The sequence below is a fragment of the Triturus cristatus genome, chromosome 1_2 (assembly GCF_964204655.1).
Source record: "Triturus cristatus chromosome 1_2, aTriCri1.1, whole genome shotgun sequence".
NCBI classification, from domain to species: Eukaryota; Metazoa; Chordata; class Amphibia; order Caudata; family Salamandridae; genus Triturus; species Triturus cristatus.
The window spans coordinates 243,631,352-243,701,764 of record NC_140580.1 but is presented as its reverse complement, the minus strand read 5'-3'; positions in this window follow the sequence as shown (position 1 = coordinate 243,701,764).

Sequence of the window (70,413 nt, the reverse complement as noted above, 5' to 3'; positions counted from 1 at the left end):
AGTTAAGACCTTAACTATTTGGCCAGAGTACGAGTCTAAGACCTTATCTATTAGGCCAGAGTAAGAGTTAAGACCTTAGCTATTAGGCCATAGTAAGAGTTAAGACCTTAACCTGTAGGCCAGAGTACGAGTCTAAGACCTTAGCTATTAGGCCAGAGTAAGGGTTAAGACCTTAACCAGTAGGCCAGTGTAAGAGTTAAGACCATAAACATTAGGCCAGAGTGCGAGTCTAAAACCTTAGCTATTAGGCCAGAGTAAGAAATAAGACCTTAGCTGTTAGGCCAGAGTAAGCGTTAAGACCTTAACCAGTGGGCCAGAGTACGAGTCTAAGACCTTAGCTATTAGGCCAGAGTAAGAGTTAAGACCTTAACCAGTAGGCCAGAGTAAGAGTTAAGACCTCAACCTGTAGGCCAGAGTACGAGTCTAAGAACTTAGCTATTAGGCCAGGGTACGAGTCTAAGACCTCAGCTATTAGGCCAGAGTTAGAGTTAAGACCTTAACCAGTAGGCCAGAGTATGAGTCTAAGACCTTAGCTAGTAGGCCAGAGCACGAGTCTAAGACCTTAGCTATTAGGCCAGAGTAAGAGTTAAGACCTTAACCAGTAGACCAGAGTAAGAGTTAAGACCTTAACCATTATGCCAGAGTACGAGTCTAAGACCTTAGCTATTAGGCCAGAGTAAGAGTTACGACCTTAACCAGTAGGCCAGAGTAAGAGTTAAGACCTTAACCATTAGGCCAGAGAATGAGTCTAAGACCTTAGCTATTAGGCCAGAGTAAGAGTTAAGACCTTAGCTATTAGGCCAGAGTACGAGTCTAAGACCTTAGCTATTAGGCCAGAGTAAGAGTTACGACCTTAACCAGTAGGCCAGAGTAAGAGTTAAGACCTTAACCATTAGGCCAGAGAATGAGTCTAAGACCTTAGCTATTAGGCCAGAGTAAGAGTTAAGACCTTAGCTATTAGGCCAGAGTACGAGTCTAAGACCTTAGCTATTAGGCCAGAGTAAGAGTTAAGACCTTAACCAGTAGACCAGAGTAAGAGTTAAGACCTTAACCATTAGGCCAGAGTACGAGTCTAAGACCTTAGCTATTAGGCCAGAGTAAGAGTTAAGACCTTAACCAGTAGGCCAGAGTAAGAGTTAAGACCTCAACATGTAGGCCAGAGTACGAGTCTAAGACCTTAGCTATTAGGCCATGGTACGAGTCTAAGACCTCAGCTATTAGGCCAGAGTAAGAGTTAGGACCTTAACCAGTAGACCAGAGTTAGAGTTAAGACCTTAACCATTAGGCCAGAGTACGAGTCTAAGACCTTAGCTATTAGGCCAGAGTACGAGTCTAAGACCTTAGCTATTAGGCCAGAGTTAGAGATAAGACCTTAACCAGTAGGCCAGAGTATGAGTCTAAGACCTTAGCTATTAGGCCTGAGTACGAGTCTAAGACCTTAGCTATTAGGCCAGAGTAAGAGTTAAGACCTGAACCAGTAGACCAGAGTAAGAGTTAAGACCTTAACCATTAGGCCAGAGTACGAGTCTAAGACCTTAGCTATTAGGCCAGAGTACGAGTCTAAGACCTTAGCTATTAGGCCAGAGTAAGAGTTACGACCTTAACCAGTAGGCCAGAGTAAGAGGTAAGACCTTAACCATTAGGCCAGAGTATGAGTCTAAGACCTTAGCTATTAGGCCAGAGTAAGAGTTAAGACCTTAGCTATTAGGCCAGAGTACGAGTCTAAGACCTTAGCTATTAGTCCAGAGTACAAGTCTAAGACCTTAGCTATTAGGCCAGAGTAAGAGTTAAGACCTTAACCATTAGGCCAGAGTACGAGTCTAAGACCTTAGCTGTTAGGCCAGAGTAAGAGTTAAGACCTTAGCTATTAGGCCAGAGTAAGAGTTAAGACCTTAACCATTAGGCCAGAGTATGAGTCTAAGACCTTAGCTATTAGGCCAGAGTAAGAGTTATGACCTTAGCTATTAGGCCAGAGTAAGAGTTAAGACCTTAACCAGTAGGCCAGAGTAAGAGTTAAGACCTTAACCAGTAGGCCAGAGAAAGAGTTAAGACCTTAACCATTAGGCCAGAGTACGAGTCTAAGACCTTAGCTATTAGGCCAGAGTAAGAGTTAAGACCTTAGCTATTAGGCCAGAGTAAGAGTTAAGACCTTAACCAGTAGGCCACAGTACGAGTCTAAGACCTTAGCTATTAGGCCAGAGTAAGAGTTAAGACCTTAAACATTAGGCCAGAGTAAGAGTTAAGACCTTAACCTGTAGGCCATAGTACGAGTCTAAGACCTTAGCTATTAGGCCAGAGTAAGAGTTAAGACCTTAGCTATTAGGCCAGAGTAAGAGTTAAGACCTTAACCATTAGGCCAGATTACGAGTCTAAGAACTTTGCTATTAGGCCAGAGTAAGAGTTAAGACCTTAGCTATTAGGCCAGAGTAAGAGTTAAGACCTTAACCAGTAGGCCAGAGTAAGAGTTAAGACCTTAACCATTAGGCCAGAGAACGAGTCTAAGACCTAAGCTATTAGGCCAGAGTAAGAGTTAAGACCTTAACCAGTAGGCCAGAGTAAGAGTTAAGACCTTAACCATTAGGCCAGAGTACGAGTCTAAGACCTTAGCTATTAGGCCACAGTAAGAGTTAAGACCTTAGCTATTAGGCCAGAGCACGAGTCTAAGACCTTAGCTATTAGGCCAGAGTAAGAGTTAAGACCTTAACCAGTAGGCCAGAGTAAGAGTTAAGACCTTAGCTATTAGGCCAGAGTAGGAGTTAAGACCTTAACCAGTAGGCCGGAGTATGAATCTAAGACCTTAGCTATTAGGCCAGAGTACGAGTCTAAGACCTTAGCTATTAGGCCAGGTTAAGAGTTAAGACCTTAACCAGTAGGCCAGAGTAAGAGTTAAGACCTTAACCATTAGGCCAGAGTACGAGTCTAAGACCTTAGCTATTAGGCCAGAGTAAGAGTTAAGACCTTAGCTATTAGGCCAGAGCACGAGTCTAAGACCTTAGCTATTAGGCCAGAGTAAGAGTTAAGACCTTAACCAGTAGGCCAGAGTAAGAGTTAAGACCTTAGCTATTAGGCCAGAGTAAGAGTTAAGACCTTAACCAGTAGGCCAGAGTATGAATCTAAGACCTTAGCTATTAGGCCAGAGTACGAGTCTAAGACCTTAGCTATTAGGCCAGAGTAAGAGTTAAGACCTTAGCCAGTAGGCCAGAGTTAGAGTTAAGACCTTAACCAGTAGGCCAGAGTAAGAGTTAAGACCTTAACTATTAGGCCAGAGTACGAGTCTAAGACCTTAGCTATTAGGCCAGAGTAAGAGTTAAGACCTTAGCTATTAGGCCAGAGTAAGAGTTAAGACCTTAACCAGTAGGCCAGAGTATGAGTCTAAGACCTTAGCTATTAGGCCAGAGTAAGAGTTAAGACCGTAACCAGTAGGCCAGAGTAAGAGTTAAGACCTTAACCTGTAGGCCAGAGTACGAGTCTAAGACCTTAGCTATTAGGCCAGAGTAAGGTTTAAGACCTTAACCAGTAGGCCAGTGTAAGAATTAAGACCATAAACATTAGGCCAGAGTACGAGTCTAAGACCTTAGCTATTAGGCCAGAGTAAGAAATAAGACCTTAGCTGTTAGGCCAGAGTAAGAGTTAAGACCTTAACCAGTAGGCCAGAGTATGAGTCTAAGACCTTAGCTATTAGGCCAGAGTAAGAGTTAAGACATTAACCAGTAGGCCAGAGTAAGAGTTAAGACCTTAACCAGTAGGCCAGAGTAAGAGTTAAGACCTTAAACAGTAGGCCAGAGTACGAGTCTAAGACCTGAGCTATTAGGCCAGAGTAAGAGTTAAGACCTTAGCTATTAGGCCAGAGTGCGAGTCTAAGACCTTAGCTATTAGGCCAGAGTAAAAGTTAAGACCTTAACCATTAGGTCAGAGTACGAGTCTAAGACCTTAGCTATTAGGCCAGAGTAAGAGTTAAGACCTTAACCAGTAGGCCAGAGTAAGAGTTAAGACCTTAACCATTAGGCCATAGTACGAGTCTAAGACCTTAGCTATAAGGCCAGAGTAAGAGTTAAGACCTTAACCATTAGGCCAGAGTACGAGTCTAACACCTTAGCTATTAGGCCAGAGTAAGAGTTAAGACCTTAGCTATTAGGCCAGAGTACGAGTTAAGACCTTGCCCATTAGGACAGAGTACGAGTCTAAGACCTTAGCTATTAGGCCATGGTACGAGTCTAAGACCTCAGCTATTAGGCCAGAGTAAGAGTTAGGACCTTAACCAGTAGACCAGAGTTAGAGTTAAGACCTTAACCATTAGGCCAGAGTACGAGTCTAAGACCTTAGCTATTAGGCCAGAGTACGAGTCTAAGACCTTAGCTATTAGGCCAGAGTTAGAGTTAAGACCTTAACCAGTAGGCCAGAGTATGAGTCTAAGACCTTAGCTATTAGGCCTGAGTACGAGTCTAAGACCTTAGCTATTAGGCCAGAGTAAGAGTTAAGACCTGAACCAGTAGACCAGAGTAAGAGTTAAGACCTTAACCATTAGGCCAGAGTACGAGTCTAAGACCTTAGCTATTAGGCCAGAGTACGAGTCTAAGACCTTAGCTATTAGGCCAGAGTAAGAGTTACGACCTTAACCAGTAGGCCAGAGTAAGAGGTAAGACCTTAACCATTAGGCCAGAGTATGAGTCTAAGACCTTAGCTATTAGGCCAGAGTAAGAGTTAAGACCTTAGCTATTAGGCCAGAGTACGAGTCTAAGACCTTAGCTATTAGTCCAGAGTACAAGTCTAAGACCTTAGCTATTAGGCCAGAGTAAGAGTTAAGACCTTAACCATTAGGCCAGAGTACGAGTCTAAGACCTTAGCTGTTAGGCCAGAGTAAGAGTTAAGACCTTAGCTATTAGGCCAGAGTAAGAGTTAAGACCTTAACCATTAGGCCAGAGTATGAGTCTAAGACCTTAGCTATTAGGCCAGAGTAAGAGTTAAGACCTTAGCTATTAGGCCAGAGTAAGAGTTAAGACCTTAACCAGTAGGCCAGAGTAAGAGTTAAGACCTTAACCAGTAGGCCAGAGAAAGAGTTAAGACCTTAACCATTAGGCCAGAGTACGAGTCTAAGACCTTAGCTATTAGGCCAGAGTAAGAGTTAAGACCTTAGCTATTAGGCCAGAGTAAGAGTTAAGACCTTAACCAGTAGGCCAGAGTACGAGTCTAAGACCTTAGCTATTAGGCCAGAGTAAGAGTTAAGACCTTAAACATTAGGCCAGAGTAAGAGTTAAGACCTTAACCTGTAGGCCATAGTACGAGTCTAAGACCTTAGCTATTAGGCCAGAGTAAGAGTTAAGACCTTAGCTATTAGGCCAGAGTAAGAGTTAAGACCTTAACCATTAGGCCAGATTACGAGTCTAAGAACTTTGCTATTAGGCCAGAGTAAGAGTTAAGACCTTAGCTATTAGGCCAGAGTAAGAGTTAAGACCTTAACCAGTAGGCCAGAGTAAGAGTTAAGACCTTAACCATTAGGCCAGAGAACGAGTCTAAGACCTAAGCTATTCGGCCAGAGTAAGAGTTAAGATCTTAACCAGTAGGCCAGAGTAAGAGTTAAGACCTTAACCATTAGGCCAGAGTACGAGTCTAAGACCTTAGCTATTAGGCCACAGTAAGAGTTAAGACCTTAGCTATTAGGCCAGAGCACGAGTCTAAGACCTTAGCTATTAGGCCAGAGTAAGAGTTAAGACCTTAACCAGTAGGCCAGAGTAAGAGTTAAGACCTTAGCTATTAGGCCAGAGTAGGAGTTAAGACCTTAACCAGTAGGCCGGAGTATGAATCTAAGACCTTAGCTATTAGGCCAGAGTACGAGTCTAAGACCTTAGCTATTAGGCCAGGTTAAGAGATAAGACCTTAACCAGTAGGCCAGAGTAAGAGTTAAGACCTTAACCATTAGGCCAGAGTACGAGTCTAAGACCTTAGCTATTAGGCCAGAGTAAGAGTTAAGACCTTAGCTATTAGGCCAGAGCACGAGTCTAAGACCTTAGCTATTAGGCCAGAGTAAGAGTTAAGACCTTAACCAGTAGGCCAGAGTAAGAGTTAAGACCTTAGCTATTAGGCCAGAGTAAGAGTTAAGACCTTAACCAGTAGGCCAGAGTATGAATCTAAGACCTTAGCTATTAGGCCAGAGTACGAGTCTAAGACCTTAGCTATTAGGCCAGAGTAAGAGTTAAGACCTTAGCCAGTAGGCCAGAGTAAGAGTTAAGACCTTAACCAGTAGGCCAAAGTAAGAGTTAAGACCTTAACTATTAGGCCAGAGTACGAGTCTAAGACCTTAGCTATTAGGCCAGAGTAAGAGTTAAGACCTTAGCTATTAGGCCAGAGTAAGAGTTAAGACCTTAACCAGTAGGCCAGAGTATGAGTCTAAGACCTTAGCTATTGGGCCAGAGTAAGAGTTAAGACCGTAACCAGTAGGCCAGAGTAAGAGTTAAGACCTTAACCTGTAGGCCAGAGTACGAGTCTAAGACCTTAGCTATTAGGCCAGAGTAAGGTTTAAGACCTTAACCAGTAGGCCAGTGTAAGAATTAAGACCATAAACATTAGGCCAGAGTACGAGTCTAAGACCTTAGCTATTAGGCCAGAGTAAGAAATAAGACCTTAGCTGTTAGGCCAGAGTAAGAGTTAAGACCTTAACCAGTAGGCCAGAGTATGAGTCTAAGACCTTAGCTATTAGGCCAGAGTAAGAGTTAAGACATTAACCAGTAGGCCAGAGTAAGAGTTAAGACCTTAACCAGTAGGCCAGAGTAAGAGTTAAGACCTTAACCAGTAGGCCAGAGTACGAGTCTAAGACCTTAGCTATTAGGCCAGAGTAAGAGTTAAGACCTTAGCTATTAGGCCAGAGTGCGAGTCTAAGACCTTAGCTATTAGGCCAGAGTAAAAGTTAAGACCTTAACCATTAGGTCAGAGTACGAGTCTAAGACCTTAGCTATTAGGCCAGAGTAAGAGTTAAGACCTTAACCAGTAGGCCAGAGTAAGAGTTAAGACCTTAACCATTAGGCCATAGTACGAGTCTAAGACCTTAGCTATAAGGCCAGAGTAAGAAATAAGACCTTAACCATTAGGCCAGAGTACGAGTCTAACACCTTAGCTATTAGGCCAGAGTAAGAGTTAAGACCTTAGCTATTAGGCCAGAGTACGAGTCTAAGACCTTAGCTATTAGGCCAGAGTAAGAGTTAAGACCTTAGCTATTAGGCCAGAGTGCGAGTCTAAGACCTTAGCTATTAGGCCAGAGTAAAAGTTAAGACCTTAACCATTAGGTCAGAGTACGAGTCTAAGACCTTAGCTATTAGGCCAGAGTAAGAGTTAAGACCTTAACCAGTAGGCCAGAGTAAGAGTTAAGACCTTAACCATTAGGCCATAGTACGAGTCTAAGACCTTAGCTATAAGGCCAGAGTAAGAGTTAAGACCTTAACCATTAGGCCAGAGTACGAGTCTAACACCTTAGCTATTAGGCCAGAGTAAGAGTTAAGACCTTAGCTATTAGGCCAGAGTACGAGTTAAGACCTTGCCCATTAGGACAGAGTACGAGTCTAAGACCTTAGCTATTAGGCCATGGTACGAGTCTAAGACCTCAGCTATTAGGCCAGAGTAAGAGTTAGGACCTTAACCAGTAGACCAGAGTTAGAGTTAAGACCTTAACCATTAGGCCAGAGTACGAGTCTAAGACCTTAGCTATTAGGCTAGAGTACGAGTCTAAGACCTTAGCTATTAGGCCAGAGTTAGAGTTAAGACCTTAACCAGTAGGCCAGAGTATGAGTCTAAGACCTTAGCTATTAGGCCTGAGTACGAGTCTAAGACCTTAGCTATTAGGCCAGAGTAAGAGTTAAGACCTGAACCAGTAGACCAGAGTAAGAGTTAAGACCTTAACCATTAGGCCAGAGTACGAGTCTAAGACCTTAGCTATTAGGCCAGAGTACGAGTCTAAGACCTTAGCTATTAGGCCAGAGTAAGAGTTACGACCTTAACCAGTAGGCCAGAGTAAGAGGTAAGACCTTAACCATTAGGCCAGAGTATGAGTCTAAGACCTTAGCTATTAGGCCAGAGTAAGAGTTAAGACCTCAACCAGTAGGCCAGAGTAAGAGTTAAGACCTTAACTATTTGGCCAGAGTACGAGTCTAAGACCTTATCTATTAGGCCAGAGTAAGAGTTAAGACCTTAGCTATTAGGCCATAGTAAGAGTTAAGACCTAACCTGTAGGCCAGAGTACGAGTCTAAGACCTTAGCTATTAGGCCAGAGTAAGGGTTAAGACCTTAACCAGTAGGCCAGTGTAAGAGTTAAGACCATAAACATTAGTCCAGAGTACAAGTCTAAGACCTTAGCTATTAGGCCAGAGTAAGAGTTAAGACCTTAACCATTAGGCCAGAGTACGAGTCTAAGACCTTAGCTGTTAGGCCAGAGTAAGAGTTAAGACCTTAGCTATTAGGCCAGAGTAAGAGTTAAGACCTTAACCATTAGGCCAGAGTATGAGTCTAAGACCTTAGCTATTAGGCCAGAGTAAGAGTTAAGACCTTAGCTATTAGGCCAGAGTAAGAGTTAAGACCTTAACCAGTAGGCCAGAGTAAGAGTTAAGACCTTAACCAGTAGGCCAGAGAAAGAGTTAAGACCTTAACCATTAGGCCAGAGTACGAGTCTAAGACCTTAGCTTTTAGGCCAGAGTAAGAGTTAAGACCTTAGCTATTAGGCCAGAGTAAGAGTTAAGACCTTAACCAGTAGGCCAGAGTGCGAGTCTAAGACCTTAGCTATTAGGCCAGAGTAAGAGTTAAGACCTTAAACATTAGGCCAGAGTAAGAGTTAAGACCTTAACCTGTAGGCCATAGTACGAGTCTAAGACCTTAGCTATTAGGCCAGAGTAAGAGTTAAGACCTTAGCTATTAGGCCAGAGTAAGAGTTAAGACCTTAACCATTAGGCCAGATTACGAGTCTAAGAACTTTGCTATTAGGCCAGAGTAAGAGTTAAGACCTTAGCTATTAGGCCAGAGTAAGAGTTAAGACCTTAACCAGTAGGCCAGAGTAAGAGTTAAGACCTTAACCATTAGGCCAGAGTACGAGTCTAAGACCTTAGCTATTAGGCCAGAGTAAGAGTTAAGACCTTAACCAGTAGGCCAGAGTAAGAGTTAAGACCTTAACCATTAGGCCAGAGTATGAGTCTAAGACCTTAGCTATTAGGCCAGAGTACGTGTCAAGACCTTAGCTATTAGGCCAGAGCACGAGTCTAAGACCTTAGCTATTAGGCCAGAGTAAGAGTTAAGACCTTAACCAGTAGGCCAAAGTAAGAGTTAAGACCTTAGCTGTTAGGCCAGAGTAAGAGTTAAGACCTTAACCAGTAGGCCAGAGTACGAATCTAAGACCTTAGCTATTAGGCCAGAGTACGAGTCTAAGACCTTAGCTATTAGGCCAGAGTAAGAGTTAAGACCTTAACCAGTAGGCCAGAGTAAGAGTTAAGACCTTAACTATTTGGCCAGAGTACGAGTCTAAGACCTTATCTATTAGGCCAGAGTAAGAGTTAAGACCTTAGCTATTAGGCCATAGTAAGAGTTAAGACCTTAACCTGTAGGCCAGAGTACGAGTCTAAGACCTTAGCTATTAGGCCAGAGTAAGGGTTAAGACCTTAACCAGTAGGCCAGTGTAAGAGTTAAGACCATAAACATTAGGCCAGAGTGCGAGTCTAAAACCTTAGCTATTAGGCCAGAGTAAGAAATAAGACCTTAGCTGTTAGGCCAGAGTAAGCGTTAAGACCTTAACCAGTGGGCCAGAGTACGAGTCTAAGACCTTAGCTATTAGGCCAGAGTAAGAGTTAAGACCTTAACCAGTAGGCCAGAGTAAGAGTTAAGACCTCAACCTGTAGGCCAGAGTACGAGTCTAAGAACTTAGCTATTAGGCCAGGGTACGAGTCTAAGACCTCAGCTATTAGGCCAGAGTTAGAGTTAAGACCTTAACCAGTAGGCCAGAGTATGAGTCTAAGACCTTAGCTAGTAGGCCAGAGCACGAGTCTAAGACCTTAGCTATTAGGCCAGAGTAAGAGTTAAGACCTTAACCAGTAGACCAGAGTAAGAGTTAAGACCTTAACCATTATGCCAGAGTACGAGTCTAAGACCTTAGCTATTAGGCCAGAGTAAGAGTTACGACCTTAACCAGTAGGCCAGAGTAAGAGTTAAGACCTTAACCATTAGGCCAGAGAATGAGTCTAAGACCTTAGCTATTAGGCCAGAGTAAGAGTTAAGACCTTAGCTATTAGGCCAGAGTACGAGTCTAAGACCTTAGCTATTAGGCCAGAGTAAGAGTTAAGACCTTAACCAGTAGACCAGAGTAAGAGTTAAGACCTTAACCATTAGGCCAGAGTACGAGTCTAAGACCTTAGCTATTAGGCCAGAGTAAGAGTTAAGACCTTAACCAGTAGGCCAGAGTAAGAGTTAAGACCTCAACATGTAGGCCAGAGTACGAGTCTAAGACCTTAGCTATTAGGCCATGGTACGAGTCTAAGACCTCAGCTATTAGGCCAGAGTAAGAGTTAGGACCTTAACCAGTAGACCAGAGTTAGAGTTAAGACCTTAACCATTAGGCCAGAGTACGAGTCTAAGACCTTAGCTATTAGGCCAGAGTACGAGTCTAAGACCTTAGCTATTAGGCCAGAGTTAGAGATAAGACCTTAACCAGTAGGCCAGAGTATGAGTCTAAGACCTTAGCTATTAGGCCTGAGTACGAGTCTAAGACCTTAGCTATTAGGCCAGAGTAAGAGTTAAGACCTGAACCAGTAGACCAGAGTAAGAGTTAAGACCTTAACCATTAGGCCAGAGTACGAGTCTAAGACCTTAGCTATTAGGCCAGAGTACGAGTCTAAGACCTTAGCTATTAGGCCAGAGTAAGAGTTACGACCTTAACCAGTAGGCCAGAGTAAGAGGTAAGACCTTAACCATTAGGCCAGAGTATGAGTCTAAGACCTTAGCTATTAGGCCAGAGTAAGAGTTAAGACCTTAGCTATTAGGCCAGAGTACGAGTCTAAGACCTTAGCTATTAGTCCAGAGTACAAGTCTAAGACCTTAGCTATTAGGCCAGAGTAAGAGTTAAGACCTTAACCATTAGGCCAGAGTACGAGTCTAAGACCTTAGCTGTTAGGCCAGAGTAAGAGTTAAGACCTTAGCTATTAGGCCAGAGTAAGAGTTAAGACCTTAACCATTAGGCCAGAGTATGAGTCTAAGACCTTAGCTATTAGGCCAGAGTAAGAGTTATGACCTTAGCTATTAGGCCAGAGTAAGAGTTAAGACCTTAACCAGTAGGCCAGAGTAAGAGTTAAGACCTTAACCAGTAGGCCAGAGAAAGAGTTAAGACCTTAACCATTAGGCCAGAGTACGAGTCTAAGACCTTAGCTATTAGGCCAGAGTAAGAGTTAAGACCTTAGCTATTAGGCCAGAGTAAGAGTTAAGACCTTAACCAGTAGGCCACAGTACGAGTCTAAGACCTTAGCTATTAGGCCAGAGTAAGAGTTAAGACCTTAAACATTAGGCCAGAGTAAGAGTTAAGACCTTAACCTGTAGGCCATAGTACGAGTCTAAGACCTTAGCTATTAGGCCAGAGTAAGAGTTAAGACCTTAGCTATTAGGCCAGAGTAAGAGTTAAGACCTTAACCATTAGGCCAGATTACGAGTCTAAGAACTTTGCTATTAGGCCAGAGTAAGAGTTAAGACCTTAGCTATTAGGCCAGAGTAAGAGTTAAGACCTTAACCAGTAGGCCAGAGTAAGAGTTAAGACCTTAACCATTAGGCCAGAGAACGAGTCTAAGACCTAAGCTATTAGGCCAGAGTAAGAGTTAAGACCTTAACCAGTAGGCCAGAGTAAGAGTTAAGACCTTAACCATTAGGCCAGAGTACGAGTCTAAGACCTTAGCTATTAGGCCACAGTAAGAGTTAAGACCTTAGCTATTAGGCCAGAGCACGAGTCTAAGACCTTAGCTATTAGGCCAGAGTAAGAGTTAAGACCTTAACCAGTAGGCCAGAGTAAGAGTTAAGACCTTAGCTATTAGGCCAGAGTAAGAGTTAAGACCTTAACCAGTAGGCCAGAGTATGAATCTAAGACCTTAGCTATTAGGCCAGAGTACGAGTCTAAGACCTTAGCTATTAGGCCAGAGTAAGAGTTAAGACCTTAGCCAGTAGGCCAGAGTTAGAGTTAAGACCTTAACCAGTAGGCCAGAGTAAGAGTTAAGACCTTAACTATTAGGCCAGAGTACGAGTCTAAGACCTTAGCTATTAGGCCAGAGTAAGAGTTAAGACCTTAGCTATTAGGCCAGAGTAAGAGTTAAGACCTTAACCAGTAGGCCAGAGTATGAGTCTAAGACCTTAGCTATTAGGCCAGAGTAAGAGTTAAGACCGTAACCAGTAGGCCAGAGTAAGAGTTAAGACCTTAACCTGTAGGCCAGAGTACGAGTCTAAGACCTTAGCTATTAGGCCAGAGTAAGGTTTAAGACCTTAACCAGTAGGCCAGTGTAAGAATTAAGACCATAAACATTAGGCCAGAGTACGAGTCTAAGACCTTAGCTATTAGGCCAGAGTAAGAAATAAGACCTTAGCTGTTAGGCCAGAGTAAGAGTTAAGACCTTAACCAGTAGGCCAGAGTATGAGTCTAAGACCTTAGCTATTAGGCCAGAGTAAGAGTTAAGACATTAACCAGTAGGCCAGAGTAAGAGTTAAGACCTTAACCAGTAGGCCAGAGTAAGAGTTAAGACCTTAAACAGTAGGCCAGAGTACGAGTCTAAGACCTGAGCTATTAGGCCAGAGTAAGAGTTAAGACCTTAGCTATTAGGCCAGAGTGCGAGTCTAAGACCTTAGCTATTAGGCCAGAGTAAAAGTTAAGACCTTAACCATTAGGTCAGAGTACGAGTCTAAGACCTTAGCTATTAGGCCAGAGTAAGAGTTAAGACCTTAACCAGTAGGCCAGAGTAAGAGTTAAGACCTTAACCATTAGGCCATAGTACGAGTCTAAGACCTTAGCTATAAGGCCAGAGTAAGAGTTAAGACCTTAACCATTAGGCCAGAGTACGAGTCTAACACCTTAGCTATTAGGCCAGAGTAAGAGTTAAGACCTTAGCTATTAGGCCAGAGTACGAGTTAAGACCTTGCCCATTAGGACAGAGTACGAGTCTAAGACCTTAGCTATTAGGCCATGGTACGAGTCTAAGACCTCAGCTATTAGGCCAGAGTAAGAGTTAGGACCTTAACCAGTAGACCAGAGTTAGAGTTAAGACCTTAACCATTAGGCCAGAGTACGAGTCTAAGACCTTAGCTATTAGGCCAGAGTACGAGTCTAAGACCTTAGCTATTAGGCCAGAGTTAGAGTTAAGACCTTAACCAGTAGGCCAGAGTATGAGTCTAAGACCTTAGCTATTAGGCCTGAGTACGAGTCTAAGACCTTAGCTATTAGGCCAGAGTAAGAGTTAAGACCTGAACCAGTAGACCAGAGTAAGAGTTAAGACCTTAACCATTAGGCCAGAGTACGAGTCTAAGACCTTAGCTATTAGGCCAGAGTACGAGTCTAAGACCTTAGCTATTAGGCCAGAGTAAGAGTTACGACCTTAACCAGTAGGCCAGAGTAAGAGGTAAGACCTTAACCATTAGGCCAGAGTATGAGTCTAAGACCTTAGCTATTAGGCCAGAGTAAGAGTTAAGACCTTAGCTATTAGGCCAGAGTACGAGTCTAAGACCTTAGCTATTAGTCCAGAGTACAAGTCTAAGACCTTAGCTATTAGGCCAGAGTAAGAGTTAAGACCTTAACCATTAGGCCAGAGTACGAGTCTAAGACCTTAGCTGTTAGGCCAGAGTAAGAGTTAAGACCTTAGCTATTAGGCCAGAGTAAGAGTTAAGACCTTAACCATTAGGCCAGAGTATGAGTCTAAGACCTTAGCTATTAGGCCAGAGTAAGAGTTAAGACCTTAGCTATTAGGCCAGAGTAAGAGTTAAGACCTTAACCAGTAGGCCAGAGTAAGAGTTAAGACCTTAACCAGTAGGCCAGAGAAAGAGTTAAGACCTTAACCATTAGGCCAGAGTACGAGTCTAAGACCTTAGCTATTAGGCCAGAGTAAGAGTTAAGACCTTAGCTATTAGGCCAGAGTAAGAGTTAAGACCTTAACCAGTAGGCCAGAGTACGAGTCTAAGACCTTAGCTATTAGGCCAGAGTAAGAGTTAAGACCTTAAACATTAGGCCAGAGTAAGAGTTAAGACCTTAACCTGTAGGCCATAGTACGAGTCTAAGACCTTAGCTATTAGGCCAGAGTAAGAGTTAAGACCTTAGCTATTAGGCCAGAGTAAGAGTTAAGACCTTAACCATTAGGCCAGATTACGAGTCTAAGAACTTTGCTATTAGGCCAGAGTAAGAGTTAAGACCTTAGCTATTAGGCCAGAGTAAGAGTTAAGACCTTAACCAGTAGGCCAGAGTAAGAGTTAAGACCTTAACCATTAGGCCAGAGAACGAGTCTAAGACCTAAGCTATTCGGCCAGAGTAAGAGTTAAGATCTTAACCAGTAGGCCAGAGTAAGAGTTAAGACCTTAACCATTAGGCCAGAGTACGAGTCTAAGACCTTAGCTATTAGGCCACAGTAAGAGTTAAGACCTTAGCTATTAGGCCAGAGCACGAGTCTAAGACCTTAGCTATTAGGCCAGAGTAAGAGTTAAGACCTTAACCAGTAGGCCAGAGTAAGAGTTAAGACCTTAGCTATTAGGCCAGAGTAGGAGTTAAGACCTTAACCAGTAGGCCGGAGTATGAATCTAAGACCTTAGCTATTAGGCCAGAGTACGAGTCTAAGACCTTAGCTATTAGGCCAGGTTAAGAGATAAGACCTTAACCAGTAGGCCAGAGTAAGAGTTAAGACCTTAACCATTAGGCCAGAGTACGAGTCTAAGACCTTAGCTATTAGGCCAGAGTAAGAGTTAAGACCTTAGCTATTAGGCCAGAGCACGAATCTAAGACCTTAGCTATTAGGCCAGAGTAAGAGTTAAGACCTTAACCAGTAGGCCAGAGTAAGAGTTAAGACCTTAGCTATTAGGCCAGAGTAAGAGTTAAGACCTTAACCAGTAGGCCAGAGTATGAATCTAAGACCTTAGCTATTAGGCCAGAGTAAGAGTTAAGACCTTAGCTATTAGGCCAGAGTAAGAGTTAAGACCTTAACCATTAGGCCAGAGTACGAGTCTAAGACCTTAGCTATTAGGCCAGAGTACGAGTCTAAGACCTTAGCTATTAGGCCAGAGTAAGAGTTACGACCTTAACCAGTAGGCCAGAGTAAGAGGTAAGACCTTAACCATTAGGCCAGAGTATGAGTCTAAGACCTTAGCTATTAGGCCAGAGTAAGAGTTAAGACCTCAACCAGTAGGCCAGAGTAAGAGTTAAGACCTTAACTATTTGGCCAGAGTACGAGTCTAAGACCTTATCTATTAGGCCAGAGTAAGAGTTAAGACCTTAGCTATTAGGCCATAGTAAGAGTTAAGACCTAACCTGTAGGCCAGAGTACGAGTCTAAGACCTTAGCTATTAGGCCAGAGTAAGGGTTAAGACCTTAACCAGTAGGCCAGTGTAAGAGTTAAGACCATAAACATTAGTCCAGAGTACAAGTCTAAGACCTTAGCTATTAGGCCAGAGTAAGAGTTAAGACCTTAACCATTAGGCCAGAGTACGAGTCTAAGACCTTAGCTGTTAGGCCAGAGTAAGAGTTAAGACCTTAGCTATTAGGCCAGAGTAAGAGTTAAGACCTTAACCATTAGGCCAGAGTATGAGTCTAAGACCTTAGCTATTAGGCCAGAGTAAGAGTTAAGACCTTAGCTATTAGGCCAGAGTAAGAGTTAAGACCTTAACCAGTAGGCCAGAGTAAGAGTTAAGACCTTAACCAGTAGGCCAGAGAAAGAGTTAAGACCTTAACCATTAGGCCAGAGTACGAGTCTAAGACCTTAGCTTTTAGGCCAGAGTAAGAGTTAAGACCTTAGCTATTAGGCCAGAGTAAGAGTTAAGACCTTAACCAGTAGGCCAGAGTGCGAGTCTAAGACCTTAGCTATTAGGCCAGAGTAAGAGTTAAGACCTTAAACATTAGGCCAGAGTAAGAGTTAAGACCTTAACCTGTAGGCCATAGTACGAGTCTAAGACCTTAGCTATTAGGCCAGAGTAAGAGTTAAGACCTTAGCTATTAGGCCAGAGTAAGAGTTAAGACCTTAACCATTAGGCCAGATTACGAGTCTAAGAACTTTGCTATTAGGCCAGAGTAAGAGTTAAGACCTTAGCTATTAGGCCAGAGTAAGAGTTAAGACCTTAACCAGTAGGCCAGAGTAAGAGTTAAGACCTTAACCATTAGGCCAGAGTACGAGTCTAAGACCTTAGCTATTAGGCCAGAGTAAGAGTTAAGACCTTAACCATTAGGCCAGAGTATGAGTCTAAGACCTTAGCTATTAGGCCAGAGTACGTGTCAAGACCTTAGCTATTAGGCCAGAGCACGAGTCTAAGACCTTAGCTATTAGGCCAGAGTAAGAGTTAAGACCTTAACCAGTAGGCCAAAGTAAGAGTTAAGACCTTAGCTGTTAGGCCAGAGTAAGAGTTAAGACCTTAACCAGTAGGCCAGAGTACGAATCTAAGACCTTAGCTATTAGGCCAGAGTACGAGTCTAAGACCTTAGCTATTAGGCCAGAGTAAGAGTTAAGACCTTAACCAGTAGGCCAGAGTAAGAGTTAAGACCTTAACTATTTGGCCAGAGTACGAGTCTAAGACCTTATCTATTAGGCCAGAGTAAGAGTTAAGACCTTAGCTATTAGGCCATAGTAAGAGTTAAGACCTTAACCTGTAGGCCAGAGTACGAGTCTAAGACCTTAGCTATTAGGCCAGAGTAAGGGTTAAGACCTTAACCAGTAGGCCAGTGTAAGAGTTAAGACCATAAACATTAGGCCAGAGTGCGAGTCTAAAACCTTAGCTATTAGGCCAGAGTAAGAAATAAGACCTTAGCTGTTAGGCCAGAGTAAGCGTTAAGACCTTAACCAGTGGGCCAGAGTACGAGTCTAAGACCTTAGCTATTAGGCCAGAGTAAGAGTTAAGACCTTAACCAGTAGGCCAGAGTAAGAGTTAAGACCTCAACCTGTAGGCCAGAGTACGAGTCTAAGAACTTAGCTATTAGGCCAGGGTACGAGTCTAAGACCTCAGCTATTAGGCCAGAGTTAGAGTTAAGACCTTAACCAGTAGGCCAGAGTATGAGTCTAAGACCTTAGCTAGTAGGCCAGAGCACGAGTCTAAGACCTTAGCTATTAGGCCAGAGTAAGAGTTAAGACCTTAACCAGTAGACCAGAGTAAGAGTTAAGACCTTAACCATTATGCCAGAGTACGAGTCTAAGACCTTAGCTATTAGGCCAGAGTAAGAGTTACGACCTTAACCAGTAGGCCAGAGTAAGAGTTAAGACCTTAACCATTAGGCCAGAGAATGAGTCTAAGACCTTAGCTATTAGGCCAGAGTAAGAGTTAAGACCTTAGCTATTAGGCCAGAGTACGAGTCTAAGACCTTAGCTATTAGGCCAGAGTAAGAGTTAAGACCTTAACCAGTAGACCAGAGTAAGAGTTAAGACCTTAACCATTAGGCCAGAGTACGAGTCTAAGACCTTAGCTATTAGGCCAGAGTAAGAGTTAAGACCTTAACCAGTAGGCCAGAGTAAGAGTTAAGACCTCAACATGTAGGCCAGAGTACGAGTCTAAGACCTTAGCTATTAGGCCATGGTACGAGTCTAAGACCTCAGCTATTAGGCCAGAGTAAGAGTTAGGACCTTAACCAGTAGACCAGAGTTAGAGTTAAGACCTTAACCATTAGGCCAGAGTACGAGTCTAAGACCTTAGCTATTAGGCCAGAGTACGAGTCTAAGACCTTAGCTATTAGGCCAGAGTTAGAGATAAGACCTTAACCAGTAGGCCAGAGTATGAGTCTAAGACCTTAGCTATTAGGCCTGAGTACGAGTCTAAGACCTTAGCTATTAGGCCAGAGTAAGAGTTAAGACCTGAACCAGTAGACCAGAGTAAGAGTTAAGACCTTAACCATTAGGCCAGAGTACGAGTCTAAGACCTTAGCTATTAGGCCAGAGTACGAGTCTAAGACCTTAGCTATTAGGCCAGAGTAAGAGTTACGACCTTAACCAGTAGGCCAGAGTAAGAGGTAAGACCTTAACCATTAGGCCAGAGTATGAGTCTAAGACCTTAGCTATTAGGCCAGAGTAAGAGTTAAGACCTTAGCTATTAGGCCAGAGTACGAGTCTAAGACCTTAGCTATTAGTCCAGAGTACAAGTCTAAGACCTTAGCTATTAGGCCAGAGTAAGAGTTAAGACCTTAACCATTAGGCCAGAGTACGAGTCTAAGACCTTAGCTGTTAGGCCAGAGTAAGAGTTAAGACCTTAGCTATTAGGCCAGAGTAAGAGTTAAGACCTTAACCATTAGGCCAGAGTATGAGTCTAAGACCTTAGCTATTAGGCCAGAGTAAGAGTTATGACCTTAGCTATTAGGCCAGAGTAAGAGTTAAGACCTTAACCAGTAGGCCAGAGTAAGAGTTAAGACCTTAACCAGTAGGCCAGAGAAAGAGTTAAGACCTTAACCATTAGGCCAGAGTACGAGTCTAAGACCTTAGCTATTAGGCCAGAGTAAGAGTTAAGACCTTAGCTATTAGGCCAGAGTAAGAGTTAAGACCTTAACCAGTAGGCCACAGTACGAGTCTAAGACCTTAGCTATTAGGCCAGAGTAAGAGTTAAGACCTTAAACATTAGGCCAGAGTAAGAGTTAAGACCTTAACCTGTAGGCCATAGTACGAGTCTAAGACCTTAGCTATTAGGCCAGAGTAAGAGTTAAGACCTTAGCTATTAGGCCAGAGTAAGAGTTAAGACCTTAACCATTAGGCCAGATTACGAGTCTAAGAACTTTGCTATTAGGCCAGAGTAAGAGTTAAGACCTTAGCTATTAGGCCAGAGTAAGAGTTAAGACCTTAACCAGTAGGCCAGAGTAAGAGTTAAGACCTTAACCATTAGGCCAGAGAACGAGTCTAAGACCTAAGCTATTAGGCCAGAGTAAGAGTTAAGACCTTAACCAGTAGGCCAGAGTAAGAGTTAAGACCTTAACCATTAGGCCAGAGTACGAGTCTAAGACCTTAGCTATTAGGCCACAGTAAGAGTTAAGACCTTAGCTATTAGGCCAGAGCACGAGTCTAAGACCTTAGCTATTAGGCCAGAGTAAGAGTTAAGACCTTAACCAGTAGGCCAGAGTAAGAGTTAAGACCTTAGCTATTAGGCCAGAGTAAGAGTTAAGACCTTAACCAGTAGGCCAGAGTATGAATCTAAGACCTTAGCTATTAGGCCAGAGTACGAGTCTAAGACCTTAGCTATTAGGCCAGAGTAAGAGTTAAGACCTTAGCCAGTAGGCCAGAGTTAGAGTTAAGACCTTAACCAGTAGGCCAGAGTAAGAGTTAAGACCTTAACTATTAGGCCAGAGTACGAGTCTAAGACCTTAGCTATTAGGCCAGAGTAAGAGTTAAGACCTTAGCTATTAGGCCAGAGTAAGAGTTAAGACCTTAACCAGTAGGCCAGAGTATGAGTCTAAGACCTTAGCTATTAGGCCCGAGTAAGAGTTAAGACCGTAACCAGTAGGCCAGAGTAAGAGTTAAGACCTTAACCTGTAGGCCAGAGTACGAGTCTAAGACCTTAGCTATTAGGCCAGAGTAAGGTTTAAGACCTTAACCAGTAGGCCAGTGTAAGAATTAAGACCATAAACATTAGGCCAGAGTACGAGTCTAAGACCTTAGCTATTAGGCCAGAGTAAGAAATAAGACCTTAGCTGTTAGGCCAGAGTAAGAGTTAAGACCTTAACCAGTAGGCCAGAGTATGAGTCTAAGACCTTAGCTATTAGGCCAGAGTAAGAGTTAAGACATTAACCAGTAGGCCAGAGTAAGAGTTAAGACCTTAACCAGTAGGCCAGAGTAAGAGTTAAGACCTTAAACAGTAGGCCAGAGTACGAGTCTAAGACCTGAGCTATTAGGCCAGAGTAAGAGTTAAGACCTTAGCTATTAGGCCAGAGTGCGAGTCTAAGACCTTAGCTATTAGGCCAGAGTAAAAGTTAAGACCTTAACCATTAGGTCAGAGTACGAGTCTAAGACCTTAGCTATTAGGCCAGAGTAAGAGTTAAGACCTTAACCAGTAGGCCAGAGTAAGAGTTAAGACCTTAACCATTAGGCCATAGTACGAGTCTAAGACCTTAGCTATAAGGCCAGAGTAAGAGTTAAGACCTTAACCATTAGGCCAGAGTACGAGTCTAACACCTTAGCTATTAGGCCAGAGTAAGAGTTAAGACCTTAGCTATTAGGCCAGAGTACGAGTTAAGACCTTGCCCATTAGGACAGAGTACGAGTCTAAGACCTTAGCTATTAGGCCATGGTACGAGTCTAAGACCTCAGCTATTAGGCCAGAGTAAGAGTTAGGACCTTAACCAGTAGACCAGAGTTAGAGTTAAGACCTTAACCATTAGGCCAGAGTACGAGTCTAAGACCTTAGCTATTAGGCCAGAGTACGAGTCTAAGACCTTAGCTATTAGGCCAGAGTTAGAGTTAAGACCTTAACCAGTAGGCCAGAGTATGAGTCTAAGACCTTAGCTATTAGGCCTGAGTACGAGTCTAAGACCTTAGCTATTAGGCCAGAGTAAGAGTTAAGACCTGAACCAGTAGACCAGAGTAAGAGTTAAGACCTTAACCATTAGGCCAGAGTACGAGTCTAAGACCTTAGCTATTAGGCCAGAGTACGAGTCTAAGACCTTAGCTATTAGGCCAGAGTAAGAGTTACGACCTTAACCAGTAGGCCAGAGTAAGAGGTAAGACCTTAACCATTAGGCCAGAGTATGAGTCTAAGACCTTAGCTATTAGGCCAGAGTAAGAGTTAAGACCTTAGCTATTAGGCCAGAGTACGAGTCTAAGACCTTAGCTATTAGTCCAGAGTACAAGTCTAAGACCTTAGCTATTAGGCCAGAGTAAGAGTTAAGACCTTAACCATTAGGCCAGAGTACGAGTCTAAGACCTTAGCTGTTAGGCCAGAGTAAGAGTTAAGACCTTAGCTATTAGGCCAGAGTAAGAGTTAAGACCTTAACCATTAGGCCAGAGTATGAGTCTAAGACCTTAGCTATTAGGCCAGAGTAAGAGTTAAGACCTTAGCTATTAGGCCAGAGTAAGAGTTAAGACCTTAACCAGTAGGCCAGAGTAAGAGTTAAGACCTTAACCAGTAGGCCAGAGAAAGAGTTAAGATCTTAACCATTAGGCCAGAGTACGAGTCTAAGACCTTAGCTATTAGGCCAGAGTAAGAGTTAAGACCTTAGCTATTAGGCCAGAGTAAGAGTTAAGACCTTAACCAGTAGGCCAGAGTACGAGTCTAAGACCTTAGCTATTAGGCCAGAGTAAGAGTTAAGACCTTAAACATTAGGCCAGAGTAAGAGTTAAGACCTTAACCTGTAGGCCATAGTACGAGTCTAAGACCTTAGCTATTAGGCCAGAGTAAGAGTTAAGACCTTAGCTATTAGGCCAGAGTAAGAGTTAAGACCTTAACCATTAGGCCAGATTACGAGTCTAAGAACTTTGCTATTAGGCCAGAGTAAGAGTTAAGACCTTAGCTATTAGGCCAGAGTAAGAGTTAAGACCTTAACCAGTAGGCCAGAGTAAGAGTTAAGACCTTAACCATTAGGCCAGAGAACGAGTCTAAGACCTAAGCTATTCGGCCAGAGTAAGAGTTAAGATCTTAACCAGTAGGCCAGAGTAAGAGTTAAGACCTTAACCATTAGGCCAGAGTACGAGTCTAAGACCTTAGCTATTAGGCCACAGTAAGAGTTAAGACCTTAGCTATTAGGCCAGAGCACGAGTCTAAGACCTTAGCTATTAGGCCAGAGTAAGAGTTAAGACCTTAACCAGTAGGCCAGAGTAAGAGTTAAGACCTTAGCTATTAGGCCAGAGTAGGAGTTAAGACCTTAACCAGTAGGCCGGAGTATGAATCTAAGACCTTAGCTATTAGGCCAGAGTACGAGTCTAAGACCTTAGCTATTAGGCCAGGTTAAGAGATAAGACCTTAACCAGTAGGCCAGAGTAAGAGTTAAGACCTTAACCATTAGGCCAGAGTACGAGTCTAAGACCTTAGCTATTAGGCCAGAGTAAGAGTTAAGACCTTAGCTATTAGGCCAGAGCACGAATCTAAGACCTTAGCTATTAGGCCAGAGTAAGAGTTAAGACCTTAACCAGTAGGCCAGAGTAAGAGTTAAGACCTTAGCTATTAGGCCAGAGTAAGAGTTAAGACCTTAACCAGTAGGCCAGAGTATGAATCTAAGACCTTAGCTATTAGGCCAGAGTACGAGTCTAAGACCTTAGCTATTAGGCCAGAGTAAGAGTTAAGACCTTAGCCAGTAGGCCAGAGTAAGAGTTAAGACCTTAACCAGTAGGCCAGAGTAAGAGTTAAGACCTTAACTATTAGGCCAGAGTACGAGTCTAAGACCTTAGCTATTAGGCCAGAGTAAGAGTTAAGACCTTAGCTATTAGGCCAGAGTAAGAGTTAAGACCTTAACCAGTAGGCCAGAGTATGAGTCTAAGACCTTAGCTATTAGGCCAGAGTAAGAGTTAAGACCGTAACCAGTAGGCCAGAGTAAGAGTTAAGACCTTAACCTGTAGGCCAGAGTACGAGTCTAAGACCTTAGCTATTAGGCCAGAGTAAGGTTTAAGACCTTAACCAGTAGGCCAGTGTAAGAATTAAGACCATAAACATTAGGCCAGAGTACGAGTCTAAGACCTTAGCTATTAGGCCAGAGTAAGAAATAAGACCTTAGCTGTTAGGCCAGAGTAAGAGTTAAGACCTTAACCAGTAGGCCAGAGTATGAGTCTAAGACCTTAGCTATTAGGCCAGAGTAAGAGTTAAGACATTAACCAGTAGGCCAGAGTAAGAGTTAAGACCTTAACCAGTAGGCCAGAGTAAGAGTTAAGACCTTAACCAGTAGGCCAGAGTACGAGTCTAAGACCTTAGCTATTAGGCCAGAGTAAGAGTTAAGACCTTAGCTATTAGGCCAGAGTGCGAGTCTAAGACCTTAGCTATTAGGCCAGAGTAAAAGTTAAGACCTTAACCATTAGGTCAGAGTACGAGTCTAAGACCTTAGCTATTAGGCCAGAGTAAGAGTTAAGACCTTAACCAGTAGGCCAGAGTAAGAGTTAAGACCTTAACCATTAGGCCATAGTACGAGTCTAAGACCTTAGCTATAAGGCCAGAGTAAGAAATAAGACCTTAACCATTAGGCCAGAGTACGAGTCTAACACCTTAGCTATTAGGCCAGAGTAAGAGTTAAGACCTTAGCTATTAGGCCAGAGTACGAGTCTAAGACCTTAGCTATTAGGCCAGAGTAAGAGTTAAGACCTTAGCTATTAGGCCAGAGTGCGAGTCTAAGACCTTAGCTATTAGGCCAGAGTAAAAGTTAAGACCTTAACCATTAGGTCAGAGTACGAGTCTAAGACCTTAGCTATTAGGCCAGAGTAAGAGTTAAGACCTTAACCAGTAGGCCAGAGTAAGAGTTAAGACCTTAACCATTAGGCCATAGTACGAGTCTAAGACCTTAGCTATAAGGCCAGAGTAAGAGTTAAGACCTTAACCATTAGGCCAGAGTACGAGTCTAACACCTTAGCTATTAGGCCAGAGTAAGAGTTAAGACCTTAGCTATTAGGCCAGAGTACGAGTTAAGACCTTGCCCATTAGGACAGAGTACGAGTCTAAGACCTTAGCTATTAGGCCATGGTACGAGTCTAAGACCTCAGCTATTAGGCCAGAGTAAGAGTTAGGACCTTAACCAGTAGACCAGAGTTAGAGTTAAGACCTTAACCATTAGGCCAGAGTACGAGTCTAAGACCTTAGCTATTAGGCTAGAGTACGAGTCTAAGACCTTAGCTATTAGGCCAGAGTTAGAGTTAAGACCTTAACCAGTAGGCCAGAGTATGAGTCTAAGACCTTAGCTATTAGGCCTGAGTACGAGTCTAAGACCTTAGCTATTAGGCCAGAGTAAGAGTTAAGACCTGAACCAGTAGACCAGAGTAAGAGTTAAGACCTTAACCATTAGGCCAGAGTACGAGTCTAAGACCTTAGCTATTAGGCCAGAGTACGAGTCTAAGACCTTAGCTATTAGGCCAGAGTAAGAGTTACGACCTTAACCAGTAGGCCAGAGTAAGAGGTAAGACCTTAACCATTAGGCCAGAGTATGAGTCTAAGACCTTAGCTATTAGGCCAGAGTAAGAGTTAAGACCTTAGCTATTAGGCCAGAGTACGAGTCTAAGACCTTAGCTATTAGTCCAGAGTACAAGTCTAAGACCTTAGCTATTAGGCCAGAGTAAGAGTTAAGACCTTAACCATTAGGCCAGAGTACGAGTCTAAGACCTTAGCTGTTAGGCCAGAGTAAGAGTTAAGACCTTAGCTATTAGGCCAGAGTAAGAGTTAAGACCTTAACCATGAGGCCAGAGTATGAGTCTAAGACCTTAGCTATTAGGCCAGAGTAAGAGTTAAGACCTTAGCTATTAGGCCAGAGTAAGAGTTAAGACCTTAACCAGTAGGCCAGAGTAAGAGTTAAGACCTTAACCAGTAGGCCAGAGAAAGAGTTAAGACCTTAACCATTAGGCCAGAGTACGAGTCTAAGACCTTAGCTATTAGGCCAGAGTAAGAGTTAAGACCTTAGCTATTAGGCCAGAGTAAGAGTTAAGACCTTAACCAGTAGGCCAGAGTACGAGTCTAAGACCTTAGCTATTAGGCCAGAGTAAGAGTTAAGACCTTAAACATTAGGCCAGAGTAAGAGTTAAGACCTTAACCTGTAGGCCATAGTACGAGTCTAAGACCTTAGCTATTAGGCCAGAGTAAGAGTTAAGACCTTAGCTATTAGGCCAGAGTAAGAGTTAAGACCTTAACCATTAGGCCAGATTACGAGTCTAAGAACTTTGCTATTAGGCCAGAGTAAGAGTTAAGACCTTAGCTATTAGGCCAGAGTAAGAGTTAAGACCTTAACCAGTAGGCCAGAGTAAGAGTTAAGACCTTAACCATTAGGCCAGAGAACGAGTCTAAGACCTAAGCTATTAGGCCAGAGTAAGAGTTAAGATCTTAACCAGTAGGCCAGAGTAAGAGTTAATACCTTAACCATTAGGCCAGAGTACGAGTCTAAGACCTTAGCTATTAGGCCACAGTAAGAGTTAAGACCTTAGCTATTAGGCCAGAGCACGAGTCTAAGACCTTAGCTATTAGGCCAGAGTAAGAGTTAAGACCTTAACCAGTAGGCCAGAGTAAGAGTTAAGACCTTAGCTATTAGGCCAGAGTAGGAGTTAAGACCTTAACCAGTAGGCCGGAGTATGAATCTAAGACCTTAGCTATTAGGCCAGAGTACGAGTCTAAGACCTTAGCTATTAGGCCAGGTTAAGAGTTAAGACCTTAACCAGTAGGCCAGAGTAAGAGTTAAGACCTTAACCATTAGGCCAGAGTACGAGTCTAAGACCTTAGCTATTAGGCCAGAGTAAGAGTTAAGACCTTAGCTATTAGGCCAGAGCACGAGTCTAAGACCTTAGCTATTAGGCCAGAGTAAGAGTTAAGACCTTAACCAGTAGGCCAGAGTAAGAGTTAAGACCTTAGCTATTAGGCCAGAGTAAGAGTTAAGACCTTAACCAGTAGGCCAGAGTATGAATCTAAGACCTTAGCTATTAGGCCAGAGTACGAGTCTAAGACCTTAGCTATTAGGCCAGAGTAAGAGTTAAGACCTTAGCCAGTAGGCCAGAGTAAGAGTTAAGACCTTAACCAGTAGGCCAGAGTAAGAGTTAAGACCTTAACTATTAGGCCAGAGTACGAGTCTAAGACCTTAGCTATTAGGCCAGAGTAAGAGTTAAGACCTTAGCTATTAGGCCAGAGTAAGAGTTAAGACCTTAACCAGTAGGCCAGAGTATGAGTCTAAGACCTTAGCTATTAGGCCAGAGTAAGAGTTAAGACCGTAACCAGTAGGCCAGAGTAAGAGTTAAGACCTTAACCTGTAGGCCAGAGTACGAGTCTAAGACCTTAGCTATTAGGCCAGAGTAAGGTTTAAGACCTTAACCAGTAGGCCAGTGTAAGAATTAAGACCATAAACATTAGGCCAGAGTACGAGTCTAAGACCTTAGCTATTAGGCCAGAGTAAGAAATAAGACCTTAGCTGTTAGGCCAGAGTAAGAGTTAAGACCTTAACCAGTAGGCCAGAGTATGAGTCTAAGACCTTAGCTATTAGGCCAGAGTAAGAGTTAAGACATTAACCAGTAGGCCAGAGTAAGAGTTAAGACCTTAACCAGTAGGCCAGAGTAAGAGTTAAGACCTTAACCAGTAGGCCAGAGTACGAGTCTAAGACCTTAGCTATTAGGCCAGAGTAAGAGTTAAGACCTTAGCTATTAGGCCAGAGTGCGAGTCTAAGACCTTAGCTATTAGGCCAGAGTAAAAGTTAAGACCTTAACCATTAGGTCAGAATACGAGTCTAAGACCTTAGCTATTAGGCCAGAGTAAGAGTTAAGACTTTAACCATTAGGCCATAGTACGAGTCTAAGACCTTAGCTATAAGGCCAGAGTAAGAGTTAAGACCTTAACCATTAGGCCAGAGTACGAGTCTAACACCTTAGCTATTAGGCCAGAGTAAGAGTTAAGACCTTAGCTATTAGGCCAGAGTACGAGTCTAAGACCTTAGCTATTAGGCCAGAGTAAGAGTTAAGACCTTAACCAGTAGGCCACAGTAAGAGTTAAGACCTTAGCTATTAGGCCAGAGTAAGAGTTAAGACCTTAACCAGTAGGCCAGAGTATGAGTCTAAGACCTTAGCTATTAGGCCAGAGTACGAGTCTTAGACCTTAGCTATTAGGCAAGAGTAAGAGTTAAGACCTTAACCAGTAGGCCAGAGTAAGAATTAAGACCTTAACTATTAGGCCAGAGTACGAGTCTAAGACCTTAGCTATTAGGCCATAGTAAGAGTTAAGACCTTAGCTATAAGGCCAGAGTAAGAGTTAAGACCTTAACCAGTAGGCCAGAGTATGAGTCTAAGATCTTAGCTATTAGGCCAGAGTAAGAGTTAGGACCGTAACCAGTAGGCCAGAGTAAGAGTTAAGGCCTTAACCTGTAGGCCAGAGTATGAGTCTAAGACCTTAGCTATTGGGCCAGAGTAAGGTTTAAGACCTTAACCAGTAGGCCAGTGTAAGAATTAAGACCATAAACATTAGGCCAGAGTATGAGTCTAAGACCTTAGCTATTAGGCCAGAGTAAGAGTTAAGACCTTAGCTGTTATTCCAGAGAAAGAGTTAAGACCTTAACCAGTAGGCCAGAGTAAGAGTTAAGACCTTAACCATTAGGCCATAGTACGAGTCTAAGACCTTAGCTATTAGGCCAGAGTAAGAGTTAAGACCTTAACCATTAGGCCAGAGTACGAGTCTAATACCTTAGCTATTAGGCCTGAGTAAGAGTTAAGACCTTAGCTATTAGGCCAGAGTAAGAGTTAAGACCTTAACCATTAGGCCAGAGTGCAAGTCTAAGACCTTAGCTATTAGGCCAGAGTACGAGTCTAAGACCTTAGCTATTAGTCCAGAGTACAAGTCTAAGACCTTAGCTATTAGGCCAGAGTAAGAGTTAAGACCTTAACCATTAGGCCAGAGTACGAGTCTAAGACCTTAGCTGTTAGGCCAGAGTAAGAGTTAAGACCTTAGCTATTAGGCCAGAGTAAGAGTTAAGACCTTAACCATTAGGCCAGAGTATGAGTCTAAGACCTTAGCTATTAGGCCAGGGTAAGAGTTAAGACCTTAGCTATTAGGCCAGATTAAGAGTTAAGACCTTAACCAGTAGGCCAGAGTAAGAGTTAAGACCTTAACCAGTAGGCCAGAGAAAGAGTTAAGACCTTAACCATTAGGCCAGAGTACGAGTCTAAGACCTTAGCTATTAGGCCAGAGTAAGAATTAAGACCTTAACCAGTAGGCCAGAGTAAGAGTTAAGACCTTAACCATTAGGCCATAGTAAGAGTCTAAGACCTTAGCTATTAGGCCAGAGTAAGAGTTAAGACCTTAACCATTAGGCCAGAGTACGAGTCTAAGACCTTAGCTATTAGGCCAGAGTAAGAGTTAAGACCTTAGCTATTAGGCCAGAGTAAGAGTTAAGACCTTAACCATTAGGCCAGAGTACAAGTCTAAGACCTTAGCTATTAGGCTAGAGTACGAGTCTAAGAACTTAGCTATTAGGCCAGAGTACGAGTCTAAGACCTTAGCTATTAGGCCAGAGTAAGAGTTAAGACCTTAACCATTAGGCCAGAGTAAGAGTTAAGACCTTAACCAGTAGGCCAGAGAAAGAGTTAAGACCTTAACCATTAGGCCAGAGTACGAGTCTAAGACCTTAGATATTAGGCCAGAGTAAGAGTTAAGACCTTAGCTATTAGGCCAGAGTAAGAGTTAAGACCTTAACCAGTAGGCCAGAGTACGAGTCTAAGACCTTAGCTATTAGGCCAGAGTAAGAGTTAAGACCTTAAACATTAGGCCAGAGTAAGAGTTAAGACCTTAACCTGTAGGCAATAGTACGAGTCTAAGACCTTAGCTATTATGCCAGAGTAAGAGTTAAGACCTTAGCTATTAGGCCAGAGTAAGAGTTAAGACCTTAACCATTAGGCCAGATTACGAGTCTAAGACCTTTGCTATTAGGCCAGAGTAAGAGTTAACACCTTAGCTATTAGGCCAGAGTAAGAGTTAAGACCTTAACCATTAGGCCAGAGTACGAGTCTAATACCTTAGCTATTAGGCCTGAGTAAGAGTTAAGACCTTAGCTATTAGGCCAGAGTAAGAGTTAAGACCTTAACCAGTAGGCCAGAGTATGAATCTAAGACCTTAGCTATTAGGCCAGAGTACGAGTCTAAGACCTTAGCTATTAGGCCAGAGTAAGAGTTAAGACCTTAGCCAGTAGGCCAGAGTAAGAGTTAAGACCTTAACCAGTAGGCCAGAGTAAGAGTTAAGACCTTAACTATTAGGCCAGAGTACGAGTCTAAGACCTTAGCTATTAGGCCAGAGTAAGAGTTAAGACCTTAGCTATTAGGCCAGAGTAAGAGTTAAGACCTTAACCAGTAGGCCAGAGTATGAGTCTAAGACCTTAGCTATTAGGCCAGAGTAAGAGTTAAGACCGTAACCAGTAGGCCAGAGTAAGAGTTAAGACCTTAACCTGTAGGCCAGAGTACGAGTCTAAGACCTTAGCTATTAGGCCAGAGTAAGGTTTAAGACCTTAACCAGTAGGCCAGTGTAAGAATTAAGACCATAAACATTAGGCCAGAGTACGAGTCTAAGACCTTAGCTATTAGGCCAGAGTAAGAAATAAGACCTTAGCTGTTAGGCCAGAGTAAGAGTTAAGACCTTAACCAGTAGGCCAGAGTATGAGTCTAAGACCTTAGCTATTAGGCCAGAGTAAGAGTTAAGACATTAACCAGTAGGCCAGAGTAAGAGTTAAGACCTTAACCAGTAGGCCAGAGTAAGAGTTAAGACCTTAACCAGTAGGCCAGAGTACGAGTCTAAGACCTTAGCTATTAGGCCAGAGTAAGAGTTAAGACCTTAGCTATTAGGCCAGAGTGCGAGTCTAAGACCTTAGCTATTAGGCCAGAGTAAAAGTTAAGACCTTAACCATTAGGTCAGAGTACGAGTCTAAGACCTTAGCTATTAGGCCAGAGTAAGAGTTAAGACCTTAACCAGTAGGCCAGAGTAAGAGTTAAGACCTTAACCATTAGGCCATAGTACGAGTCTAAGACCTTAGCTATAAGGCCAGAGTAAGAAATAAGACCTTAACCATTAGGCCAGAGTACGAGTCTAACACCTTAGCTATTAGGCCAGAGTAAGAGTTAAGACCTTAGCTATTAGGCCAGAGTACGAGTCTAAGACCTTAGCTATTAGGCCAGAGTAAGAGTTAAGACCTTAGCTATTAGGCCAGAGTGCGAGTCTAAGACCTTAGCTATTAGGCCAGAGTAAAAGTTAAGACCTTAACCATTAGGTCAGAGTACGAGTCTAAGACCTTAGCTATTAGGCCAGAGTAAGAGTTAAGACCTTAACCAGTAGGCCAGAGTAAGAGTTAAGACCTTAACCATTAGGCCATAGTACGAGTCTAAGACCTTAGCTATAAGGCCAGAGTAAGAGTTAAGACCTTAACCATTAGGCCAGAGTACGAGTCTAACACCTTAGCTATTAGGCCAGAGTAAGAGTTAAGACCTTAGCTATTAGGCCAGAGTACGAGTTAAGACCTTGCCCATTAGGACAGAGTACGAGTCTAAGACCTTAGCTATTAGGCCATGGTACGAGTCTAAGACCTCAGCTATTAGGCCAGAGTAAGAGTTAGGACCTTAACCAGTAGACCAGAGTTAGAGTTAAGACCTTAACCATTAGGCCAGAGTACGAGTCTAAGACCTTAGCTATTAGGCTAGAGTACGAGTCTAAGACCTTAGCTATTAGGCCAGAGTTAGAGTTAAGACCTTAACCAGTAGGCCAGAGTATGAGTCTAAGACCTTAGCTATTAGGCCTGAGTACGAGTCTAAGACCTTAGCTATTAGGCCAGAGTAAGAGTTAAGACCTGAACCAGTAGACCAGAGTAAGAGTTAAGACCTTAACCATTAGGCCAGAGTACGAGTCTAAGACCTTAGCTATTAGGCCAGAGTACGAGTCTAAGACCTTAGCTATTAGGCCAGAGTAAGAGTTACGACCTTAACCAGTAGGCCAGAGTAAGAGGTAAGACCTTAACCATTAGGCCAGAGTATGAGTCTAAGACCTTAGCTATTAGGCCAGAGTAAGAGTTAAGACCTTAGCTATTAGGCCAGAGTACGAGTCTAAGACCTTAGCTATTAGTCCAGAGTACAAGTCTAAGACCTTAGCTATTAGGCCAGAGTAAGAGTTAAGACCTTAACCATTAGGCCAGAGTACGAGTCTAAGACCTTAGCTGTTAGGCCAGAGTAAGAGTTAAGACCTTAGCTATTAGGCCAGAGTAAGAGTTAAGACCTTAACCATGAGGCCAGAGTATGAGTCTAAGACCTTAGCTATTAGGCCAGAGTAAGAGTTAAGACCTTAGCTATTAGGCCAGAGTAAGAGTTAAGACCTTAACCAGTAGGCCAGAGTAAGAGTTAAGACCTTAACCAGTAGGCCAGAGAAAGAGTTAAGACCTTAACCATTAGGCAAGAGTACGAGTCTAAGACCTTAGCTATTAGGCCAGAGTAAGAGTTAAGACCTTAGCTATTAGGCCAGAGTAAGAGTTAAGACCTTAACCAGTAGGCCAGAGTACGAGTCTAAGACCTTAGCTATTAGGCCAGAGTAAGAGTTAAGACCTTAAACATTAGGCCAGAGTAAGAGTTAAGACCTTAACCTGTAGGCCATAGTACGAGTCTAAGACCTTAGCTATTAGGCCAGAGTAAGAGTTAAGACCTTAGCTATTAGGCCAGAGTAAGAGTTAAGACCTTAACCATTAGGCCAGATTACGAGTCTAAGAACTTTGCTATTAGGCCAGAGTAAGAGTTAAGACCTTAGCTATTAGGCCAGAGTAAGAGTTAAGACCTTAACCAGTAGGCCAGAGTAAGAGTTAAGACCTTAACCATTAGGCCAGAGAACGAGTCTAAGACCTAAGCTATTAGGCCAGAGTAAGAGTTAAGATCTTAACCAGTAGGCCAGAGTAAGAGTTAATACCTTAACCATTAGGCCAGAGTACGAGTCTAAGACCTTAGCTATTAGGCCACAGTAAGAGTTAAGACCTTAGCTATTAGGCCAGAGCACGAGTCTAAGACCTTAGCTATTAGGCCAGAGTAAGAGTTAAGACCTTAACCAGTAGGCCAGAGTAAGAGTTAAGACCTTAGCTATTAGGCCAGAGTAGGAGTTAAGACCTTAACCAGTAGGCCGGAGTATGAATCTAAGACCTTAGCTATTAGGCCAGAGTACGAGTCTAAGACCTTAGCTATTAGGCCAGGTTAAGAGTTAAGACCTTAACCAGTAGGCCAGAGTAAGAGTTAAGACCTTAACCATTAGGCCAGAGTACGAGTCTAAGACCTTAGCTATTAGGCCAGAGTAAGAGTTAAGACCTTAGCTATTAGGCCAGAGCACGAGTCTAAGACCTTAGCTATTAGGCCAGAGTAAGAGTTAAGACCTTAACCAGTAGGCCAGAGTAAGAGTTAAGACCTTAGCTATTAGGCCAGAGTAAGAGTTAAGACCTTAACCAGTAGGCCAGAGTATGAATCTAAGACCTTAGCTATTAGGCCAGAGTACGAGTCTAAGACCTTAGCTATTAGGCCAGAGTAAGAGTTAAGACCTTAGCCAGTAGGCCAGAGTAAGAGTTAAGACCTTAACCAGTAGGCCAGAGTAAGAGTTAAGACCTTAACTATTAGGCCAGAGTACGAGTCTAAGACCTTAGCTATTAGGCCAGAGTAAGAGTTAAGACCTTAGCTATTAGGCCAGAGTAAGAGTTAAGACCTTAACCAGTAGGCCAGAGTATGAGTCTAAGACCTTAGCTATTAGGCCAGAGTAAGAGTTAAGACCGTAACCAGTAGGCCAGAGTAAGAGTTAAGACCTTAACCTGTAGGCCAGAGTACGAGTCTAAGACCTTAGCTATTAGGCCAGAGTAAGGTTTAAGACCTTAACCAGTAGGCCAGTGTAAGAATTAAGACCATAAACATTAGGCCAGAGTACGAGTCTAAGACCTTAGCTATTAGGCCAGAGTAAGAAATTAGACCTTAGCTGTTAGGCCAGAGTAAGAGTTAAGACCTTAACCAGTAGGCCAGAGTATGAGTCTAAGACCTTAGCTATTAGGCCAGAGTAAGAGTTAAGACATTAACCAGTAGGCCAGAGTAAGAGTTAAGACCTTAACCAGTAGGCCAGAGTAAGAGTTAAGACCTTAACCAGTAGGCCAGAGTACGAGTCTAAGACCTTAGCTATTAGGCCAGAGTAAGAGTTAAGACCTTAGCTATTAGGCCAGAGTGCGAGTCTAAGACCTTAGCTATTAGGCCAGAGTAAAAGTTAAGACCTTAACCATTAGGTCAGAATACGAGTCTAAGACCTTAGCTATTAGGCCAGAGTAAGAGTTAAGACCTTAACCATTAGGCCATAGTACGAGTCTAAGACCTTAGCTATAAGGCCAGAGTAAGAGTTAAGACCTTAACCATTAGGCCAGAGTACGAGTCTAACACCTTAGCTATTAGGCCAGAGTAAGAGTTAAGACCTTAGCTATTAGGCCAGAGTACGAGTCTAAGACCTTAGCTATTAGGCCAGAGTAAGAGTTAAGACCTTAACCAGTAGGCCACAGTAAGAGTTAAGACCTTAGCTATTAGGCCAGAGTAAGAGTTAAGACCTTAACCAGTAGGCCAGAGTATGAGTCTAAGACCTTAGCTATTAGGCCAAAGTACGAGTCTTAGACCTTAGCTATTAGGCAAGAGTAAGAGTTAAGACCTTAACCAGTAGGCCAGTGTAAGAATTAAGACCTTAACTATTAGGCCAGAGTACGAGTCTAAGACCTTAGCTATTAGGCCATAGTAAGAGTTAAGACCTTAGCTATAAGGCCAGAGTAAGAGTTAAGACCTTAACCAGTAGGCCAGAGTATGAGTCTAAGATCTTAGCTATTAGGCCAGAGTAAGAGTTAGGACCGTAACCAGTAGGCCAGAGTAAGAGTTAAGGCCTTAACCTGTAGGCCAGAGTATGAGTCTAAGACCTTAGCTATTAGGCCAGAGTAAGGTTTAAGACCTTAACCAGTAGGCCAGTGTAAGAATTAAGACCATAAACATTAGGCCAGAGTATGAGTCTAAGACCTTAGCTATTAGGCCAGAGTAAGAGTTAAGACCTTAGCTGTTATTCCAGAGTAAGAGTTAAGACCTTAACCAGTAGGCCAGAGTAAGAGTTAAGACCTTAACCATTAGGCCATAGTACGAGTCTAAGACCTTAGCTATTAGGCCAGAGTAAGAGTTAAGACCTTAACCATTAGGCCAGAGTACGAGTCTAATACCTTAGCTATTAGGCCTGAGTAAGAGTTAAGACCTTAGCTATTAGGCCAGAGTAAGAGTTAAGACCTTAACCATTAGGCCAGAGTGCAAGTCTAAGACCTTAGCTATTAGGCCAGAGTACGAGTCTAAGACCTTAGCTATTAGTCCAGAGTACAAGTCTAAGACCTTAGCTATTAGGCCAGAGTAAGAGTTAAGACCTTAACCATTAGGCCAGAGTACGAGTCTAAGACCTTAGCTGTTAGGCCAGAGTAAGAGTTAAGACCTTAGCTATTAGGCCAGAGTAAGAGTTAAGACCTTAACCATTAGGCCAGAGTATGAGTCTAAGACCTTAGCTATTAGGCCAGGGTAAGAGTTAAGACCTTAGCTATTAGGCCAGATTAAGAGTTAAGACCTTAACCAGTAGGCCAGAGTAAGAGTTAAGACCTTAACCAGTAGGCCAGAGAAAGAGTTAAGACCTTAACCATTAGGCCAGAGTACGAGTCTAAGACCTTAGCTATTAGGCCAGAGTAAGAATTAAGACCTTAACCAGTAGGCCAGAGTAAGAGTTAAGACCTTAACCATTAGGCCATAGTAAGAGTCTAAGACCTTAGCTATTAGGCCAGAGTAAGAGTTAAGACCTTAACCATTAGGCCAGAGTACGAGTCTAAGACCTTAGCTATTAGGCCAGAGTAAGAGTTAAGACCTTAGCTATTAGGCCAGAGTAAGAGTTAAGACCTTAACCATTAGGCCAGAGTACAAGTCTAAGACCTTAGCTATTAGGCTAGAGTACGAGTCTAAGAACTTAGCTATTAGGCCAGAGTACGAGTCTAAGACCTTAGCTATTAGGCCAGAGTAAGAGTTAAGACCTTAACCATTAGGCCAGAGTAAGAGTTAAGACCTTAACCAGTAGGCCAGAGAAAGAGTTAAGACCTTAACCATTAGGCCAGAGTACGAGTCTAAGACCTTAGATATTAGGCCAGAGTAAGAGTTAAGACCTTAGCTATTAGGCCAGAGTAAGAGTTAAGACCTTAACCAGTAGGCCAGAGTACGAGTCTAAGACCTTAGCTATTAGGCCAGAGTAAGAGTTAAGACCTTAAACATTAGGCCAGAGTAAGAGTTAAGACCTTAACCTGTAGGCAATAGTACGAGTCTAAGACCTTAGCTATTATGCCAGAGTAAGAGTTAAGACCTTAGCTATTAGGCCAGAGTAAGAGTTAAGACCTTAACCATTAGGCCAGATTACGAGTCTAAGACCTTTGCTATTAGGCCAGAGTAAGAGTTAACACCTTAGCTATTAGGCCAGAGTAAGAGTTAAGACCTTAACCATTAGGCCAGAGTACGAGTCTAATACCTTAGCTATTAGGCCTGAGTAAGAGTTAAGACCTTAGCTATTAGGCCAGAGTAAGAGTTAAGACCTTAACCATTAGACCAGAGTACAAGTCTAAGACCTTAGCTATTAGGCCAGAGTACGAGTCTAAGACCTTAGCTATTAGTCCAGAGTACAAGTCTAAGACCTTAGCTATTAGGCCAGAGTAAGAGTTAAGACCTTAACCATTAGGCCAGAGTAAGAGTTAAGACCTTAGCTATTAGGCCAGAGTAAGAGTTAAGACCTTAACCAGTAGGCCAGAGTATGAATCTAAGACCTTAGCTATTAGGCCAGAGTACGAGTCTAAGACCTTAGCTATTAGGCCAGAGTAAGAGTTAAGACCTTAGCCAGTAGGCCAGAGTAAGAGTTAAGACCTTAACCAGTAGGCCAGAGTAAGAGTTAAGACCTTAACTATTAGGCCAGAGTACGAGTCTAAGACCTTAGCTATTAGGCCAGAGTAAGAGTTAAGACCTTAGCTATTAGGCCAGAGTAAGAGTTAAGACCTTAACCAGTAGGCCAGAGTATGAGTCTCAGACCTTAGCTATTAGGCCAGAGTAAGAGTTAAGACCGTAACCAGTAGGCCAGAGTAAGAGTTAAGACCTTAACCTGTAGGCCAGAGTACGAGTCTAAGACCTTAGCTATTAGGCCAGAGTAAGGTTTAAGACCTTAACCAGTAGGCCAGTGTAAGAATTAAGACCATAAACATTAGGCCAGAGTACGAGTCTAAGACCTTAGCTATTAGGCCAGAGTAAGAAATAAGACCTTAGCTGTTAGGCCAGAGTAAGAGTTAAGACCTTAACCAGTAGGCCAGAGTATGAGTCTAAGACCTTAGCTATTAGGCCAGAGTAAGAGTTAAGACATTAACCAGTAGGCCAGAGTAAGAGTTAAGACCTTAACCAGTAGGCCAGAGTAAGAGTTAAGACCTTAACCAGTAGGCCAGAGTACGAGTCTAAGACCTTAGCTATTAGGCCAGAGTACGAGTCTAAGACCTTAGCTATTAGGCCAGAGTAAGAGTTAAGACCTTAGCCAGTAGGCCAGAGTAAGAGTTAAGACCTTAACCAGTAGGCCAGAGTAAGAGTTAAGACCTTAACTATTAGGCCAGAGTACGAGTCTAAGACCTTAGCTATTAGGCCAGAGTAAGAGTTAAGACCTTAGCTATTAGGCCAGAGTAAGAGTTAAGACCTTAACCAGTAGGCCAGAGTATGAGTCTAAGACCTTAGCTATTAGGCCAGAGTAAGAGTTAAGACCGTAACCAGTAGGCCAGAGTAAGAGTTAAGACCTTAACCTGTAGGCCAGAGTACGAGTCTAAGACCTTAGCTATTAGGCCAGAGTAAGGTTTAAGACCTTAACCAGTAGGCCAGTGTAAGAATTAAGACCATAAACATTAGGCCAGAGTACGAGTCTAAGACCTTAGCTATTAGGCCAGAGTAAGAAATAAGACCTTAGCTGTTAGGCCAGAGTAAGAGTTAAGACCTTAACCAGTAGGCCAGAGTATGAGTCTAAGACCTTAGCTATTAGGCCAGAGTAAGAGTTAAGACATTAACCAGTAGGCCAGAGTAAGAGTTAAGACCTTAACCAGTAGGCCAGAGTAAGAGTTAAGACCTTAACCAGTAGGCCAGAGTACGAGTCTAAGACCTTAGCTATTAGGCCAGAGTAAGAGTTAAGACCTTAGCTATTAGGCCAGAGTGCGAGTCTAAGACCTTAGCTATTAGGCCAGAGTAAAAGTTAAGACCTTAACCATTAGGTCAGAGTACGAGTCTAAGCCCTTAGCTATTAGGCCAGAGTAAGAGTTAAGACCTTAACCAGTAGGCCAGAGTAAGAGTTAAGACCTTAACCATTAGGCCATAGTACGAGTCTAAGACCTTAGCTATAAGGCCAGAGTAAGAGTTAAGACCTTAACCATTAGGCCAGAGTACGAGTCTAACACCTTAGCTATTAGGCCAGAGTAAGAGTTAAGACCTTAGCTATTAGGCCAGAGTACGAGTCTAAGACCTTAGCTATTAGGCCAGAGTAAGAGTTAAGACCTTAACCAGTAGGCCACAGTAAGAGTTAAGACCTTAGCTATTAGGCCAGAGTAAGAGTTAAGACCTTAACCAGTAGGCCAGAGTATGAGTCTAAGACCTTAGCTATTAGGCCAGAGTACGAGTCTTAGACCTTAGCTATTAGGCAAGAGTAAGAGTTAAGACCTTAACCAGTAGGCCAGAGTAAGAATTAAGACCTTAACTATTAGGCCAGAGTACGAGTCTAAGACCTTAGCTATTAGGCCATAGTAAGAGTTAAGACCTTAGCTATAAGGCCAGAGTAAGAGTTAAGACCTTAACCAGTAGGCCAGAGTATGAGTCTAAGATCTTAGCTATTAGGCCAGAGTAAGAGTTAGGACCGTAACCAGTAGGCCAGAGTAAGAGTTAAGGCCTTAACCTGTAGGCCAGAGTATGAGTCTAAGACCTTAGCTATTAGGCCAGAGTAAGGTTTAAGACCTTAACCAGTAGGCCAGTGTAAGAATTAAGACCATAAACATTAGGCCAGAGTATGAGTCTAAGACCTTAGCTATTAGGCCAGAGTAAGAGTTAAGACCTTAGCTGTTATTCCAGAGTAAGAGTTAAGACCTTAACCAGTAGGCCAGAGTAAGAGTTAAGACCTTAACCATTAGGCCATAGTACGAGTCTAAGACCTTAGCTATTAGGCCAGAGTAATTGTTAAGACCTTAACCATTAGGCCAGAGTACGAGTCTAATACCTTAGCTATTAGGCCTGAGTAAGAGTTAAGACCTTAGCTATTAGGCCAGAGTAAGAGTTAAGACCTTAACCATTAGGCCAGAGTGCAAGTCTAAGACCTTAGCTATTAGGCCAGAGTACGAGTCTAAGACCTTAGCTATTAGTCCAGAGTACAAGTCTAAGACCTTAGCTATTAGGCCAGAGTAAGAGTTAAGACCTTAACCATTAAGCCAGAGTACGAGTCTAAGACCTTAGCTGTTAGGCCAGAGTAAGAGTTAAGACCTTAACCATTAGGCCAGAGTATGAGTCTAAGACCTTAGCTATTAGGCCAGAGTAAGAGTTAAGACCTTAGCTATTAGGCCAGATTAAGAGTTAAGACCTTAACCAGTAGGCCAGAGTAAGAGTTAAGACCTTAACCAGTAGGCCAGAGAAAGAGTTAAGACCTTAACCATTAGGCCAGAGTACGAGTCTAAGACCTTAGCTATTAGGCCAGAGTAAGAATTAAGACCTTAACCAGTAGGCCAGAGTAAGAGTTAAGACCTTAACCATTAGGCCATAGTAAGAGTCTAAGACCTTAGCTATTAGGCCAGAGTAAGAGTTAAGACCTTAACCATTAGGCCAGAGTACGAGTCTAAGACCTTAGCTATTAGGCCAGAGTAAGAGTTAAGACCTTAGCTATTAGGCCAGAGTAAGAGTTAAGACCTTAACCATTAGGCCAGAGTACAAGTCTAAGACCTTAGCTATTAGGCTAGAGTACGAGTCTAAGAACTTAGCTATTAGGCCAGAGTACGAGTCTAAGACCTTAGCTATTAGGCCAGAGTAAGAGTTAAGACCTTAACCATTAGGCCAGAGTAAGAGTTAAGACCTTAACCAGTAGGCCAGAGAAAGAGTTAAGACCTTAACCATTAGGCCAGAGTACGAATCTAAGACCTTAGATATTAGGCCAGAGTAAGAGTTAAGACCTTAGCTATTAGGCCAGAGTAAGAGTTAAGACCTTAACCAGTAGGCCAGAGTACGAGTCTAAGACCTTAGCTATTAGGCCAGAGTAAGAGTTAAGACCTTAAACATTAGGCCAGAGTAAGAGTTAAGACCTTAACCTGTAGGCAATAGTACGAGTCTAAGACCTTAGCTATTATGCCAGAGTAAGAGTTAAGACCTTAGCTATTAGGCCAGAGTAAGAGTTAAGACCTTAACCATTAGGCCAGATTACGAGTCTAAGACCTTTGCTATTAGGCCAGAGTAAGAGTTAACACCTTAGCTATTAGGCCAGAGTAAGAGTTAAGACCTTAACCATTAGGCCAGAGTACGAGTCTAATACCTTAGCTATTAGGCCTGAGTAAGAGTTAAGACCTTAGCTATTAGGCCAGAGTAAGAGTTAAGACCTTAACCATTAGGCCAGAGTACAAGTCTAAGACCTTAGCTATTAGGCCAGAGTACGAGTCTAAGACCTTAGCTATTAGTCCAGAGTACAAGTCTAAGACCTTAGCTATTAGGCCAGAGTAAGAGTTAAGACCTTAACCATTAGGCCAGAGTACGAGTCTAAGACCTTAGCTGTTAGGCCAGAGTAAGAGTTAAGACCTTAGCTATTAGGCCAGAGTAAGAGTTAAGACCTTAACCATTAGGCCAGAGTATGAGTCTACGACCTTAGCTATTAGGCCAGAGTAAGAGGTAAGACCTTAGCTATTAGGCCAGATTAAGAGTTAAGACCTTAACCAGTAGGCCAGAGTAAGAGTTAAGACCTTAACCAGTAGGCCAGAGAAAGAGTTAAGACCTTAACCATTAGGCCAGAGTACGAGTCTAAGACCTTAGCTATTAGGCCAGAGTAAGAATTAAGACCTTAACCAGTAGGCCAGAGTAAGAGTTAAGACCTTAACCATTAGGCCATAGTAAGAGTCTAAGACCTTAGCTATTAGGCCAGAGTAAGAGTTAAGACCTTAACCATTAGGCCAGAGTACGAGTCTAAGACTTTAGCTATTAGGCCAGAGTAAGAGTTAAGACCTTAGCTATTAGGCCAGAGTAAGAGTTAAGACCTTAACCATTAGGCCAGAGTACAAGTCTAAGACCTTAGCTATTAGGCTAGAGTACGAGTCTAAGAACTTAGCTATTAGGCCAGAGTACGAGTCTAAGACCTTAGCTATTAGGCCAGAGTAAGAGTTAAGACCTTAACCATTTGGCCAGAGTAAGAGTTAAGACCTTAACCAGTAGGCCAGAGAAAGAGTTAAGACCTTAACCATTAGGCCAGAGTACGAGTCTAAGACCTTAGCTATTAGGCCAGAGTAAGAGTTAAGACCTTAACCAGTAGGCCAGAGTACGAGTCTAAGACCTTAGCTATTAGGCCAGAGTAAGAGTTAGGACCTTAAACATTAGGCCAGAGTAAGAGTTAAGACCTTAACCTGTAGGCAATAGTACGAGTCTAAGACCTTAGCTATTATGCCAGAGTAAGAGTTAAGACCTTAGCTATTAGGCCAGAGTAAGAGTTAAGACCTTAACCATTAGGCCAGATTACGAGTCTAAGACCTTTGCTATTAGGCCAGAGTAAGAGTTAACACCTTAGCTATTAGGCCAGAGTAAGAGTTAAGACCTTAACCAGTAGGCCAGAGTACGAGTCTAAGACCTTAGCTATTAGGCCAGAGTAAGAGTTAAGACCTTAACCAGTAGGCCAGAGTAAGAGTTAAGACCTTAACCATTAGGCCAAAGTATGAGTCTAAGACCTTAGCTATTAGGACAGAGTAAGTGTTAAGACCTTAGCTATTAGGCCAGAGCACGAGTCTAAGACCTTAGCTATTAGGCCAGAGTAAGAGTTAAGACCTTAACCAGTAGGCCAAAGTAAGAGTTAAGACCTTAGCTATTAGGCCAGAGTAAGAGTTAAGACCTTAACCAGTAGGCCAGAGTACGAATCTAAGACCTTAGCTATTAGGCCAGAGTACGAGTCTAAGACCTTAGCTATTAGGCCAGAGTAAGAGTTAAGACCTTAACCAGTAGGCCAGAGTAAGAGTTAAGACCTTAACTATTTGGCCAGAGTACGAGTCTAAGACCTTATCTATTAGGCCAGAGTAAGAGTTAAGACCTTAACCATTAGGCCAGAGTACGAGTCTAAGACCTTAGCTGTTAGGCCAGAGTAAGAGTTAAGACCTTAACCATTAGGCCAGAGTATGAGTCTAAGACCTTAGCTATTAGGCCAGAGTAAGAGTTAAGACCTTAGCTATTAGGCCAGATTAAGAGTTAAGACCTTAACCAGTAGGCCAGAGTAAGAGTTAAGACCTTAACCAGTAGGCCAGAGAAAGAGTTAAGACCTTAACCATTAGGCCAGAGTACGAGTCTAAGACCTTAACTATTAAGCCAGAGTAAGAATTAAGACCTTAACCAGTAGGCCAGAGTAAGAGTTAAGACCTTAACCATTAGGCCATAGTAAGAGTCTAAGACCTTAGCTATTAGGCCAGAGTAAGAGTTAAGACCTTAACCATTAGGCCAGAGTACGAGTCTAAGACCTTAGCTATTAGGCCAGAGTAAGAGTTAAGACCTTAGCTATTAGGCCAGAGTAAGAGTTAAGACCTTAACCATTAGGCCAGAGTACAAGTCTAAGACCTTAGCTATTAGGCTAGAGTACGAGTCTAAGAACTTATCTATTAGGCCAGAGTACGAGTCTAAGACCTTAGCTATTAGGCCAGAGTAAGAGTTAAGACCTTAACCATTAGGCCAGAGTAAGAGTTAAGACCTTAACCAGTAGGCCAGAGAAAGAGTTAAGACCTTAACCATTAGGCCAGAGTACGAATCTAAGACCTTAGATATTAGGCCAGAGTAAGAGTTAAGACCTTAGCTATTAGGCCAGAGTAAGAGTTAAGACCTTAACCAGTAGGCCAGAGTACGAGTCTAAGACCTTAGCTATTAGGCCAGAGTAAGAGTTAAGACCTTAAACATTAGGCCAGAGTAAGAGTTAAGACCTTAACCTGTAGGCAATAGTACGAGTCTAAGACCTTAGCTATTATGCCAGAGTAAGAGTTAAGACCTTAGCTATTAGGCCAGAGTAAGAGTTAAGACCTTAACCATTAGGCCAGATTACGAGTCTAAGACCTTTGCTATTAGGCCAGAGTAAGAGTTAACACCTTAGCTATTAGGCCAGAGTAAGAGTTAAGACCTTAACCATTAGGCCAGAGTACGAGTCTAATACCTTAGCTATTAGGCCTGAGTAAGAGTTAAGACCTTAGCTATTAGGCCAGAGTAAGAGTTAAGACCTTAACCATTAGGCCAGAGTACAAGTCTAAGACCTTAGCTATTAGGCCAGAGTACGAGTCTAAGACCTTAGCTATTAGTCCAGAGTACAAGTCTAAGACCTTAGCTATTAGGCCAGAGTAAGAGTTAAGACCTTAACCATTAGGCCAGAGTACGAGTCTAAGACCTTAGCTGTTAGGCCAGAGTAAGAGTTAAGACCTTAGCTATTAGGCCAGAGTAAGAGTTAAGACCTTAACCATTAGGCCAGAGTATGAGTCTAAGACCTTAGCTATTAGGCCAGAGTAAGAGGTAAGACCTTAGCTATTAGGCCAGATTAAGAGTTAAGACCTTAACCAGTAGGCCAGAGTAAGAGTTAAGACCTTAACCAGTAGGCCAGAGAAAGAGTTAAGACCTTAACCATTAGGCCAGAGTACGAGTCTAAGACCTTAGCTATTAGGCCAGAGTAAGAATTAAGACCTTAACCAGTAGGCCAGAGTAAGAGTTAAGACCTTAACCATTAGGCCATAGTAAGAGTCTAAGACCTTAGCTATTAGGCCAGAGTAAGAGTTAAGACCTTAACCATTAGGCCAGAGTACGAGTCTAAGACTTTAGCTATTAGGCCAGAGTAAGAGTTAAGACCTTAGCTATTAGGCCAGAGTAAGAGTTAAGACCTTAACCATTAGGCCAGAGTACAAGTCTAAGACCTTAGCTATTAGGCTAGAGTACGAGTCTAAGAACTTAGCTATTAGGCCAGAGTACGAGTCTAAGACCTTAGCTATTAGGCCAGAGTAAGAGTTAAGACATTAACCATTTGGCCAGAGTAAGAGTTAAGACCTTAACCAGTAGGCCAGAGAAAGAGTTAAGACCTTAACCATTAGGCCAGAGTACGAGTCTAAGACCTTAGCTATTAGGCCAGAGTAAGAGTTAAGACCTTAGCTATTAGGCCAGAGTAAGAGTTAAGACCTTAACCAGTAGGCCAGAGTACGAGTCTAAGACCTTAGCTATTAGGCCAGAGTAAGAGTTAAGACCTTAAACATTAGGCCAGAGTAAGAGTTAAGACCTTAACCTGTAGGCAATAGTACGAGTCTAAGACCTTAGCTATTATGCCAGAGTAAGAGTTAAGACCTTAGCTATTAGGCCAGAGTAAGAGTTAAGACCTTAACCATTAGGCCAGATTACGAGTCTAAGACCTTTGCTATTAGGCCAGAGTAAGAGTTAACACCTTAGCTATTAGGCCAGAGTAAGAGTTAAGACCTTAACCAGTAGGCCAGAGTAAGAGTTAAGACCTTAACCATTAGGCCAGAGTACGAGTCTAAGACCTTAGCTATTAGGCCAGAGTAAGAGTTAAGACCTTAACCAGTAGGCCAGAGTAAGAGTTAAGACCTTAACCATTAGGCCAGAGTATGAGTCTAAGACCTTAGCTATTAGGCCAGAGTAAGTGTTAAGACCTTAGCTATTAGGCCAGAGCACGAGTCTAAGACCTTAGCTATTAGGCCAGAGTAAGAGTTAAGACCTTAACCAGTAGGCCAAAGTAAGAGTTAAGACCTTAGCTATTAGGCCAGAGTAAGAGTTAAGACCTTAACCAGTAGGCCAGAGTACGAATCTAAGACCTTAGCTATTAGGCCAGAGTACGAGTCTAAGACCTTAGCTATTAGGCCAGAGTAAGAGTTAAGACCTTAACCAGTAGGCCAGAGTAAGAGTTAAGACCTTAACTATTTGGCCAGAGTACGAGTCTAAGACCTTATCTATTAGGCCAGAGTAAGAGTTAAGACCTTAGCTATTAGGCCATAGTAAGAGTTAAGACCTTAACCTGTAGGCCAGAGTACGAGTCTAAGACCTTAGCTATTAGGCCAGAGTAAGGGTTAAGACCTTAACCAGTAGGCCAGTGTAAGAGTTAAGACCATAAACATTAGGCCAGAGTGCGAGTCTAAAACCTTAGCTATTAGGCCAGAGTAAGAAATAAGACCTTAGCTGTTAGGCCAGAGTAAGAGTTAAGACCTTAACCAGTAGGCCAGAGTAAGAGTTAAGACCTCAACCTGTAGGCCAGAGTACGAGTCTAAGAACTTAGCTATTAGGCCAGGGTACGAGTCTAAGACCTCAGCTATTAGGCCAGAGTTAGAGTTAAGACCTTAACCAGTAGGCCAGAGTATGAGTCTAAGACCTTAGCTAGTAGGCCAGAGCACGAGTCTAAGACCTTAGCTATTAGGTCAGAGTAAGAGTTAAGACCTTAACCAGTAGACCAGAGTAAGAGTTAAGACCTTAACCATTATGCCAGAGTACGAGTCTAAGACCTTAGCTATTAGGCCAGAGTAAGAGTTACGACCTTAACCAGTAGGCCAGAGTAAGAGTTAAGACCTTAACCATTAGGCCAGAGAATGAGTCTAAGACCTTAGCTATTAGGCCAGAGTAAGAGTTAAGACCTTAGCTATTAGGCCAGAGTACGAGTCTAAGACCTTAGCTATTAGGCCAGAGTAAGAGTTAAGACCTTAACCAGTAGACCAGAGTAAGAGTTAAGACCTTAACCATTAGGCCAGAGTACGAGTCTAAGACCTTAGCTATTAGGCCAGAGTAAGAGTTAAGACCTTAACCAGTAGGCCAGAGTAAGAGTTAAGACCTCAACATGTAGGCCAGAGTACGAGTCTAAGACCTTAGCTATTAGGCCATGGTACGAGTCTAAGACCTCAGCTATTAGGCCAGAGTAAGAGTTAGGACCTTAACCAGTAGACCAGAGTTAGAGTTAAGACCTTAACCATTAGGCCAGAGTACGAGTCTAAGACCTTAGCTATTAGGCCAGAGTACGAGTCTAAGACCTTAGCTATTAGGCCAGAGTTAGAGTTAAGACCTTAACCAGTAGGCCAGAGTATGAGTCTAAGACCTTAGCTATTAGGCCTGAGTACGAGTCTAAGACCTTAGCTATTAGGCCAGAGTAAGAGTTAAGACCTGAACCAGTAGACCAGAGTAAGAGTTAAGACCTTAACCATTAGGCCAGAGTACGAGTCTAAGACCTTAGCTATTAGGCCAGAGTACGAGTCTAAGACCTTAGCTATTAGGCCAGAGTAAGAGTTACGACCTTAACCAGTAGGCCAGAGTAAGAGGTAAGACCTTAACCATTAGGCCAGAGTATGAGTCTAAGACCTTAGCTATTAGGCCAGAGTAAGAGTTAAGACCTTAGCTATTAGGCCAGAGTACGAGTCTAAGACCTTAGCTATTAGTCCAGAGTACAAGTCTAAGACCTTAGCTATTAGGCCAGAGTAAGAGTTAAGACCTTAACCATTAGGCCAGAGTACGAGTCTAAGACCTTAGCTGTTAGGCCAGAGTAAGAGTTAAGACCTTAGCTATTAGGCCAGAGTAAGAGTTAAGACCTTAACCATTAGGCCAGAGTATGATTCTAAGACCTTAGCTATTAGGCCAGAGTAAGAGTTAAGACCTTAGCTATTAGGCCAGAGTAAGAGTTAAGACCTTAACCAGTAGGCCAGAGTAAGAGTTAAGACCTTAACCAGTAGGCCAGAGAAAGAATTAAGACCTTAACCATTAGGCCAGAGTACGAGTCTAAGACCTTAGCTATTAGGCCAGAGTAAGAGTTAAGACCTTAGCTATTAGGCCAGAGTAAGAGTTAAGACCTTAACCAGTAGGCCAGAGTACGAGTCTAAGACCTTAGCTATTAGGCCAGAGTAAGAGTTAAGACCTTAAACATTAGGCCAGAGTAAGAGTTAAGACCTTAACCTGTAGGCCATAGTACGAGTCTAAGACCTTAGCTATTAGGCCAGAGTAAGAGTTAAGACCTTAGCTATTAGGCCAGAGTAAGAGTTAAGACCTTAACCATTATGCCAGATTACGAGTCTAAGAACTTTGCTATTAGGCCAGAGTAAGAGTTAAGACCTTAGCTATTAGGCCAGAGTAAGAGTTAAGACCTTAACCAGTAGGCCAGAGTAAGAGTTAAGACCTTAACCATTAGGCCAGAGAACGAGTCTAAGACCTAAGCTATTAGGCCAGAGTAAGAGTTAAGACCTTAACCAGTAGGCCAGAGTAAGAGTTAAGACCTTAACCATTAGGCCAGAGTACGAGTCTAAGACCTTAGCTATTAGGCCACAGTAAGAGTTAAGACCTTAGCTATTAGGCCAGAGCACGAGTCTAAGACCTTAGCTATTAGGCCAGAGTAAGAGTTAAGACCTTAACCAGTAGGCCAGAGTAAGAGTTAAGACCTTAGCTATTAGGCCAGAGTAGGAGTTAAGACCTTAACCAGTAGGCCGGAGTATGAATCTAAGACCTTAGCTATTAGGCCAGAGTACGAGTCTAAGACCTTAGCTATTAGGCCAGGTTAAGAGTTAAGACCTTAACCAGTAGGCCAGAGTAAGAGTTAAGACCTTAACCATTAGGCCAGAGTACGAGTCTAAGACCTTAGCTATTAGGCCAGAGTAAGAGTTAAGACCTTAGCTATTAGGCCAGAGCACGAGTCTAAGACCTTAGCTATTAGGCCAGAGTAAGAGTTAAGACCTTAACCAGTAGGCCAGAGTAAGAGTTAAGACCTTAGCTATTAGGCCAGAGTAAGAGTTAAGACCTTAACCAGTAGGCCAGAGTATGAATCTAAGACCTTAGCTATTAGGCCAGAGTACGAGTCTAAGACCTTAGCTATTAGGCCAGAGTAAGAGTTAAGACCTTAGCCAGTAGGCCAGAGTAAGAGTTAAGACCTTAACCAGTAGGCCAGAGTAAGAGTTAAGACCTTAACTATTAGGCCAGAGTACGAGTCTAAGACCTTAGCTATTAGGCCAGAGTAAGAGTTAAGACCTTAGCTATTAGGCCAGAGTAAGAGTTAAGACCTTAACCAGTAGGCCAGAGTATGAGTCTAAGACCTTAGCTATTAGGCCAGAGTAAGAGTTAAGACTGTAACCAGTAGGCCAGAGTAAGAGTTAAGACCTTAACCTGTAGGCCAGAGTACGAGTCTAAGACCTTAGCTATTAGGCCAGAGTAAGGTTTAAGACCTTAACCAGTAGGCCAGTGTAAGAATTAAGACCATAAACATTAGGCCAGAGTACGAGTCTAAGACCATAGCTATTAGGCCAGAGTAAGAAATAAGACCTTAGCTGTTAGGCCAGAGTAAGAGTTAAGACCTTAACCAGTAGGCCAGAGTATGAGTCTAAGACCTTAGCTATTAGGCCAGAGTAAGAGTTAAGACATTAACCAGTAGGCCAGAGTAAGAGTTAAGACCTTAACCAGTAGGCCAGAGTAAGAGTTAAGACCTTAACCAGTAGGCCAGAGTACGAGTCTAAGACCTTAGCTATTAGGCCAGAGTACGAGTCTAAGACCTTAGCTGTTAGGCCAGAGTAAGAGTTAAGACCTTAACCATTAGGCCAGAGTACGAGTCTAAGACCTAAGCTGTTAGGCCAGAGTAAGAGTTAAGACCTTAGCTATTAGGCCAGAGTAAGAGTTAAGACCTTAACCATTAGGCCAGAGTATGATTCTAAGACCTTAGCTATTAGGCCAGAGTAAGAGTTAAGACCTTAGCTATTAGGCCAGAGTAAGAGTTAAGACCTTAACCAGTAGGCCAGAGTAAGAGTTAAGACCTTAACCAGTAGGCCAGAGAAAGAGTTAAGACCTTAACCATTAGGCCAGAGTACGAGTCTAAGACCTTAGCTATTAGGCCAGAGTAAGAGTTAAGACCTTAGCTATTAGGCCAGAGTAAGAGTTAAGACCTTAACCAGTAGGCCAGAGTACGAGTCTAAGACCTTAGCTATTAGGCCAGAGTAAGAGTTAAGACCTTAAACATTAGGCCAGAGTAAGAGTTAAGACCTTAACCTGTAGGCCATAGTACGAGTCTAAAACCTTAGCTATTAGGCCAGAGTAAGAGTTAAGACCTTAGCTATTAGGCCAGAGTAAGAGTTAAGACCTTAACCATTATGCCAGATTACGAGTCTAAGAACTTTGCTATTAGGCCAGAGTAAGAGTTAAGACCTTAGCTATTAGGCCAGAGTAAGAGTTAAGACCTTAACCAGTAGGCCAGAGTAAGAGTTAAGACCTTAACCATTAGGCCAGAGAACGAGTCTAAGACCTAAGCTATTAGGCCAGAGTAAGAGTTAAGACCTTAACCAGTAGGCCAGAGTAAGAGTTAAGACCTTAACCATTAGGCCAGAGTACGAGTCTAAGACCTTAGCTATTAGGCCACAGTAAGAGTTAAGACCTTAGCTATTAGGCCAGAGCACGAGTCTAAGACCTTAGCTATTAGGCCAGAGTAAGAGTTAAGACCTTAACCAGTAGGCCAGAGTAAGAGTTAAGACCTTAGCTATTAGGCCAGAGTAGGAGTTAAGACCTTAACCAGTAGGCCAGAGTATGAATCTAAGACCTTAGCTATTAGGCCAGAGTACGAGTCTAAGACCTTAGCTATTAGGCCAGGTTAAGAGTTAAGACCTTAACCAGTAGGCCAGAGTAAGAGTTAAGACCTTAACCATTAGGCCAGAGTACGAGTCTAAGACCTTAGCTATTAGGCCAGAGTAAGAGTTAAGACCTTAGCTATTAGGCCAGAGCACGAGTCTAAGACCTTAGCTATTAGGCCAGAGTAAGAGTTAAGACCTTAACCAGTAGGCCAGAGTAAGAGTTAAGACCTTAGCTATTAGGCCAGAGTAAGAGTTAAGACCTTAACCAGTAGGCCAGAGTATGAATCTAAGACCTTAGCTATTAGGCCAGAGTACGAGTCTAAGACCTTAGCTATTAGGCCAGAGTAAGAGTTAAGACCTTAGCCAGTAGGCCAGAGTAAGAGTTAAGACCTTAACCAGTAGGCCAGAGTAAGAGTTAAGACCTTAACTATTAGGCCAGAGTACGAGTCTAAGACCTTAGCTATTAGGCCAGAGTAAGAGTTAAGACCTTAGCTATTAGGCCAGAGTAAGAGTTAAGACCTTAACCAGTAGGCCAGAGTATGAGTCTAAGACCTTAGCTATTAGGCCAGAGTAAGAGTTAAGACCGTAACCAGTAGGCCAGAGTAAGAGTTAAGACCTTAACCTGTAGGCCAGAGTACAAGTCTAAGACCTTAGCTATTAGGCCAGAGTAAGGTTTAAGACCTTAACCAGTAGGCCAGTGTAAGAATTAAGACCATAAACATTAGGCCAGAGTACGAGTCTAAGACCATAGCTATTAGGCCAGAGTAAGAAATAAGACCTTAGCTGTTAGGCCAGAGTAAGAGTTAAGACCTTAACCAGTAGGCCAGAGTATGAGTCTAAGACCTTAGCTATTAGGCCAGAGTAAGAGTTAAGACATTAACCAGTAGGCCAGAGTAAGAGTTAAGACCTTAACCAGTAGGCCAGAGTAAGAGTTAAGACCTTAACCAGTAGGCCAGAGTACGAGTCTAAGACCTTAGCTATTAGGCCAGAGTACGAGTCTAAGACCTTAGCTGTTAGGCCAGAGTAAGAGTTAAGACCTTAGCTATTAGGCCAGAGTAAGAGTTAAGACCTTAACCATTAGGCCAGAGTATGATTCTAAGACCTTAGCTATTAGGCCAGAGTAAGAGTTAAGACCTTAGCTATTAGGCCAGAGTAAGAGTTAAGACCTTAACCAGTAGGCCAGAGTAAGAGTTAAGACCTTAACCAGTAGGCCAGAGAAAGAGTTAAGACCTTAACCATTAGGCCAGAGTACGAGTCTAAGACCTTAGCTATTAGGCCAGAGTAAGAGTTAAGACCTTAGCTATTAGGCCAGAGTAAGAGTTAAGACCTTAACCAGTAGGCCAGAGTACGAGTCTAAGACCTTAGCTATTAGGCCAGAGTAAGAGTTAAGACCTTAAACATTAGGCCAGAGTAAGAGTTAAGACCTTAACCTGTAGGCCATAGTACGAGTCTAAGACCTTAGCTATTAGGCCAGAGTAAGAGTTAAGACCTTAGCTATTAGGCCAGAGTAAGAGTTAAGACCTTAACCATTAGGCCAGATTACGAGTCTAAGAACTTTGCTATTAGGCCAGAGTAAGAGTTAAGACCTTAGCTATTAGGCCAGAGTAAGAGTTAAGACCTTAACCAGTAGGCCAGAGTAAGAGTTAAGACCTTAACCATTAGGCCAGAGAACGAGTCTAAGACCTAAGCTATTAGGCCAGAGTAAGAGTTAAGACCTTAACCAGTAGGCCAGAGTAAGAGTTAAGACCTTAACCATTAGGCCAGAGTACGAGTCTAAGACCTTAGCTATTAGGCCACAGTAAGAGTTAAGACCTTAGCTATTAGGCCAGAGCACGAGTCTAAGACCTTAGCTATTAGGCCAGAGTAAGAGTTAAGACCTTAACCAGTAGGCCAGAGTAAGAGTTAAGACCTTAGCTATTAGGCCAGAGTAGGAGTTAAGACCTTAACCAGTAGGCCGGAGTATGAATCTAAGACCTTAGCTATTAGGCCAGAGTACGAGTCTAAGACCTTAGCTATTAGGCCAGGTTAAGAGTTAAGACCTTAACCAGTAGGCCAGAGTAAGAGTTAAGACCTTAACCATTAGGCCAGAGTACGAGTCTAAGACCTTAGCTATTAGGCCAGAGTAAGAGTTAAGACCTTAGCTATTAGGCCAGAGCACGAGTCTAAGACCTTAGCTATTAGGCCAGAGTAAGAGTTAAGACCTTAACCAGTAGGCCAGAGTAAGAGTTAAGACCTTAGCTATTAGGCCAGAGTAAGAGTTAAGACCTTAACCAGTAGGCCAGAGTATGAATCTAAGACCTTAGCTATTAGGCCAGAGTAAGAGTTAAGACCTTAGCCAGTAGGCCAGAGTAAGAGTTAAGACCTTAACCAGTAGGCCAGAGTAAGAGTTAAGACCTTAACTATTAGGCCAGAGTACGAGTCTAAGACCTTAGCTATTAGGCCAGAGTAAGAGTTAAGACCTTAGCTATTAGGCCAGAGTAAGAGTTAAGACCTTAACCAGTAGGCCAGAGTATGAGTCTAAGACCTTAGCTATTAGGCCAGAGTAAGAGTTAAGACCGTAACCAGTAGGCCAGAGTAAGAGTTAAGACCTTAACCTGTAGGCCAGAGTACGAGTCTAAGACCTTAGCTATTAGGCCAGAGAAAGGTTTAAGACCTTAACCAGTAGGCCAGTGTAAGAATTAAGACCATAAACATTAGGCCAGAGTACGAGTCTAAGACCTTAGCTATTAGGCCAGAGTAAGAAATAAGACCTTAGCTGTTAGGCCAGAGTAAGAGTTAAGACCTTAACCAGTAGGCCAGAGTATGAGTCTAAGACCTTAGCTATTAGGCCAGAGTAAGAGTTAAGACATTAACCAGTAGGCCAGAGTAAGAGTTAAGACCTTAACCAGTAGGCCAGAGTAAGAGTTAAGACCTTAACCAGTAGGCCAGAGTACGAGTCTAAGACCTTAGCTATTAGGCCAGAGTAAGAGTTAAGACCTTAGCTATTAGGCCAGAGTGCGAGTCTAAGACCTTAGCTATTAGGCCAGAGTAAAAGTTAAGACCTTAACCATTAGGCCAGATTACGAGTCTAAGACCTTTGCTATTAGGCCAGAGTAAGAGTTAACACCTTAGCTATTAGGCCAGAGTAAGAGTTAAGACCTTAACCATTAGGCCAGAGTACGAGTCTAAGACCTTAGCTATTAGGCCAGAGTAAGAGTTAAGACCTTAACCAGTAGGCCAGAGTAAGAGTTAAGACCTTAACCATTAGGCCAGAGTATGAGTCTAAGACATTAGCTATTAGGCCAGAGTAAGTGTTAAGACCTTAGCTATTAGGCCAGAGCACGAGTCTAAGACCTTAGCTATTAGGCCAGAGTAAGAGTTAAGACCTTAACCAGTAGGCCAAAGTAAGAGTTAAGACCTTAGCTATTAGGCCAGAGTAAGAGTTAAGACCTTAACCAGTAGGCCAGAGTACGAATCTAAGACCTTAGCTATTAGGCCAGAGTACGAGTCTAAGACCTTAGCTATTAGGCCAGAGTAAGAGTAAAGGCCTTAACCAGTAGGCCAGAGTAAGAGTTAAGACCTTAACTATTTGGCCAGAGTACGAGTCTAAGACCTTAGCTATTAGGCCAGAGTAAGTGTTAAGACCTTAGCTATTAGGCCACAGTAAGAGTTAAGACCTTAACCATTAGGCCAGAGTATAAGTCTAAGACCTTAGCTATTAGGCCAGAGTAAGAGTTAAGACCTTAACCAGTAGGCCAGAGTAAGAGTTAAGACCTTAACCTGTAGGCCAGAGTACGAGTCTAAGACCTTAGCTATTAGGCCAGAGTAAGGGTTAAGACCTTAACCAGTAGGCCAGTGTAAGAGTTAAGACCATAAACATTAGGCCAGAGTGCGAGTCTAAAACCTTAGCTATTAGGCCAGAGTAAGAAATAAGACCTTAGCTGTTAGGCCAGAGTAAGAGTTAAGACCTTAACCAGTAGGCCAGAGTACGAGTCTAAGACCTTAGCTATTAGGCCAGAGTAAGAGTTAAGACCTTAACCAGTAGGCCAGAGTAAGAGTTAAGACCTCAACCTGTAGGCCAGAGTACGAGTCTAAGAACTTAGCTATTAGGCCAGGGTACGAGTCTAAGACCTCAGCTATTAGGCCAGAGTTAGAGTTAAGACCTTAACCAGTAGGCCAGAGTATGAGTCTAAGACCTTAGCTATTAGGCCAGAGTACGAGTCTAAGACCTTAGCTATTAGGCCAGAGTAAGAGTTAAGACCTTAACAAGTAGACCAGAGTAAGAGTTAAGACCTTAACCATTAGGCCAGAGTACGAGTCTAAGACCTTAGCTATTAGGCCAGAGTACGAGTCTAAGACCTTAGCTATTAGGCCAGAGTAAGAGTTACGACCTTAACCAGTAGGCCAGAGTAAGAGTTAAGACGTTAACCATTAGGCCAGAGTATGAGTCTAAGACCTTAGCTATTAGGCCAGAGTAAGAGTTAAGACCTTAGCTATTAGGCCAGAGTACGAGTCTAAGACCTTAGCTATTAGGCCAGAGTAAGAGTTAAGACCTTAACCAGTAGACCAGAGTAAGAGTTAAGACCTTAACCATTAGGCCAGAGTACGAGTCTAAGACCTTAGCTATTAGGCCAGAGTAAGAGTTAAGACCTTAACCAGTAGGCCAGAGTAAGAGTTAAGACCTCAACCTGTAGGCCAGAGTACGAGACTAAGACCTTAGCTATTAGGCCATGGTACGAGTCTAAGACCTCAGCTATTAGGCCAGAGTAAGAGTTAGGACCTTAACCAGTAGACCAGAGTAAGAGTTAAGACCTTAACCATTAGGCCAGAGTACGAGTCTAAGACCTTAGCTATTAGGCCAGAGTACGAGTCTAAGACCTTAGCTATTAGGCCAGAGTTAGAGTTAAGACCTTAACCAGTAGGCCAGAGTATGAGTCTAAGACCTTAGCTATTAGGCCTGAGTACGAGTCTAAGACCTTAGCTATTAGGCCAGAGTAAGAGTTAAGACCTGAACCAGTAGACCAGAGTAAGAGTTAAGACCTTAACCATTAGGCCAGAGTACGAGTCTAAGAACTTAGCTATTAGGCCAGAGTACGAGTCTAAGACCTTAGCTATTAGGCCAGAGTAAGAGTTACGACCTTAACCAGTAGGCCAGAGTAAGAGATAAGACCTTAACCATTAGGCCAGAGTATGAGTCTAAGACCTTAGCTATTAGGCCAGAGTAAGTGTTAAGACCTTAGCTATTAGGCCAGAGTACGAGTCTAAGACCGTAGCTATTAGGCCAGAGTAAGAGTTAAGACCTTAACCAGTAGGCCACAGTAAGAGTTAAGACCTTAGCTATTAGGCCAGAGTAAGAGTTAAGACCTTAACCAGTAGGCCAGAGTATGAGTCTAAGACCTTAGCTATTAGGCCAGAGTACAAGTCTTAGACCTTAACCAGTAGGCCAGAGTAAGAGTTAAGACCTTAACCTGTAGGCAATAGTACGAGTCTAAGACCTTAGCTATTATGCCAGAGTAAGAGTTAAGACCTTAGCTATTAGGCCAGAGTAAGAGTTAAGACCTTAACCATTAGGCCAGATTACGAGTCTAAGACCTTTGCTATTAGGCCAGAGTAAGAGTTAACACCTTAGCTATTAGGCCAGAGTAAGAGTTAAGACCTTAACCATTAGGCCAGAGTACGAGTCTAAGACCTTAGCTATTAGGCCAGAGTAAGAGTTAAGACCTTAACCAGTAGGCCAGAGTAAGAGTTAAGACCTTAACCATTAGGCCAGAGTATGAGTCTAAGACCTTAGCTATTAGGCCAGAGTAAGTGTTAAGACCTTAGCTATTAGGCCAGAGCACGAGTCTAAGACCTTAGCTATTAGGCCAGAGTAAGAGTTAAGACCTTAACCAGTAGGCCAGAGTACGAATCTAAGACCTTAGCTATTAGGCCAGAGTACGAGTCTAAGACTTTAGCTATTAGGCCAGAGTAAGAGTTAAGGCCTTAACCAGTAGGCCAGAGTAAGAGTTAAGACCTTAACCAGTAGGCCAAAGTAAGAGTTAAGACCTTAGCTATTAGGCCAGAGTAAGAGTTAAGACCTTAACCAGTAGGCCAGAGTACGAATCTAAGACCTTAGCTATTAGGCCAGAGTACGAGTCTAAGACTTTAGCTATTAGGCCAGAGTAAGAGTTAAGGCCTTAACCAGTAGGCCAGAGTAAGAGTTAAGACCTTAACTATTTGGCCAGAGTACGAGTCTAAGACCTTAGCTATTAGGCCAGAGTAAGTGTTAAGACCTTAGCTATTAGGCCACAGTAAGAGTTAAGACCTTAACCAGTAGGCCAGAGTATAAGTCTAAGACCTTAGCTATTAGGCCAGAGTAAGAGTTAAGACCTTAACCAGTAGGCCAGAGTAAGAGTTAAGACCTTAACCTGTAGGCCAGAGTACGAGTCTAAGACCTTAGCTATTAGGCCAGAGTAAGGGTTAAGACCTTAACCAGTAGGCCAGTGTAAGAGTTAAGACCATAAACATTAGGCCAGAGTGCGAGTCTAAAACCTTAGCTATTAGGCCAGAGTAAGAAATAAGACCTTAGCTGTTAGGCCAGAGTAAGAGTTAAGACCTTAACCAGTAGGCCAGAGTACGAGTCTAAGACCTTAGCTATTAGGCCAGAGTAAGAGTTAAGACCTTAACCAGTAGGCCAGAGTAAGAGTTAAGACCTCAACCTGTAGGCCAGAGTACGAGTCTAAGAACTTAGCTATTAGGCCAGGGTACGAGTCTAAGACCTCAGCTATTAGGCCAGAGTTAGAGTTAAGACCTTAACCAGTAGGCCAGAGTATGAGTCTAAGACCTTAGCTATTAGGCCAGAGTACGAGTCTAAGACCTTAGCTATTAGGCCAGAGTAAGAGTTAAGACCTTAACAAGTAGACCAGAGTAAGAGTTAAGACCTTAACCATTAGGCCAGAGTACGAGTCTAAGACCTTAGCTATTAGGCCAGAGTACGAGTCTAAGACCTTAGCTATTAGGCCAGAGTAAGAGTTACGACCTTAACCAGTAGGCCAGAGTAAGAGTTAAGACCTTAACCATTAGGCCAGAGTATGAGTCTAAGACCTTAGCTATTAGGCCAGAGTAAGAGTTAAGACCTTAGCTATTAGGCCAGAGTACGAGTCTAAGACCTTAGCTATTAGGCCAGAGTAAGAGTTAAGACCTTAACCAGTAGACCAGAGTAAGAGTTAAGACCTTAACCATTAGGCCAGAGTACGAGTCTAAGACCTTAGCTATTAGGCCAGAGTAAGAGTTAAGACCTTAACCAGTAGGCCAGAGTACGAGTCTAAGACCTTAGCTATTAGGCCATGGTACGAGTCTAAGACCTCAGCTATTAGGCCAGAGTAAGAGTTAGGACCTTAACCAGTAGACCAGAGTAAGAGTTAAGACCTTAACCATTAGGCCAGAGTACGAGTCTAAGACCTTAGCTATTAGGCCAGAGTACGAGTCTAAGACCTTAGCTATTAGGCCAGAGTTAGAGTTAAGACCTTAACCAGTAGGCCAGAGTATGAGTCTAAGACCTTAGCTATTAGGCCTGAGTACGAGTCTAAGACCTTAGCTATTAGGCCAGAGTAAGAGTTAAGACCTGAACCAGTAGACCAGAGTAAGAGTTAAGACCTTAACCATTAGGCCAGAGTACGAGTCTAAGAACTTAGCTATTAGGCCAGAGTACGAGTCTAAGACCTTAGCTATTAGGCCAGAGTAAGAGTTACGACCTTAACCAGTAGGCCAGAGTAAGAGGTAAGACCTTAACCATTAGGCCAGAGTATGAGTCTAAGACCTTAGCTATTAGGCCAGAGTAAGTGTTAAGACCTTAGCTATTAGGCCAGAGTACGAGTCTAAGACCGTAGCTATTAGGCCAGAGTAAGAGTTAAGACCTTAACCAGTAGGCCACAGTAAGAGTTAAGACCTTAGCTATTAGGCCAGAGTAAGAGTTAAGACCTTAACCAGTAGGCTAGAGTATGAGTCTAAGACCTTAGCTATTAGGCCAGAGTACAAGTCTTAGACCTTAGCTATTAGGCAAGAGTAAGAGTTAAGACCTTAACCAGTAGGCCAGAGTAAGAATTAAGACCTTAACTATTAGGCCAGAGTACGAGTCTAAGACCTTAGCTATTAGGCCATAGTAAGAGTTAAGACCTTAGCTATTAGGCCAGAGTAAGAGTTAAGACCTTAACCAGTAGGCCAGAGTATGAGTCTAAGATCTTAGCTATTAGGCCAGAGTAAGAGTTAGGACCGTAACCAGTAGGCCAGAGTAAGAGTTAAGACCTTAACCTGTAGGCCAGAGTACGAGTCTAAGACCTTAGCTATTAGGCCAGAGTAAGGGTTAAGACCTTAACCAGTAGGCCAGTGTAAGAATTAAGACCATAAACATTAGGCCAGAGTATGAGTCTAAGACCTTAGCTATTAGGCCAGAGTAAGAGTTGAGACCTTAGCTGTTAGGCCAGAGTAAGAGTTAAGACCTTAACCAGTAGGCCAGAGTAAGAGTTAAGACCTTAACCATTAGGCCAGAGTACGAGTCTAATACCTTAGCTATTAGGCCAGAGTAAGAGTTAAGACCTTAGCTATTAGGCCAGAGTAAGAGTTAAGACCTTAACCATTAGGCCAGAGTACAAGTCTAAGACCTTAGCTATTAGGCCAGAGTACGAGTCTAAGACCTTAGCTATTAGTCCAGAGTACAAGTCTAAGACCTTAGCTATTAGGCCAGAGTAAGAATTAAGACCTTAACCATTAGGCCAGAGTACGAGTCTAAGACCTTAGCTGTTAGGCCAGAGTAAGAGTTAAGACCTTAGCTATTAGGCCAGAGTAAGAGTTAAGACCTTAACCATTAGGCCAGAGTATGAGTCTAAGACCTTAGCTATTAGGCCAGAGTAAGAGTTAAGACCTTAGCTATTAGGCCAGAGTAAGAGTTAAGACCCTAACCAGTAGGCCAGAGTAAGAGTTAAGACCTTAACCAGTAGGCCAGAGAAAGAGTTAAGACCTTAACCATTAGGCCAGAGTACGAGTCTAAGACCTTAGCTATTAGGCCAGAGTAAGAGTTAAGACCTTAGCTATTAGGCCAGAGTAAGAGTTAAGACCTTAACCAGTAGGCCAGAGTACGAGTCTAAGACCTTAGCTATTAGGCCAGAGTAAGAGATAAGACCTTAAACATTAGGCCAGAGTAAGAGTTAAGACCTTAACCTGTAGGCCATAGTACGAGTCTAAGACCTTAGCTATTAGGCCAGAGTAAGAGTTAAGACCTTAGCTATTAGGCCAGAGTAAGAGTTAAGACCTTAACCATTAGGCCAGATTACGAGTCTAAGAACTTTGCTATTAGGCCAGAGTAAGAGTTAAGACCTTAGCTATTAGGCCAGAGTAAGAGTTAAGACCTTAACCAGTAGGCCAGAGTAAGAGTTAAGACCTTAACCATTAGGCCAGAGAACGAGTCTAAGACCTAAGCTATTAGGCCAGAGTAAGAGTTAAGACCTTAACCAGTAGGCCAGAGTAAGAGTTAAGACCTGAACCATTAGGCCAGAGTACGAGTCTAAGACCTTAGCTGTTAGGCCACAGTAAGAGTTAAGACCTTAGCTATTAGGCCAGAGCACGAGTTTAAGACCTTAGCTATTAGGCCAGAGTAAGAGTTAAGACCTTAACCAGTAGGCCAGAGTAAGAGTTAAGACCTTAGCTATTAGGCCAGAGTAGGAGTTAAGACCTTAACCAGTAGGCCGGAGTATGAATCAAAGACCTTAGCTATTAGGCCAGAGTACGAGTCTAAGACCTTAGCTATTAGGCCAGGTTAAGAGTTAAGACCTTAACCAGTAGGCCAGAGTAAGAGTTAAGACCTTAACCATTAGGCCAGAGTACGAGTCTAAGACCTTAGCTATTAGGCCAGAGTAAGAGTTAAGACCTTAGCTATTAGGCCAGAGCACGAGTCTAAGACCTTAGCTATTAGGCCAGAGTAAGAGTTAAGACCTTAACCAGTAGACCAGAGTAAGAGATAAGACCTTAACCATTAGGCCAGAGTACGAGTCTAAGACCTTAGCTATTAGGCCAGAGTACGAGTCTAAGACCTTAGCTATTAGGCCAGAGTAAGAGTTACGACCTTAACCAGTAGGTCAGAGTATGAGTCTAAGACCTTAGCTATTAGGCCAGAGTAAGAGTTAAGACCTTAGCTATTAGGCCAGAGTACGAGTCTAAGACCTTAGCTAGTAGGCCAGAGTAAGAGTTAAGACCTTAACCAGTAGACCAGAGTAAGAGTTAAGACCTTAACCATTAGGCCAGAGTACGAGTCTAAGACCTTAGCTATTAGGCCAGAGTAAGAGTTAAGACCTTAACCAGTAGGCCAGAGTAAGAGTTAAGACCTCAACCTGTAGGCCAGAGTACGAGTCTAAGACCTTAGCTATTAGGCCATGGTACGAGTCTAAGACCTCAGCTATTAGGCCAGAGTAAGAGTTAGGACCTTAACCAGTAGACCAGAGTGAGAGTTAAGACCTTAACCATTAGGCCAGAGTACGAGTCTAAGACCTTAGCTATTAGGCCAGAGTACGAGTCTAAGACCTTAGCTATTAGGCCAGAGTTAGAGTTAAGACCTTAACCAGTAGGCCAGAGTATGAGTCTAAGACCTTAGCTATTAGGCCTGAGTACGAGTCTAAGACCTTAGCTATTAGGCCAGAGTAAGAGTTAAGACCTGAACCAGTAGACCAGAGTAAGAGTTAAGACCTTAACCATTAGGCCAGAGTACGAGTCTAAGAACTTAGCTATTAGGCCAGAGTACGAGTCTAAGACCTTAGCTATTAGGCCAGAGTAAGAGTTACGACCTTAACCAGTAGGCCAGAGTAAGAGGTAAGACCTTAACCATTAGGCCAGAGTATGAGTCTAAGACCTTAGCTATTAGGCCAGAGTAAGTGTTAAGACCTTAGCTATTAGGCCAGAGTACGAGTCTAAGACCGTAGCTATTAGGCCAGAGTAAGAGTTAAGACCTTAACCAGTAGGCCACAGTAAGAGTTAAGACCTTAGCTATTAGGCCAGAGTAAGAGTTAAGACCTTAACCAGTAGGCCAGAGTATGAGTCTAAGACCTTAGCTATTAGTCCAGAGTACAAGTCTAAGACCTTAGCTATTAGGCCAGAGTAAGAATTAAGACCTTAACCATTAGGCCAGAGTACGAGTCTAAGACCTTAGCTGTTAGGCCAGAGTAAGAGTTAAGACCTTAGCTATTAGGCCAGAGTAAGAGTTAAGACCTTAACCATTAGGCCAGAGTATGAGTCTAAGACCTTAGCTATTAGGCCAGAGTAAGAGTTAAGACCTTAGCTATTAGGCCAGAGTAAGAGTTAAGACCTTAACCAGTAGGCCAGAGTAAGAGTTAAGACCTTAACCAGTAGGCCAGAGAAAGAGTTAAGACCTTAACCATTAGGCCAGAGTACGAGTCTAAGACCTTAGCTATTAGGCCAGAGTAAGAGTTAAGACCTTAGCTATTAGGCCAGAGTAAGAGTTAAGACCTTAACCAGTAGGCCAGAGTACGAGTCTAAGACCTTAGCTATTAGGCCAGAGTAAGAGATAAGACCTTAAACATTAGGCCAGAGTAAGAGTTAAGACCTTAACCTGTAGGCCATAGTACGAGTCTAAGACCTTAGCTATTAGGCCAGAGTAAGATTTAAGACCTTAGCTATTAGGCCAGAGTAAGAGTTAAGACCTTAACCATTAGGCCAGATTACGAGTCTAAGAACTTTGCTATTAGGCCAGAGTAAGAGTTAAGACCTTAGCTATTAGGCCAGAGTAAGAGTTAAGACCTTAACCAGTAGGCCAGAGTAAGAGTTAAGACCTTAACCATTAGGCCAGAGAACGAGTCTAAGACCTAAGCTATTAGGCCAGAGTAAGAGTTAAGACCTTAACCAGTAGGCCAGAGTAAGAGTTAAGACCTGAACCATTAGGCCAGAGTACGAGTCTAAGACCTTAGCTGTTAGGCCACAGTAAGAGTTAAGACCTTAGCTATTAGGCCAGAGCACGAGTTTAAGACCTTAGCTATTAGGCCAGAGTAAGAGTTAAGACCTTAACCAGTAGGCCAGAGTAAGAGTTAAGACCTTAGCTATTAGGCCAGAGTAGGAGTTAAGACCTTAACCAGTAGGCCGGAGTATGAATCAAAGACCTTAGCTATTAGGCCAGAGTACGAGTCTAAGACCTTAGCTATTAGGCCAGGTTAAGAGTTAAGACCTTAACCAGTAGGCCAGAGTAAGAGTTAAGACCTTAACCATTAGGCCAGAGTACGAGTCTAAGACCTTAGCTATTAGGCCAGAGTAAGAGTTAAGACCTTAGCTATTAGGCCAGAGCACGAGTCTAAGACCTTAGCTATTAGGCCAGAGTAAGAGTTAAGACCTTAACCAGTAGACCAGAGTAAGAGTTAAGACCTTAACCATTAGGCCAGAGTACGAGTCTAAGACCTTAGCTATTAGGCCAGAGTACGAGTCTAAGACCTTAGCTATTAGGCCAGAGTAAGAGTTACGACCTTAACCAGTAGGCCAGAGTATGAGTCTAAGACCTTAGCTATTAGGCCAGAGTAAGAGTTAAGACCTTAGCTATTAGGCCAGAGTACGAGTCTAAGACCTTAGCTATTAGGCCAGAGTAAGAGTTAAGACCTTAACCAGTAGACCAGAGTAAGAGTTAAGACCTTAACCATTAGGCCAGAGTACGAGTCTAAGACCTTAGCTATTAGGCCAGAGTAAGAGTTAAGACCTTAACCAGTAGGCCAGAGTAAGAGTTAAGACCTCAACCTGTAGGCCAGAGTACGAGTCTAAGACCTTAGCTATTAGGCCATGGTACGAGTCTAAGACCTCAGCTATTAGGCCAGAGTAAGAGTTAGGACCTTAACCAGTAGACCAGAGTGAGAGTTAAGACCTTAACCATTAGGCCAGAGTACGAGTCTAAGACCTTAGCTATTAGGCCAGAGTACGAGTCTAAGACCTTAGCTATTAGGCCAGAGTTAGAGTTAAGACCTTAACCAGTAGGCCAGAGTATGAGTCTAAGACCTTAGCTATTAGGCCTGAGTACGAGTCTAAGACCTTAGCTATTAGGCCAGAGTAAGAGTTAAGACCTGAACCAGTAGACCAGAGTAAGAGTTAAGACCTTAACCATTAGGCCAGAGTACGAGTCTAAGAACTTAGCTATTAGGCCAGAGTACGAGTCTAAGACCTTAGCTATTAGGCCAGAGTAAGAGTTACGACCTTAACCAGTAGGCCAGAGTAAGAGGTAAGACCTTAACCATTAGGCCAGAGTATGAGTCTAAGACCTTAGCTATTAGGCCAGAGTAAGTGTTAAGACCTTAGCTATTAGGCCAGAGTACGAGTCTAAGACCGTAGCTATTAGGCCAGAGTAAGAGTTAAGACCTTAACCAGTAGGCCACAGTAAGAGTTAAGACCTTAGCTATTAGGCCAGAGTAAGAGTTAAGACCTTAACCAGTAGGCCAGAGTATGAGTCTAAGACCTTAGCTATTAGGCCAGAGTACACGTCTTAGACCTTAGCTATTAGGCAAGAGTAAGAGTTAAGACCTTAACCAGTAGGCCAGAGTAAGAATTAAGACCTTAACTATTAGGCCAGAGTACGAGTCTAAGACCTTAGCTATTAGGCCATAGTAAGAGTTAAGACCTTAGCTATTAGGCCAGAGTAAGAGTTAGGACCGTAACCAGTAGGCCAGAGTAAGAGTTAAGACCTTAACCTGTAGGCCAGAGTACGAGTCTAAGACCTTAGCTATTAGGCCAGAGTAAGGGTTAAGACCTTAACCAGTAGGCCAGTGTAAGAATTAAGACCATAAACATTAGGCCAGAGTATGAGTCTAAGACCTTAGCTATTAGGCCAGAGTAAGAGTTGAGACCTTAGCTGTTAGGCCAGAGTAAGAGTTAAGACCTTAACCAGTAGGCCAGAGTAAGAGTTAAGACCTTAACCATTAGGCCAGAGTACGAGTCTAATACCTTAGCTATTAGGCCAGAGTAAGAGTTAAGACCTTAGCTATTAGGCCAGAGTAAGAGTTAAGACCTTAACCATTAGGCCAGAGTACAAGTCTAAGACCTTAGCTATTAGGCCAGAGTACGAGTCTAAGACCTTAGCTATTAGTCCAGAGTACAAGTCTAAGACCTTAGCTATTAGGCCAGAGTAAGAATTAAGACCTTAACCATTAGGCCAGAGTACGAGTCTAAGACCTTAGCTGTTAGGCCAGAGTAAGAGTTAAGACCTTAGCTATTAGGCCAGAGTAAGAGTTAAGACCTTAACCATTAGGCCAGAGTATGAGTCTAAGACCTTAGCTATTAGGCCAGAGTAAGAGTTAAGACCTTAGCTATTAGGCCAGAGTAAGAGTTAAGACCTTAACCAGTAGGCCAGAGTAAGAGTTAAGACCTTAACCAGTAGGCCAGAGAAAGAGTTAAGACCTTAACCATTAGGCCAGAGTACGAGTCTAAGACCTTAGCTATTAGGCCAGAGTAAGAGTTAAGACCTTAGCTATTAGGCCAGAGTAAGAGTTAAGACCTCAACCAGTAGGCCAGAGTACGAGTCTAAGACCTTAGCTATTAGGCCAGAGTAAGAGATAAGACCTTAAACATTAGGCCAGAGTAAGAGTTAAGACCTTAACCTGTAGGCCATAGTACGAGTCTAAGACCTTAGCTATTAGGCCAGAGTAAGAGTTAAGACCTTAGCTATTAGGCCAGAGTAAGAGTTAAGACCTTAACCATTAGGCCAGATTACGAGTCTAAGAACTTTGCTATTAGGCCAGAGTAAGAGTTAAGACCTTAGCTATTAGGCCAGAGTAAGAGTTAAGACCTTAACCAGTAGGCCAGAGTAAGAGTTAAGACCTTAACCATTAGGCCAGAGAACGAGTCTAAGACCTAAGCTATTAGGCCAGAGTAAGAGTTAAGACCTTAACCAGTAGGCCAGAGTAAGAGTTAAGACCTGAACCATTAGGCCAGAGTACGAGTCTAAGACCTTAGCTGTTAGGCCACAGTAAGAGTTAAGACCTTAGCTATTAGGCCAGAGCACGAGTCTAAGACCTTAGCTATTAGGCCAGAGTAAGAGTTAAGACCTTAACCAGTAGGCCAGAGTAAGAGTTAAGACCTTAGCTATTAGGCCAGAGTAAGAGTTAAGACCTTAACCAGTAGGCCAGAGTACGAATCTAAGACCTTAGCTATTAGGCCAGAGTATGAGTCTAAGACCTTAGCTATTAGGCCAGAGTAAGAGTTAAGACCTTAGCCAGTAGGCCAGAGTAAGAGTTAAGACCTTAACTATTTGGCCGGAGTACGAGTCTAAGACCTTAGCTATTAGGCCAGAGTACGAGTCTTAGACCTTAGCTATTAGGCCAGAGTAAGAGTTAAGACCTTAACCAGTAGGCCAGAGTAAGAGTTAAGACCTTAACTATTAGGCCAGAGTACGAGTCTAAGACCTTAGCTATTAGGCCAGAGTAAGAGTTAAGACCTTAGCTATTAGGCCAGAGTACGAGTCTTAGACCTTAGCTATTAGGCCAGAGTAAGAGTTAAGACCTTAACCAGTAGGCCAGAGTAAGAGTTAAGACCTTAACCAGTAGGCCAGAGTATGAGTCTAAGACCTTAGCTATTAGGCCAGAGTAAGAGTTAAGACCGTAACCAGAAGGCCAGAGTAAGAGTTAAGACCTTAACCTGTAGGCCAGAGTACGAGTCTAAGACCTTAGCTATTAGGCCAGAGTAAGGTTTAAGACCTTAACCAGTAGGCCAGTGTAAGAATTAAGACCAGAAACATTAGGCCAGAGTACGAGTCTAAGACTTTAGCTATTAGGCCAGAGTAAGAAATAAGACCTTAGCTGTTAGGCCAGAGTAAGAGTTAAGACCTTAACCAGTAGGCCAGAGTATGAGTCTAAGACCTTAGCTATTAGGCCAGAGTAAGAGTTAAGACATTAACCAGTAGGCCAGAGTAATAGTTAAGACCTTAACCAGTAGGCCAGAGTAAGAGTTAAGACCTTAACCAGTAGGCCAGAGTATGAGTCTAAGATCTTAGCTATTAGGCCAGAGTAAGAGTTAGGACCGTAACCAGTAGGCCAGAGTAAGAGTTAAGGCCTTAACCTGTAGGCCAGAGTACGAGTCTAAGATCTTAGCTATTAGGCCAGAGTAAGAGTTAGGACCGTAACCAGTAGGCCAGAGTAAGAGTTAAGACCTTAACCAGTAGGCCAGAGTAAGAGTTAAGACCTTAACCATTAGGCCATAGTACGAGTCTAAGACCTTAGCTATTAGGCCAGAGTAAGAGTTAAGACCTTAACCATTAGGCCAGAGTACGAGTCTAATACCTTAGCTATTAGGCCTGAGTAAGAGTTAAGACCTTAGCTATTAGGCCAGAGTAAGAGTTAAGACCTTAACCATTAGGCCAGAGTACAAGTCTAAGACCTTAGCTATTAGGCCAGAGTACGAGTCTAAGACCTTAGCTATTAGTCCAGAGTACAAGTCTAAGACCTTAGCTATTAGGCCAGAGTAAGAGTTAAGACCTTAACCATTAGGCCAGAGTACGAATCTAAGACCTTAGCTGTTAGGCCAGAGTAAGAGTTAAGACCTTAGCTATTAGGCCAGAGTAAGAGTTAAGACCTTAACCATTAGGCCAGAGTATGAGTCTAAGACCTTAGCTATTAGGCCAGAGTAAGAGTTAAGACCTTAGCTATTAGGCCAGAGTAAGAGTTAAGACCTTAACCAGTAGGCCAGAGTAAGAGTTAAGACCTTAACCAGTAGGCCAGAGAAAGAGTTAAGACCTTAACCATTAGGCCAGAGTATGAGTCTAAGACCTTAGCTATTAGGCCAGAGTAAGAATTAAGACCTTAACCAGTAGGCCAGAGTAAGAGTTAAGACCTTAACCATTAGGCCATAGTAAGAGTCTAAGACCTTAGCTATTAGGCCAGAGTAAGAGTTAAGACCTTAACCATTAGGCCAGAGTACGAGTCTAAGACCTTAGCTATTAGGCCAGAGTAAGAGTTAAGACCTTAGCTATTAGGCCAGAGTAAGAGTTAAGACCATAACCATTAGGCCAGAGTACAAGTCTAAGACCTTAGCTATTAGGCCAGAGTACGAGTCTAAGAACTTAGCTATTAGGCCAGAGTACGAGTCTAAGACCTTAGCTATTAGGCCAGAGTAAGAGTTAAGACCTTAACCATTAGGCCAGAGTAAGAGTTAAGACCTTAACCAGTAGGCCAGAGAAAGAGTTAAGACCTTAACCATTAGGCCAGAGTACGAGTCTAAGACCTTAGCTATTAGGCCATGGTACGAGTCTAAGACCTCAGCTATTAGGCCAGAGTAAGAGTTAGGAACTTAACCAGTAGACCAGAGTAAGAGTTAAGACCTTAACCATTAGGCCAGAGTACGAGTCTAAGACCTTAGCTATTAGGCCAGAGTATGAGTCTAAGACCTTAGCTATTAGGCCAGAGTTAGAGTTAAGACCTTAACCAGTAGGCCAGAGTATGAGTCTAAGACCTTAGCTATTAGGCCAGAGTACGAGTCTAAGACCTTAGCTATTAGGCCAGAGTAAGAGTTAAGACCTTAACCAGTAGACCAGAGAAAGAGTTAAGACCTTAACCATTAGGCCAGAGTACGAGTCTAAGACCTTAGCTATTAGGCCAGAGTACAAGTCTAAGACCTTAGCTATTAGGCCAGAGTAAGAGTTACGACCTTAACCAGTAGGCCAGAGTAAGAGGTAAGACCTTAACCATTAGGCCAGAGTATGAGTCTAAGACCTTAGCTATTAGGCCAGAGTAAGAGTTAGGACCTTAGCTATTAGGCCAGAGTACGAGTCTAAGACCTTAGCTATTAGGCCAGAGTAAGAGTTAAGACCTTAACCAGTAGGCCACAGTAAGAGTTAAGACCTTAGCTATTAGGCCAGAGTAAGAGTTAAGACCTTAACCAGTAGGCCAGAGTATGAGTCTAAGACCTTAGCTATTAGGCCAGAGTACGAGTCTTAGACCTTAGCTATTAGGCAAGAGTAAGAGTTAAGACCTTAACCAGTAGGCCAGAGTAAGAATTAAGACCTTAACTATTAGGCCAGAGTACGAGTCTAAGACCTTAGCTATTAGGCCATAGTAAGAGTTAAGACCTTAGCTATAAGGCCAGAGTAAGAGTTAAGACCTTAACCAGTAGGCCAGAGTATGAGTCTAAGATCTTAGCTATTAGGCCAGAGTAAGAGTTAGGACCGTAACCAGTAGGCCAGAGTAAGAGTTAAGGCCTTAACCTGTAGGCCAGAGTATGAGTCTAAGACCTTAGCTATTAGGCCAGAGTAAGGTTTAAGACCTTAACCAGTAGGCCAGTGTAAGAATTAAGACCATAAACATTAGGCCAGAGTATGAGTCAAAGACCTTAGCTATTAGGCCAGAGTAAGAGTTAAGACCTTAGCTGTTATTCCAGAGTAAGAGTTAAGACCTTAACCAGTAGGCCAGAGTAAGAGTTAAGACCTTAACCATTAGACAATAGTACGAGTCTAAGACCTTAGCTATTAGGCCAGAGTAAGAGTTAAGACCTTAACCATTAGGCCAGACTACGAGTCTAATACCTTAGCTATTAGGCCTGAGTAAGAGTTAAGACCTTAGCTATTAGGCCAGAGTAAGAGTTAAGACCTTAACCATTAGGCCAGAGTACAAGTCTAAGACCTTAGCTATTAGGCCAGAGTACGAGTCTAAGACCTTAGCTATTAGTCCAGAGTACAAGTCTAAGACCTTAGCTATTAGGCCAGAGTAAGAGTTAAGACCTTAACCATTAGGCCAGAGTACGAGTCTAAGACCTTAGCTGTTAGGCCAGAGTAAGAGTTAAGACCTTAGCTATTAGGCCAGAGTAAGAGTTAAGACCTTAACCATTAGGCCAGAGTATGAGTCTAAGACCTTAGCTATTAGGCCAGAGTAAGAGTTAAGACCTTAGCTATTAGGCCAGATTAAGAGTTAAGACCTTAACCAGTAGGCCAGAGTAAGAGTTAAGACCTTAACCAGTAGGCCAGAGAAAGAGTTAAGACCTTAACCATTAGGCCAGAGTACGAGTCTAAGACCTTAGCTATTAGGCCAGAGTAAGAATTAAGACCTTAACCAGTAGGCCAGAGTAAGAGTTAAGACCTTAACCATTAGGCCATAGTAAGAGTCTAAGACCTTAGCTATTAGGCCAGAGTAAGAGTTAAGACCTTAACCATTAGGCCAGAGTACGAGTCTAAGACCTTAGCTATTAGGCCAGAGTAAGAGTTAAGACCTTAGCTATTAGGCCAGAGTAAGAGTTAAGACCTTAACCATTAGGCCAGAGTACAAGTCTAAGACCTTAGCTATTAGGCTAGAGTACGAGTCTAAGAACTTAGCTATTAGGCCAGAGTACGAGTCTAAGACCTTAGCTATTAGGCCAGAGTAAGAGTTAAGACCTTAACCATTAGGCCAGAGTAAGAGTTAAGACCTTAACCAGTAGGCCAGAGAAAGAGTTAAGACCTTAACCATTAGGCCAGAGTACGAGTCTAAGACCTTAGATATTAGGCCAGAGTAAGAGTTAAGACCTTAGCTATTAGGCCAGAGTAAGAGTTAAGACCTTAACCAGTAGGCCAGAGTACGAGTCTAAGACCTTAGCTATTAGGCCAGAGTAAGAGTTAAGACCTTAAACATTAGGCCAGAGTAAGAGTTAAGACCTTAACCTGTAGGCAATAGTACGAGTCTAAGTCCTTAGCTATTATGCCAGAGTAAGAGTTAAGACCTTAGCTATTAGGCCAGAGTAAGAGTTAAGACCTTAACCATTAGGCCAGATTACGAGTCTAAGACCTTTGCTATTAGGCCAGAGTAAGAGTTAACACCTTAGCTATTAGGCCAGATTAAGAGTTAAGACCTTAACCATTAGGCCAGAGTACGAGTCTAATACCTTAGCTATTAGGCCTGAGTAAGAGTTAAGACCTTAGCTATTAGGCCAGAGTAAGAGTTAAGACCTTAACCATTAGGCCAGAGTACAAGTCTAAGACCTTAGCTATTAGGCCAGAGTACGAGTCTAAGACCTTAGCTATTAGTCCAGAGTACAAGTCTAAGACCTTAGCTATTAGGCCAGAGTAAGAGCTAAGACCTTAACCATTAGGCCAGAGTACGAGTCTAAGACCTTAGCTGTTAGGCCAGAGTAAGAGTTAAGACCTTAGCTATTAGGCCAGAGTAAGAGTTAAGACCTTAACCATTAGGCCAGAGTATGAGTCTAAGACCTTAGCTATTAGGCCAGAGTAAGAGTTAAGACCTTAGCTATTAGGCCAGATTAAGAGTTAAGACCTTAACCAGTAGGCCAGAGTAAGAGTTAAGACCTTAACCAGTAGGCCAGAGAAAGAGTTAAGACCTTAACCATTAGGCCAGAGTACGAGTCTAAGACCTTAGCTATTAGGCCAGAGTAAGAATTAAGACCTTAACCAGTAGGCCAGAGTAAGAGTTAAGACCTTAACCATTAGGCCATAGTAAGAGTCTAAGACTTTAGCTATTAGGCCAGAGTAAGAGTTAAGACCTTAGCTATTAGGCCAGAGTAAGAGTTAAGACCTTAACCATTAGGCCAGAGTACAAGTCTAAGACCTTAGCTATTAGGCTAGAGTACGAGTCTAAGAACTTAGCTATTAGGCCAGAGTACGAGTCTAAGACCTTAGCTATTAGGCCAGAGTAAGAGTTAAGACCTTAACCATTTGGCCAGAGTAAGAGTTAAGACCTTAACCAGTAGGCCAGAGAAAGAGTTAAGACCTTAACCATTAGGCCAGAGTACGAGTCTAAGACCTTAGCTATTAGGCCAGAGTAAGAGTTAAGACCTTAGCTATTAGGCCAGAGTAAGAGTTAAGACCTTAACCAGTAGGCCAGAGTACGAGTCTAAGACCTTAGCTTTTAGGTCAGAGTAAGAGTTAAGACCTTAAACATTAGGCCAGAGTAAGAGTTAAGACCTTAACCTGTAGGCAATAGTACGAGTCTAAGACCTTAGCTATTATGCCAGAGTAAGAGTTAAGACCTTAGCTATTAGGCCAGAGTAAGAGTTAAGACCTTAACCATTAGGCCAGATTACAAGTCTAAGACCTTTGCTATTAGGCCAGAGTAAGAGTTAACACCTTAGCTATTAGGCCAGAGTAAGAGTTAAGACCTTAACCAGTAGGCCAGAGTAAGAGTTAAGACCTTAACCATTAGGCCAGAGTACGAGTCTAAGACCTTAGCTATTAGGCCAGAGTAAGAGTTAAGACCTTAACCAGTAGGCCAGAGTAAGAGTTAAGACCTTAGCTATTAGGCCAGAGTAAGAGTTAAGACCTTAACCAGTAGGCCAGAGTACGAGTCTAAGACCTTAGCTATTAGGCCAGAGTAAGAGTTAAGACCTTAAACATTAGGCCAGAGTAAGAGTTAAGACCTTAACCTATAGGCAATAGTACGAGTCTAAGACCTTAGCTATTATGCCAGAGTAAGAGTTAAGACCTTAGCTATTAGGCCAGAGTAAGAGTTAAGACCTTAACCATTAGGCCAGATTACGAGTCTAAGACCTTTGCTATTAGGCCAGAGTAAGAGTTAACACCTTAGCTATTAGGCCAGATTAAGAGTTAAGACCTTAACCATTAGGCCAGAGTACGAGTCTAATACCTTAGCTATTAGGCCTGAGTAAGAGTTAAGACCTTAGCTATTAGGCCAGAGTAAGAGTTAAGACCTTAACCATTAGGCCAGAGTACAAGTCTAAGACCTTAGCTATTAGGCCAGAGTACGAGTCTAAGACCTTAGCTATTAGTCCAGAGTACAAGTCTAAGACCTTAGCTATTAGGCCAGAGTAAGAGTTAAGACCTTAACCATTAGGCCAGAGTACGAGTC